This window comes from Furipterus horrens, unplaced genomic scaffold (assembly GCF_987537825.1).
Source record: "Furipterus horrens unplaced genomic scaffold, mFurHor1.1.pri manual_scaffold_7, whole genome shotgun sequence".
NCBI lineage: Eukaryota > Metazoa > Chordata > Mammalia > Chiroptera > Furipteridae > Furipterus > Furipterus horrens.
The window spans coordinates 108090769-108162857 of record NW_028327177.1 but is presented as its reverse complement, the minus strand read 5'-3'; the positions used below and the strand labels follow the sequence as shown (position 1 = coordinate 108162857).

General features: G+C 38.1%; 1 protein-coding gene across 1 annotated transcript; it reads left to right on the top strand.

Moving 5' to 3' along the window:
• Positions 1-17815: 17815 nt before the first annotated feature.
• Positions 17816-48732, top strand: SLC25A36 (solute carrier family 25 member 36). Its single transcript, XM_090284254.1, has 7 exons — positions 17816-18117; positions 29783-29947; positions 31754-31831; positions 34705-34805; positions 42491-42557; positions 44975-45264; positions 47166-48732. Exons 1-7 carry the CDS (start codon positions 18077-18079, stop codon positions 47357-47359), a joined length of 936 nt encoding a protein of 311 aa, XP_090140380.1. The 5' UTR covers positions 17816-18076; the 3' UTR covers positions 47360-48732.
• Positions 48733-72089: the final 23357 nt, after the last annotated feature.

Sequence of the window (72089 nt, the reverse complement as noted above, 5' to 3'; positions counted from 1 at the left end):
AAGACTCTGGCCCAGGAGCCAGCTCCACTGTAACTGCATGAGAGACTGAGTCAGATTCACCCAGCCAAGCTGCTGATTCCTGGCCTCAGAAACTGTATGAGATGATAAGTGTTCACTGTGTTAAGCTGCAGAATTTTATATCACACAGCTCATATAGGGTAGGTTGGGCCTTGCCCACCAGATTCAAGGGATGGTTCTGACAGAGACTGAAAGAAGAAAACAAGCTGTGGGATTTTCCTGCCTCCAGGTCCCAAAGCTCACTCTCCTGCTTCAGGTTTCCACACAGGGTATTCCTCCCACTTGGTACATCTTTCCCTGACGGGTCTTCCTGTCTGCCTTTCAGGTGGGGACTCAAACATCACTTCCTGCAGGAATCTCCCCCAATCTCCTCAGCTGGGTGAGTTGCTCTACCTTCTAGGATCCCACTCTTCCTCTTCTTCCCATGCTTCCTTTCATAGAGCCCTGATGAGTTATGGCCTACTTACTTGTCTGTCACTCCCACTACACTGGGAGCAACATGAGGGCAGGGCTGATCCCAGCATCTAGCAAAGTCCTTGGCACACAGTGGTTAGTACCCAGGAAGGAGTAGAAGGCCTTCTAGAAGCTCAAAGCCATAGAAAGCTCTTGGAAAAGAAAAACAAGCAACTGGCAAACAAATGATGACTGGCTTGAAAGCAAGGAGAGAACCTTTAGAACACACAGGAAGGGAGTTCCTCCTCTCAGAGAGGCCAGGGGCCAGCATAGGGATCAAGGGAGCCAAGCCACCTGCCTCAAAGCATAAATGCCATTTCAAACTGGGCTGGCAAGAGTGACTTGGGTCCTAAGGCCAGGCCTGAGACCAGGAAGCCAGTTCTGGACAGCTAGACCTGGACCATTATGCCAACCCAGTTGACCTTGGCCAGAAAGCCAGCCTGTCTTTATTTAGGATCCAGATCTCGCTGCTCTGAGGGAAAGGAGCCTGGGGCCAGGTGTGAGATCAGCAGGATCAACCAGTCTAATCTGGGGGTGAGTTTGGTTAATCAGAAACTAGGTGGCTAGGAGAGGTTTAGGCGGGCGGGGGGAGGGGAATACTGCCCAGTTTTCCATTTGTTTACTTCTTAAGATTTTATTTAGGAAAACTCAGTTCAAACTCATAAGAAACAGATTTTTCCTACATCTTAATAAAGACACAGGGGTAGAGAAGGAGCCTATTTTGGGAATAAAAATTCTCTCAGATCCTACTGCCCTCTCATCCAACCTTGATCTACACAAACACCTTCAATTCAGGCATGTGAGGTAGATATCACCACCAGCAGCACCACACTAGTCTGAAATCAGAGTTATATGGTAAGTTTATGATTGCACTTCTCAGTCCAGGTGGGGCACAGCCCGCATGGGATATGCCCTGTTAATATAAATCACTCCCGGAGGCCCTGGGTGATTAACCCAGCCCAAGTCCATCACCACTCACAGCCCCCAGAACATATATGTGTAGGTATCTGAATATCCCTCACCAGGCTCAGTTTTGAATTCACACAGGTTTATATGAATACCCTGTTTCAGTTAGAGTGCTTTCAGAACAAGAGAGACCAGGTTATAAATATTTTCCCCAGTCCGTCACTTGTATTTTTTTATTTTGTACATGGCATTTCTTTGCCCTATAGAAAATTTTAATTTCTATAATCAAATATATCAGTCTTTCTTTTTTGCCATCTAGGTTTTGTGCCATGTTCAAACAAGCCTTCCTCATCTCAAATTATATCTTTTTGAAATCTTCTATGTAAAAGCTTTATGGTTTCACTTTTTAAATCAATAATATTGAGGTATAAAGCACATATAATAAATTGCACCCATTTCAAGTATATAGTTCAATCAGTTTTGACAAACATATAGAGCCAAGTAACCAACAATATACTGTAATAAAGAGCATTTCCACCACTTCATTGATTGAGTTCCTTCCACTGAGTCTCCATTCCCTGTATAGTTAATCTCTACTTCCTATCCCACTCCCAGACAATCAGCAATCTGTTTTCCCCTTAGGATTCATTTTCTTATTTTAGAATGTCACATTGGAATTGTACAGTATGTCTTTTGCATCCAGCTTCTTTCACTAAGCTTAACGTCTGTGAGTTGTATCCGTGTCATTGTGTACCTCTGTTCTTGATGATGTTGTTGCTGTTGAGCAGTATTTCACTCTATGGATAAATCAGTTTGTTTATTCTTTCACCTGTTGGATGTTTTCCAGTTTGGGGATATTATAAATAAAGCTGCTTGGCTTCACTTTTTTGTTTTGTTTTGTTTCTGGTGGTTTAATTTTTCTTTTTTTTTTTTTTTTTTTTTTCAGATTTAATGTGTTTTATTGATTAAAATATTACATTTGTGCCAATTTCCCTTCCCTCTGCTCCCCTCCACCCGGTGGCCCCCCTCCCTCCAGTTGTCCCCCCCTTTTAGATTATGTCCATTAGTTGTGCATACAGTTCCTCTCAACCTCTCTCCGTCTATTCCATTCCCTTCTACCTTGATCCCCAATTCCTATATCATCTCCCTCCCTTTCCCCATTCCCCCTCCCTGTTAACCTCCCCCCAATATGCTTCCCGTACCCACAGTTCCTTTTCCACTCTCGTTGCCTATTTAGTTTGCCTTTGTTTCATCTCCCTAGCTTCTGTTTTTTTAAACCAGTCCCTTTAACATCTCATATAACAGTGGTTTGGATCTAATGAACTCTTTCAGTTTTATTTTGTCCTGGAAACACTTTCTCTGTCCTTCTATTCTGAATGACAATTTCGCTGGATAGAGTATTCGTGGTTGTAGGTTTTGGATTTTCATTACTTTGAATATTTCTTGCCAGTCTCTTCTTGCCTGTAGGGTTTCCCTTGAGAAGTCAGCTGATAGTCTAATTGGGACCCCTTTGTACATAATTCTTTTCTTCTCTCTTGCTGCTTTTAAGATTCTCTCTTTATCTTTAATTTTTGACATTTTGATTATAATGTGTCTTGGAGTGGTTCTCCCTGGGTCCAGTCTCTTGGGAACTCTCCTTGCTTCCTGGACCTGCAAGTCTATTCCCTTCCCCAAGTCTGGGAAGTTCTCCTTTATTATATTTTCACTCAATTTTTCAAGTTCTAGTTCATCTTCCTCATTCTCTGGCAAACCAATGATTCTTATGTTGGGCCTTTTATAGCTGTCCCAGAGGTTTCTGATCCTCTCATTGTTGCTTCCCATTTCCTCTCGCTGCATTGGTTGACTGCTTGTTCCTTCTCCATATTCCAGTTTGTTGAAATGAACTCTGGATTTTTTTTTCTCACCATCTATCTCGTATGCGGTTTTGTTCCTTTCGTTATGAAAGTTTTTCGCTTCTTTCTTATCTTTTTCCTGCTCTTTTGTGAATTCTGTAAGCCACCTGATAACAATGGCCCAGAACTGAGCCTCTGACAGGTTTCTTATCTGTTCATCTGTCAGGTTCTCTATCTGCTGCCTGGTGAGTTGTGTCACCGGGATTTCTATAGTTGTCTGCCTCATTTTGACAGATGAGTTTTGTTTTCTTGGGCCGGCTGTAAGGGGCAGTGCCTGTGTACGCGTCACAAATCAGCGACTGGCGCCTGCCTGTCCCCGACCTATTTCGCAGCCCTGTGGTGCTTTCTTTGGGGGCGGGGGTCCAAGATGGATTCACACAGTTATTCAGCTAGGAGACCGGGATCCGTCCTCCCGCCCCCCTGGGCCTCACTGTTCAAGGCGACGCGGCGGCCGCTCTCCCCAGCGCCGGGGTCGCGCACCGCCAGGGGCTTGGCCGCAGCCGGGATTCCTCGCCGCCCCGCCGCTGTCCCAGGTGCGACCGCAAACAGCACTGCCCTCTTTAACTCTTACCTGCCCAAATGGCACCGCTGGTTTATAACTTCTTATGTTGGACTTCCGTGTAGTTTTATTTTCTGGAATTTCTAGTTATCCTTTGTTTTGAAGTAGTTGTATTCCTCTCTAGTTGTAGAGGGAGACCTAGCGTGTCCGTCTAAGCCTCCATCTTGGCCGGAAGTCGTAATTTTTCTTAATAGCCTTTATTTTTTTAGAGTAGTTTTAGGTTCACTGCAAAATTAAGTGGAAAGTAGAGAATTTCCAGACACACCCTATTTACACACAATCACGGCTCACTGTCAACATCCCCCATCAGAGTGGTGCATTTGTTATCATCGATGAGCCTACGCTGACACATCATTATCACCCAGAGTCCATAGTTTACCTTAGGGTTCATTCACGGTGTTATATATTCTATGGGTTTTGTCAAATGTGTAATGGACTATATCCACCACTATAGCATTATACAGGATAGTTTCACTGCCTTTAAAATCCACTGTGCTCTGCCCATTCATCTAGCCTCTGGCAATCACTGATCTTTACACTGTCTCCACAGTTTTAGCTTTTCCAGAATGTCATATGTTGGAATCATATAGTATGTGACCTTATCAGATTGGTTTTTTTCTCTTAGCAATATACTCTAGGTTTCCTCCATGTCTTTTCATGGCTTGATAGCTCCTTTCTTTTTAGTGCTAAATAATATTCCATTGTCTGGATGTAACAGAATTTATCTATCCATTCACCTAGTGAAGGACAGCTTAGTTGCTTCCAAGTTTTGGCAATCATGAATAAAACTGCTATAAACATTGTGCGCAGGTTTTTGCGTGGACATATGTTTTCAACTCCCCTGGGTAAACATCAGAAAGTACAACTGCTGAATTGTATGGTAAGAGAATTTCAGTTTTATAAGAAACTGTCAGACTGTCTCCCAAAGTGGCTGTATCATACTGCATTCCCACCAACAGCGAATGAGCGCTCTTGTTGCTGCATATTCCTGTCAATATTTGGTGGCATCACTGTTTTGGATTTTGGCCATTCTACTAGGTGTGTAGTGGTTGCTCATTGTTTTAATTGGTATTTCCATGATGACATATAATCCTGAACATTTTTTCATATGCTTACTTGCCATCTGTATATTTTCTTTGGTGAAGTCTTTCCAGGTCTTTTGTCCATGTTTTTATTTGATCATTTTCTTATTGTTGAATTTTAGGAGTCCTTTCTTTATTTTGGATAATAGTCCTTTAGAAGACATGTATTTTGCAAGTATTGTCCCCACTTTCTGGCTTGTCTTCTCATTCTCTTAACTTGGCTTAACTTTTTGTATTTAAACCTTTGATCTATCTGGAATTTGTTTTGATCCAAGTAGGAAGATTAGGAATCCAAGTTTTGTTTGTTTGTGGCAGATGCAGCAATCCAGTAATTCCAACATGATTTGTTGAATAATTCATTTTTCCCTACTAATTTGAAATATGTATTTGGATCTAAAAAATAGAATATTTTTAAAAGTCTGTGTCTACTCGTTACTTAAAACAAGAAATGCCTATATACTACATAACACTTTTTCAAATATGACAAGGTACCTCAATCATTTTCATGCACGTGTTCACCATATCCTAGAGTTCATTGTAAATAGTGGTTGTGTAAGCTACATTGCTGAAACCTTCCTCAAGGACAAACTAGGGGTTCCCTGAGAATAGAGAACATTAGCCTGGGACCCCCTGCCCCTTAAACTTACCTACCCCCTCAAACCAACTGTTCCCTAAGAGCAGCAACCAGTTACCTCTTATATCAGCACATCTTCAACCAGTAAGGTATTGCTTCCCCTACCAGGGAAAAGGCCGTTTTGTTCCCATTAAGATAGCAATGCCCTGGAGCAGAAGCTGTAACACTTTTGAAAAAATTATTGGATACCTGCCCCACACACTGGCCACTTCTTCCTCCTTATTGACTATTTCTTTATGTTTTTAATTAATTAATTTTTGTTGTTGACTACTTCTTAAAACTGTTCCCGGGGCTCTGCAAAGAGAAGGTGACAATATGCACTGTGGTCCCAGTAAAATAAAGACCACTTCTGTTTGGTGTTCATTGCTGACAGTCTTCCAGGCCAGCAGAAAACCTCCCCTCCCCACAGCAGGCAGCTCATGTTCGGTTCTCTTTCCTCTGCTCAGGGGTCTGGGCAGAAAGAGGAGGTCTTCAGCTTGACCTCTCCCTGACCCTTATCCCACCTTCTCCTGGACAGTTTCTGCTTTCCCAGCATTGCCAGTTGCCATCCTCCGCACCTTGGGCTTCTCCCTCTCTTTCCTTTCCTTTGAATATTTTGTTTTCCTTTTCATAAAAATAAGTTTGCAGCTTTCTTCAGGGGGGCCAAAGGCCAGAGTTGAGCAGAGTCCTCTGGGTGAAGTGGAAGTCTCTGGTGAGACAGAAAGAATTGGGGGAGAAAGACTGCCATAACTCAGTTATTCACTGCTCCCCAGACACTGTGTTCGCAAGAGTTTATGATTAATATTTCATAGAGGACAAATTAATAAAACATGCAATTAAATGTTCCCTTCTAACAACTCAATCTTATTAAAGGCCCGCAGCCTCAGGTCTCCAGTGTGGGGCAGATCCGAGGTGAGACCAGCTGCTCAGGGAAGAAGGAGCCAGCAGCCCGGGGAGGGCCTAGAGCGAGGGAAAGAGCAGGGCACTGAGGGGTGTCAGGCGGGGGCTTACGGGTCTGGAGAGGCATTATTGGCTCTGATGCTCATAAGCCATTTCACTCGAGCTTCTATTCTTCATGTCTACATGATGGTGCCAATTCCCTTGCATGGGATTATCCTGAAAATGAACTGAACTACATAGAAAGCAAGTACGTGTCACATAGTAGAGGCTCAATGAATGACAATTACTGTTCCAGTAAATCACCCAGGACTCACTAGAATGGGGACCTTGCCCCATTCATGGGAAGTGTTCCTAAATCAGCACCTTCTATGTGTCAAGATGAGGAATCTTGGCTAAAAAGTACATTCTATAAAAGGTATCATGTACCTTCTTCCTCCTCCCCATCCACTTACTCTCCCCCGCCGCTGGCCTTCTCATTGTTTCTCTCAGAGCACTCTGTCCAGCCGCCACCTACAATAGCCCTCCCACACAGTTCCTGGTTCCTTTCTTGCCCCCCTTTCTTCCAGTTTCCACATGTCACCAGAGTGATCTTTCGCAATTGAAAACTGAGTCCCACACTATCATGCTTTAACCGCTCCAAGGGCTTCCCATCTCACTTAGAATATATAATCCTGGCCATGACCTACAAGTGCATACAGGAGTCGGCCCCCAGCCACCTGCCCAACTCCATCTCCAGCCAATCTTTCCCCACTCACGTTGCTCCTGCCCCACTGCCGTTCCTTTTCCTTAAACCGACTCATGGCCATTGCATGTGCTATTCTTGGAAATGCACTTGCCCCCTGGTATAGGCTGAACTGTACTCTCCCAAAATTCATATGTTGGTGTCTGAACCTTCAGCACCTCAGAATGTAACTGTATTTAGACATAGGGCCTCTAAAGCGGAAATTTAAGTAAAATGAGGTCATATGGGTGGGCTCTAATCCAATGTGACTGGTGTCTTTATAAAAGGAGATTAACGCACAGACACACACAGACTGAAGGACAACCATGTAAGGACACAGTGAGAAGGCAGCCGTCTGCAAATAGGGAGAGGGGCCTCAGTAGAAGCCATGAGAAAATAAATTTCTGTTGTCTAAGCTGAACAGTCTGTGGTGTGTTTTGTTATGGCAGCCCTAGCAAATGAATACAACCCCCATCTTCACATGGCTGGTTTCCTATCACTTTCAGCTCTGAGCGTAAATGTCCTCAGAGAGTATGTCCATAACCACTCAGGCTAACCTACACCCTGCCATCATTTGTTTTTCTTCACAGTAAAATAGTTTCCCAGTATGAAATTATTTTATTTGTTAATCACCATATTGTCTATGGTATACTAGAATAGAAACTCAATGAGAGCCTATATTCTTCTTTTTAGAGAAAGGGGAAGGGAGGGAGAAATACAGGGAGAGAATCATTGATGTGAGAGGGAAACATCAAATGGCTGCCTCTTGCATGTACCCCAACCGGGGACCGAACCTGTAACCCAGGCATGTGCCCTGGCCAGGAATCAAACCAGTGACCTTTTGCATTGTGGTCAACACTTAACCAAATGAGCCACAACAGTCAGGGCAAGAGTGTATATTCTTATTACTCTTGTCTTTGTTGCTCTGCCAAGACAATACCTGGCACAGGGAAGAACATGGAAAATATTTATTGAATGTCCATGATGCCAAGTGCCAGAGAGGCTACAAAGACAAATGTGAATGATTCCCAACCTGGGGGAGCATGGTGCCTGTCCTATGCCAGGAATCCTGGTGCTCAGGAAGTGCATGGGCCTGAGGAGTGGACAGGGCATGGTCTGGAGAGGCCAGCACAGAGCTGTGGAATGACAAAGGAGGGAAGGGAAGTATTCTGACATGTCTGAAAGCCTGGAGGATTGAAATAACTGTGTGAGTGTAGGCAACACCAGCCCTTCAGTTGGCACAGAGAATCTATGCTTTGCAGAAAGGGGTGAAAGAATGGGAGGAAGAGGTAGACAGGGACTTCACCATGAAGTGCTGAGCTAAGGGAGTTGAACTTTCTCCTCTCTGTCTCTCCCTCCCTCTGCTCCTTCTCTCTTTCTTTTGTTCTCCTTCCTCTACTTCATCTTCAAGCCCTGGCTGGTTTGGCTCAGTGGATTGAGCGTCGGCCTGCGAGCTAAGTGTCGCTGGTTCGATCTTCCAGTCAGGGCACATCAGAGAAGGAAAACTCTGACTCCAAAAAACCTCCGCTGCCTTGCGGCATACCTCTTCAGGGGAAAGGCTAAGGGAGTAAACCCCGACAGAAAATCCGGAGCCGGAGTCCCTAAGGCGGTTTGACGTTGTAGTCAACACCGGCAACTCCTGCGAAGAGAGGGGGGGTCTGCTGCATGGGCAACAGCAGACCCTCCATATCACCCTGCCCAGGCTCTGTAGCTTCAGCTTCACTGGAGAGGACACTCCAGCGTCATCGCAAGATGTCGATTTAACACGGGAGGAGACAGATACCGTGTCACTCCCGAGTCGGACTGCACAACCATTCTCGGCGGTGCAGATAGACTCTTAAGAAGCTACACCATCGTCTCTCGAGACAGACGGCTGCCGACGACGACTTCATCTTCATCCTCTCTCTCTCTCTCCCACTGTTACAAGTAGGGGGAAAAAACCCCAACCTCATCACTGTGTTATGAGAACAAAATGAGATAATAGGTGAAAGCATCAACCAATATGTCAGATTCCGAATTAATAAGTTGAATAAATAAATGTTTCATTTTAGACTTGAGTGGTTGGTGCACTACTTCTCATTCACGCCCACTTTTACCAACTTATCATTTCTTCAATCACCTACCCATTACCTACACACATCTAGTGACTCACTACATTCTGTCTACACATTCCATGAGTGGTATCATGCACACAATTTAAAGGAATCAAATGATATGAGCAGTGGATGCAGTCAAGCTTGAAACAACCCTGTAATTCAGCTAAAATTATGGTTTCTAATTTAATTCCATCGTGATCAGGGAACATATATAACATGAACCCTTTTAAATTTTTTCAGATACTTTTTGTTGGCCCAGAACCTGTTCTACCTAGTAAATGTTCCCTGTGCACTTGAAAAAAAAAAAAGTGAATTCTGCTTTTGTCAAGAAAAGTACTCTATAAATGTCAATTAGGACAAGTTAGCTGATAGTGTCGTGCCAAGCTAGAATATCCTTGATGATGGTCCACTTATTCTTTTAACTTCCTTTTGACTAAAGTTAGCATGGATATCTTTTTCCATCTTTTTACGCTAAGATATTTGTGTCTTGGTATTTAAATAATAGGGAGTATACATAGTATATTTAGGTCTTGTTTTTTGTCCAATTTGACTACCTCCTCCTTTTAATCAGGGCCATTTACACATAATAGTTGGGTTTGCTATAGTTAGGTTTAAATCTATCATCTTGATATTTGTTTTCTATTTGCCCCATGTGTTCTTTGTACCCTTCTCCTGTCTTTTACTTGATTGTATATTTTTATGATTCAATTCTACCTCTTTTGTTGGCTTATTAGCTATAATTTCATATTAGTGTGTGTTTCAGGGTTTAAAGTATACAGCTTTAACTTATCACCGTTTATTTTCAAATGATACAACTCTCCTTTGCATATACAGTAGTCCCTCGCTATATCACGGCTCACTTATCGCGGACTCACTGTATCGCAGGATTTTTAAAAATATTATATTTAATTATTTATCGCGGATTTTTCGCTCTATCGCGGGATTTTGCGGTACTGGATACATATGTTGTTAAAGTTATGTAGGTTTAAGAGTGTAGAATAAATGTAAGGTTCCTACTTCGCGGGGGGCGGGGTCTGGAACGTAATACCCGTGATAATGAGGGAATACTGTATATAAGAAATCTATAATAGCATATTTTGGGTCATATACTCCTGCTTCTTTGCATGCCTGGTAATCTTTGATTGATGTCAGACACTGTAAATTTTTCTTTTTTGGACTCGGGATATTTTTGCATTCCTATAAATATTTTTGACCTTCGTTCTGGATGTTTTTAATGGTGCACAGTTTAGTCCTTTCACATTTCACTTTTTAAATGCATTAGGCAGGCCCAGAACAGTGTTTAGGCTGAATTCTTCCCCACTAGTGAGGCCCTTCTGAGCACTGTCCCTAATGCCCCATGATTGGTGAGAGTCTGCATTCTGACTGATGGGAGTATTCCCGGCCCTATGTGAATGCCAAGTACTGTTCCCTCTAATTCTGTGAGGTGTTTCTCCCCTGGCCCCTTCCTCATGTACTTGTACTGATCCGTACAGGCTAAAACTTAAGGAGGACCCTCTGCATATATCTGGGGTTCCTGGCACTCTGCTTCACAAACCGTAGCTGCCTTGGTCTCCCTGGACTCTCAGCTGCATTTCCTCAACCCAGAGACTCTACCAGGCTCTGCCTGTTGCACCTTCCTGCACTGTAGCCTGGAAACTCTCTTCAGGCAATAAGCTGGGGCAACTTATGCCTTGCTTTGTTTGTTTTCCTCATTCTTAGGAGTCATCTTTCACTGCCTATCAAGTGTCTTAATGCTCTGGCCAGGTAGCTCAGTTGGATAGAGCATTGTCCAGATACACCAAGGTTGCAGGTTCAATCCCCAGTGACGGCACATGAAAGAGGCAACCAGTGAATGCATGAATGGGTAGAATAAAAAAATCAATGTTTCTCTCTCTCTCTCTCTCTTAATCTCTCTTTATATATATATACACACACACATATATATATATATATATATACACACATATATATATATATACACACATATATATGGAATCAATCAATAAATAAAAATTTTAAGTGTCTTAAAAACCATAGGTTTATCTCTCTACACCATGTCCCTCTCCTTTCTTGGACAGTGAATAAAAACTGTATTCTCTTAAAAAAAAATCCATAGGTTTATATGAGTTATGTTTTGCCTGGTTTTAATATTTCTGATCCACGTTACTCTATCTTGTTTGAAAGCAAAAGTCTTACAGGGCCAAACTTTTTTTTTTTTTTAATTGTTTAACTGTGGCCAAGAAATTGGAAGGAGACGGTTTCACAGACATCCTGGAAGAAGACATTAAAAGAGTAATTGAGGAGCAGAGAGAAACATTAGGCACAGCCTGTATCTCTGGGAGATTGACAGGCTTCCCACAAGTTTGATGAGGTTGTGGCTTTGCTTTCTGGCACTGACTTCTGACCCTAACCCCAAGAACAATGAGACTCCCCAGTCCTGTTTTCCATTTTCCTTCTGTTCACTTGTACTAGTACTAAGTGGTATTTGAGGTCATGGCCTAGAGTGGAGACTGGAGAAGGTAGAAAGCTGCTGAACTGGTTCTCCTTGCCCCAGACTCAAAGGAACTGGCCCCTTGGGAAATGAAGCTATTATCACTCTCTTCTCCACCAAATATATTGTCAAGTGCTGCTTCACCTTGCTTTGCTGCCTCACCAGATTTTGTTCTTTTAACTGTTGACCCCCTAACTGTGGGTGCTAACCCAGTGCTAACTTCTTGCCAGGGACTGTGGGGTGGGGGTGGAGGGGAGAATATCAACACTTTGATAGCACATATGAAACCATTAAAGAACCCTCCAAGGATAAGTCCTGGATTTACATTTCCAAACTGAAAGGCCCCAACACAGTGAATGAAGGGACCCCACCCCCAACATGGCACTTTATCATGAAACTTCTCCAAATTAGGGATTCAAGACAGATCCTAACAAGTTAAAAGAGCAAAAAGAAAAAAAACATGTTATACACAAAGGTCAGAGGTACAAATGGAGTTAAATTTCTCAATATTAGCCCTGGAAGCTAGAAACCATGGGGCAGTGACTTCAAAAATCAGAGGGAGAATTATTTTCAATCTAGAATCCTATAATTAGCCAATTATCAAATGAGAGGATACAACAAAAGCATGCAATATCTAATAATGATGACAATAATGATAATACCTCCTATGCATCTTTTCTCTGGCAGCTGCTAAAGGATGTATGTCAGCAAAATGAAGTAGCAAATAAAAACAGAAAAAAAAAAAAAACATGAGATCCAGGAAACAGGTAGAGAGATGTAAATCCCAGGATGACAACTGTGCAGGTTGAAGCAGGAAGATGGAAGAATACAACAGGGACTTCTCTAGAGGGAGAGGAAAAATGGGACTGATAGACCGAAAGTTAAATATTATGAAAATTACATTTTTGGGTCATTGTTAGATATGATGTACTATGTAGAAAAAATTTAAGATAGGTATAGAAAACTAAGCAAATAGGAAAAAAGTGCAATTCTTAACCAAGAAAAGTAAAAACTTGTACAAGAAAAATATGTACACCATGTGGCTTTTTAGGGGCCAAAATTTACATGGTCATAATAAAATTAAATAATTGTAGATTTAACTAAAAATTTGTGACATGGCTATTGGGAAGATGAACCAGGGAAAATAGGGACTAGAGGAGTGGAGCAAAAAAAGCTAAATCTGCATCTATTATATTCAGAAGTGTAATATATGATGTCTGAAATTAATAATCAAGAAAAACAGCATGAACTGCTATTACTGAGAAATATGAAATTAAAGAAAAAGTGAAAAGTTGGAAGTGGCTACCTCTAGAAGCAAAAAGGAGGAAACAGGGAGGAATAGGATAAGGAGTCTGATATTTTTCATTATAATGTTTCTAATACAATATATTTACTTTTTGACAACCATTCACATTGCTTTCATTTTTTTTATTGTGGTAAAATATCCATAACATAAAATTTACCATTTTAACCATTTCTGAGCATACAATTCAGTGGCATTAAGTACATTCACATTGTTGTGCAACCATCACCACCATCTTCAGAACATTTCCATCAACCCAAACTGAAATTTCATACCCATTTTCCTATTCCACCTTCCCCCAGCCCCTGGCAACAACTATTTTATTTCCTCTCTTTATGAATTTGACTATTCTAGGTATTTCATGTAAGTGGAATCATACAGCATATTTGTCCTTTTGTGATGGCTTATTTCACCTTACATAATGTCTTCAAGGTTCATCTCTGTTGTAGCATGTGTCAGGATTTCCCTATTTTGTGGCTGAATAAATAATCAACATTGTATGTATCATATATACCAGTTTGTTCATGCATTCATCTGGTGATGGACACATGGGTTGTTTCCACCTATTGGCTATTGAGAATAGTGCTGCAATGAATATTGGTGTGACTGTATCTGCCTGAGTGTCTGTTTTCAACTCTTTGGGGTATAGCTAGATGTGGAATTGCTATATCATATGGTAATTTGGTTTAAGTTTTTGAGAAATTGCCATCCAATTTTCACAGAGCTGTATCATTTTACATTCCCACCAGCAATTCACAGAGTTCCAATTTCTCCACATACTGACCAACACTAGGTATTTTCTGTTTTTGTTTGTTTTGTTTTATTTTTATAATAGCCATTCTAATGGTGTGAAGTAGTGTCTCATTCTGATTTTGATTTGCATTCTCCTAATGAGTAGTGATGTTGAGCATCTTTTTGTGTACTTATTAGTCACTTGTAAATCTTTGGAGAAATATCTATTCAAGTCTTTTGCCCATTTTATGAATTGGTTTGTTTGTCTTTATTACTTTGTGATAAAAACAAAGAATTAATGCTAAAAGCAAGATCCCAATGCCAACAGATAAACTGGGTTTCAAAGGAGGGATTTTTCGTTACGGTCCTTGGAGAGGTTCTTAAATGGGAGACAGGGTACTACTTCTGTATTACCACAAACTGTTGAAGCCCCAGGCATTTTCCAGATAAAATTAAAACATGTGTTAACACCCTTATCTCAACAAAATTTATGCATTTCTTTGCAAGGTCTCCCTGCCCTTCTAATACTCTTGTTCTAGAAAGTTGGTTAGTTGGTTCTTTTCCAACCTTTGGGGGACACACTCCTGGACTGGTGGTCCCTGAGAGACAGTGTTTTGTTTTGTTTTTACAAGCAAACTGCTGATTCATTGTGGTGAAAAATCTATTTCTACAACCTTGTTATCTATTTCCAGGGCTAGCTCTGCTTGTCACCTGTGTATTAGAAGAATCTTTAACTATCATAAACTAAAAATGTGACCCAGAGCAGCTGATGGGAGTGGTGGCTCAATGAGACATCAAACCTGCCTTCAGGAGCAACTGCCCTTATGACTCCATCTGCGGGCAAAGTTTCCTTCCACGATGGCATCTGAAGGAGGTTCAAAAGGAGACAGTCACATTATCATTGTTATTGCTTATTATGGGAATAACTGGTTTTGCATATGAGAACTCTGGTTCCCTCCTTACCAGTTTCAGAAGCTTCATTAAATATAATAACTATGGCATTCACTACATCAAAAACATGGAGCCAAAGCTATTGTCTTAAAAGAAATACATCTAATATGGTGCAGTCACTTTGGAAAATACCCTGGCTGGTTTGGCTCAGTGGATTGAGCGTCGGCCTGCGAGCTAAGTGTCGCTGGTTCGATCTCCCAGTCAGGGCACATCAGAGAAGGAAAACTCTGACTCCAAAAAACCTCCGCTGCCTTGCGGCATACCTCTTCAGGGGAAAGGCTAAGGGAGTAAACCCCGACAGAAAATCCGGAGCCGGAGTCCCTAAGGCGGTCTGACGTTGTAGTCAACACCGGCAACTCCTGCGGCGCACCTGAAGCCAAGCTGTATTGACTCCGTCTTTCCCTTGGACCCTTCAGCTGCGAAGAGAGGGGGGGTCTGCTGCATGGGCAACAGCAGACCCTCCATATCACCCTGCCCAGGCTCTGTAGCTTCAGCTTCACTGGAGAGGACACTCCAGCGTCATCGCAAGATGTCGATTCAACACGGGAGGAGACAGATACCGTGTCGGACTGCACAGCCATTCTCGGCGGTGCAGATAGACTCTTAAGAAGCTACACCATCGTCTCTCGAGACGGACGGCTGCCGAGGAGGACTTTGGAAAAAAGTATGGTAGTTACCGAAAGGGTTAAACATGGAGTTATCTTATGACCCAGCCCTTCCACTCCTGGGTATATTCAAGAGAATTAAAAACATATTTCTAGGCTAAAACTTGTACACAAATATTCATGGCATCATGATTCATGATAACCCAAAAGTGGAAACAATCCAAGTGGCCATCACTTGAGAATGGATAAATAAAATGTGGTGTATCTATCTATACAATGGAAAATTACTCCATCATAAAGGGTAAAGAAGTACTGATACATGCTGTAACATGAATGAACCTTAAAAACATTAGGCTTAGTTTAAAAAAACTCCAGACACAAAAGGCCACACATTGTATGATTCCATTTATATGAAAAGTCCAGATTATGCAAATCCAGAGATAGCAAGTAGATTAGTGGTTGTCAGGTGATTGTGGAGAGGAGGATGGGAGTCACTGCTAATGAGTGTAGGGTTTCTTATTTGGTGAGAAAAATGTCCTGGAATTAAGTTGTGGTGATGGTTGTACAACCATGAGGATACAGTCGTCGTCGTCGTCGGCAGCCGTCCGTCTGGAGAGATGATGGTGTAGCTTCTTAAGAGTCTATCTGCACCGCCGAAAATGGCTGTGCAGTCCGACTCGGGAGTGACACGGATATAGTAAAACCCACTAAATTATACACTTCAAATGGGTGAGTTTTATGGCATGTGAATGATAACTCAATAAAGCTATTTTTTTAAAAAGAAAGAAATACCCATTAAATGTTAATACAATGGTTTGGGGGAAGTACGTCCAGGGTGCCAAGTTTTATTTCTACTTTTCTGGGGTTTTTTGTTTGTTTGTTTTGTTTTTCAAATGTCCCCTCACTAATGGGCAGCTAGCTATTACTTCACCAACTGAAGCTCTGGAATCACATAGACTCTGCTGGATTCAAATCCAAGCTCCTTCTGGATGAACTGGATAATATTGGGCAAGCCACTTAATTATTTTACACTTCAACCTCCTCTTGAAAAATTGGAGGAATAATACCATATACATCATAGGGTAGTTGTGAGAATTTAATAAGAGAATGCTATGAAGTGCTTAGGTCAGAGCCTAGCACATTAGTTAGCGCTCAAGAAGTATCAGCTGCCATTTTTGTTATTAGGAATGCAAGGCAGTAAAATAATACTACTGATTATTCTATGTAGACCTTATATAACACTCCTGTAGGTGCTTTATATATTTTGACATATTTAGTCCTCACAACTACCTTACGAGGTGGGTACTCTTCTGCCTCTTTTACAGATGAACATTTACTGTGGAGTGGATGAACACTTGCCAGTGGCTTGAAGTTTGTATATTTTGCAGAAGTTTAGGAGTGGTAGAGTTTACAGAGCTGAGGCAATCAGGGACGACTTCATGAAAGAAGTAGCCCAGGAAGGGAAGAAACGTGGGTCTTGGATCATCACATATGACTAGGAAAGGGTGGTGAGGGCCTTGCAGGTAGAATGGAAGTTACCACAGAAGTGAAAAATATTAACATTTTTCAGTGTGGGTAATGGGTACAAATTATGTGTTATAATACTCTCTGTACTTCTCTGCATCTTAGAAATAATTACTAATTAACATTCTAAATAGTTAATTATCATGTTTTAGAGAAATAAAACATTTTCTTTTCCTTAGATTTTTATCTTATTTGTGTGTCTGTGTATGTATGAAACATTTGCTGATTAGAAGAATGAGTAAATGTATTTTTTCTAAAGTAAATCTTAGTGTTTTAATCATATTTTCTGTTTTAGTTAGGCTTGGAGATTTTTCCCCACACAGATCTACCCCTCCCCTTGTCATCCTTGCATAATATTCACAATAGGAATGTTTCATGATTTAATTCTCCATTCCACTATTGATGCCAATTTCCCACTATTAGAAGCATTGTTTGTAAACACTGTACTGTTGTTTGTGATCCTGCAAGAGTACATTGTTTGTTACTCTGAGATAGACACCAAGAAGCAGAAATGTGGGTCATAAATCCAATTTTTAAAAAGTGAATTAAAAAGGGGTCAATGGTAAATCTCAATTTTGTTGTAAACCAGTTTAGCTCTTAAAAAAAAAAAAAAAGTAAATCGGAGACTCTGCGCCCCTACTCTGCTGGCGTACCAGGAATCCAGGCGGTTTTCTCCACGTAGTCGGGGCGGGAGCGTGGTGCACCGGCTCTATGAACCCACGTGGGCCCAGACGTCTTGGGGTGCGGCCTTCACTGCCAGCGGATTAGGTGCGAGGGCACAATGACCCACTACCCTCACAGCACGCGCTCTAGCCCCGCCTACTGGCCCCTTTCATTGAGAAACCGCTTAGCGATCACGTGAAACAGGCATGCCAGAACGTGACGTCAAGCGTCTCGGACCAATGGCAGCTTCTGTTTATATCGGGGGGGGGGGGGGCGGGAAGAGGAGGGTCTCCGACCTATTCACGCCCTCGCACGCAGCGGACCCTCCAGCTACCTCTGCGCCGCTCTCTAGCTCTAGTAGCGAACGCTGAGCTAGGGCGCGAGGCGGCGCGGCTCCACGCTGCTGGGAGGGCCGCTCCGGTCATTTTCTCCAGTCGTATCTCCGCCAGCTTCCCTCGCCGCCCTTGGGGCGCTGTGCGGCTCCAGTCCCGGACCAAAGCCGCCGGCGGTAGTGGGCGGCCGAATCTGCGTCTTGCCTCAGCGCCCAGAGGACATGCGGGAGAGAGAATGAGCCAGAGGGATACGCTGGTGCATTTGTTTGCCGGAGGGTACGGTCCAGGCGGGGCGTGTTGACTGGGGCCAAGGGACTGAGCAGAGGCTGAGGGCCGTGGCCTGAGACACGCGCGAGAGTGGAGAGGGGGCTCGGGTCCGCAGGATGTGGGGGGCGGCCCTGGCGGGAAGGGTTGAGAGAATGAAGCCGAGGAAAGACGTGAGGTTTTTTGGGCCTGTGGAGGTGGAGCGAGGCTGACGCCTGATCCTCTGGCCTGAGGCGCGGCGGGAGGGGTTGGGGTCATCGTGGGCCCCTGGGGCCAAGGCTCAACCAGGCCACTCGCGGACTCCTAGCGGGTGTCCGGGATGAGGGTCCACGGGCGGAGTGTCACCGCGGGCCTCACTAGTCTGTTTGGCTGATACGTGGGTAGGAACCGGGCGGGAAGTGCGAAGGCCGAGGACAAAATGGGCGCCGGGGCCGCCTCCTCCTTCCCTTCTTGCTGTGCGGGCTACGGGGTCTCCTCAAGTCGCTCGGGCCTCGTTGCGGACTCCAGCAGCCGATTCCCGGGCCTGCTCCGCCGGGGTGGGTCCTGGCCCCATATAGGCTTTGGTATTCTCTCTCCCGCAGTAGCTGTAGGTTTCTAGCTCCTGAAATTTTCCTTCGCAAGCTTCTCCAGGTTACGAGGTGCGGTGCAAAACGGCAGTGCCTTTGAGGTCAGATTCTTTTCATGGAAACCAACTCTCTGCTGCACCAACTGCTTTTCCTTTGCCTAAAAGAGAAAAGTATGGGGATTGGGAGAGGTCAAAAGCTTGACAGTATTATGTGTACAAGATTAGGACTGAATCTTAGATTGCCATTCTGAGTGGTACAGATATTTTGAACCAGTTTGGATTCCGTTTTGGGTTTGTTCCTTCCAAATTATTTGGAGAATGATAACGAATTTTAAGTTTAGGAGTTATCTGTAGGATCCTAAAGTTATCAAAAATGGCTATGGTGAATTACGCTGAGGCATATATATATATATATATATTTTTTTTTTTTTTTTGCCTAGATGACCATATAAAGTCATATTCCTTTAGGCCATACAGTTTGGTTTTAAATGGATCTTTTTAAGAATATTAAGGTAATACATACGCAGTTCTATTAACTGTTTTGATTTCAGTTGGATATATGGACTTAATGGCCAACCATGACATTATTTGGGTTGTTGGCATATTCATTCAACAAACTTGCTGCACACCAGTTACGGGCCAACAACTGTTCTGACATTAAAAATATTACTTTTAATCCGTGATACCCAGTTTAGGCAAAGTGTGCTTTCCACATTGCTGACTCATTTACCAATAATCTGGGCAAATTAAATCATTTTTAAAAAACTCATTAGCCATGTAGATGTTCTAAAGATGCCTTGGTATGCAGATAATTGGATTCCCTCTTGTAATTAGATCACCAGCAGATGCCTGAATGTTAGGATACTGCACTACTCTGGCCACTGTTTTCAGTGGAAAATGGAGAAACCCTTTGATTTTAATTGCTTCATCTGTAAAATGGGAAGTAGTACTTTGTGATTTCTAAGGCCTTTCTCTAGGTTCTAATACTTCTATTACTTTGCATTTGCGATTTATATATCAGGTTTTCTTAAAAAGAGGGTAAATTTATTTGAAATGTTAGCTTGATTGCACTAACTTCCCAGTTTGGATTAGGATCATCAACTTTGTTATTAATACATATAAAAGCCCTACTCGTTAGCTTTTTCTTTAAAAGTGGGAATGGAGTTTTTGCAGCATCTAAATGTAATAGATATAGGAGCTCCTCCTACCTCAAAGAACCTAGCCTGTGCAGGTTCTTTAGAATATTAAACTAGATACTGGTATGTAGAGCCTGGCACAAGAAAGATACTCAGCCTTGTAAATTCTCTTCCTTTGCATTTTCACCTGATTTTACATTTATATGTGGTGGCATACGTTGCTCAATATAAAACCTGGCTTCTGTTTCAGAAAAACAGAACAAAGGAGGATGGTAAAAATCATCTGTTCAGTCCTCTTCGAATAGGGAAAAAATACTAGGGTGTGAAAAATTGACTTACCCAAGGTCAAACTATTTTTCATATATGTAAATGAGAAGTAAATAATCTCAAGGGGGAAAATCAGGACAACCATAACAGCATACTCAATAAAATATAATTTAAAAAGAGAATAATCTCTAAAGTTCTTCCAGCTCTATATTATATACAGTCAATTCTGTAGAATATTCTGGAAAACTATGCTATACATCGTGGGAGTGCAAATCAGGTTGTGTCAGTGACATTGTTCTTAATTGAATATATCTAATTCTTTTATATCTTATAGCGGCTTAGTTTTAGGATGTTTGTCATAGAAACTAGATTTCTTTTTTTTTTTAATCCTGATAGACTCAAGTAAATTAGGAATTAGGAAATTTAGTTTTTACTTTAATAATAATTAGAGGAAAGGAAAGAGATTTTTTAAATTTTTAAACTGTTTACCTGGGCAAACACAGGTATTGTTTGGATTAAATTGTGAAACAGTATATTTTAAAAGAACTAAGTAACCTTTTATAATGACATTTAATCTTAGGTAAAAATTGTCTGAATGTGGAGCCTTTGTATTATTTTCCTGATAATTATAATAGGATTTATTCAAGTATGTGTTTATCAGGACCTCAGAGAGATTTTTAATAGTGTAGTGGCAATATTATTAAATCAGAAACATTTGAAACAGATCAGCACTGGACCTTGGGTCTGGGTGACATACTCACATGCATAACTCGTGCTTTCTTTAAGACACCCTTTGGCCCCATTATGTTTTGCCAAAGTTAATATTCAGAGTTTGTAAGGTCCTTGGTTATATTAATTGAGTTATGGAGGCAACTCACAGCAGCCTGCAAAAGGATGTCAGTAAGGTTTAATTTTAGTTTTAATAACACTATGTTTGTTTATGAATACATAAACTATGAATATATTTTTAAATTCTTTAATAGAACTACACACTGTCTAGTATTGGGTCAGCTGCACATGTCCACCAAGAGGCAGTTCGCTTTTTTCTTTTTTATATTGGAGAGACCATCTCAAATGGGAGGACTAAACCTTCAGTATTTAAGTGGATGAATTTTTTCCTTTGTAGCTCCTATGACAGTGAGAGCTTAATACATAAAATGAGTAATATCTTAGATTAACTAAAAGACTTTGCTGTTACGGAATTAATTAATCCACCTATTCATTTATTCATTAAGAAACTCCCACTTGGATATCATACGTTGATTCTGCATAAATTTGTTATATTACTTTACTGCTTTCTTGTAAAATCAGGGCAGAAGTAGAATACTTTAAAAGTATAATTAATGTGGTTTATTTTCACTTTGTTTTTTATTAGCCTAGTTACATCATTTTCACGACCTTTTATTATCCCTCTTCTTTTTCTTGTAAAAATGTGTTCTTTCATTCTTACTAGTAGATTACAAGACTAAGGGAAGTTGCTTATCCTCATGTAGAATATTCTTGAAACTGTTTTCCTATAATTGTATTAGTGTAGTACAGCCGTGCGGTCATGGACCTCTGGGAAATTCCAAAGACTTTGGCTTTTCTCAAAGGCTAAAGCGTTTTTCTTTTATTTTTTTATAGCAATACTACTCCCCCTAATTTACATTAACTAGAAAAGGAAGAATGATTCAGTTATACTGCAGAGTACTATTAACATTGTTTACTTTACCAGTTTATAAGTTGATTGCTCCAACTCAACATTTTATTTTTTATTCCCTCCAAAATGTAACAGGCAGCTTAAATATTATGTAGGAGAAAGCATGTGTGTGTGTGTGTGTGTGTGTGTGTGTGTGAAGCTGTTTTCTTTAAAATACTAAGACATTTGCTTTTTCACTATGTTGGCATTTGTACTAATGGTTCCGAAACAATGATGGGTAAAACTGCTGATGCTTTAGCGTGCATCAAAGCACTGTCACCAAATTGTACTAGTAGTTGTTGACACTTGTAGTTTAGAACACCAGCTTCACTTACAAATGTTTTTAAAGCAGAAAAATTACTTTTATTTTACTGAGTTTTTTTTTAAATTAACATTTCTGTGTAACAAAATGGGAAATATGACTAAAGTACTTATGCATACCAAAGTAGTTCTGTAGTTGTTTCAGTCCTGAGCTGAACTAGCCTCTGTTTTCATGAGAACCGTTCTTATTGAAAGAACAATTGATAGATTGACTATTCAGACTTGACTATTTGGCAGACATTTTTCTCAAAAAATGAAGGAAGCGGGCCAGTTGGTTCAAGGAAAACCACTGATAAACATTTTTGCCGTATAATAAAATAGGAGTTTCCAAGGAAAAGTTAGTTTCTGAAATCTTGGATTGACAGGAAGTGTAATTTTTACATTGCATAATAAAATATATCAACTTAAGTACCTGTTATATATGTACATACATACACACACACAACAGTAATGTGAGCCAGTTAATAGATTTCGTCCATTTATAAATTACCTTGCATATTAAAAACAAGTGTCCTGCTCCGTACATGCTCAGAAGGTTAAAGTCAAGTAAATATGTCTTAACAACCACAGTCTTAGAATCTCAGTTCTTTTCCATGACCCACCCTTTCCTGAGCAGAATCCTGGGGTGCCTTGGTTTCCTCCCCTGGCCAGGCTAGTAAAAGATTCTTTAAAGCCAGGGAAACTGAAGATGCAGTGTTCCCTGGCCTGAGGCTGTCCCACTGATGGGGTTTTGTGTTTGTGCACATGACCTAGGGATTGATGACTCTTGGCGGCAATATGGCTGAAACTGATCTGCAGCTGTGAGTGATTCCTCTTACCTCTCACCTGTCTCCTTCACCCCTCCCAGACTTCTTACAACTTGGGTGGGGGAAAGCACTTCTGGGCCCTCAGAGACCTTTTCTTAGAAGACTTATTTGCACTGAGTTTGTTTTGTTCTGTTTTGTTTTTAACCAGTCTCTTGGTTACATTGTGCCTGGCTGCAAACAAAAACAAAAAATCAGAACTCCATTCTAAGTAGCCTTTAGCCACTGCTTTACTCATTTAGTTGTATGATTACCTGACTCGCCAAGCAACCTTGGCCTTCTTACTACTTTAAAATGTGTGACATCTTCCTATAAAACTTTAAAATGAACATTGACCAATAGTTTCACTAAATATATAGTTCGAAGGCTCTAACATATCTACCAAAGGTATGGTGACATATAACAGTTTTATTAGATTCTTAAGCCTAGAAACTACCCCATCTGGATTTTTTTGTTTTTGTTTTTGATTTTTGTTTTGTTTATTTATTTATTTTTAGAGAAGGGGGAAAGGAGAGAGGGAGACAAACATCACTGTGTGGTTACCTCTCACGCGCCCCCAACTGGGGACCTGGCGTGCAACCTAGGCATGTGTCCTGACTGGGAATCAAAAACCAGCAACACTTGGCTCACAGACTGATGCTCAATCCACTGAGCCACAGCAGCCAGCGCCCATCTGGACTTTTGACGTTACAGGATAATGAGCTAGGATCTTCTGTGGTCAAACTTGGCTGTTTTCTCCTTGAAATTCTTGGCTAAATAAAGCATTTACAGCAAAGCAGTGAGTAACTTTTAACTAACTTTAATAGTAAAGCATCCAACTTAGTCTTTAAAATTTATTTTTAATTTATTTTATTATTTTCATCACCATTTTCCCCCTATATCCTCTTCTACCTCCACTCCCCACCCCCTGCCACAGTCACCACACTGATGTCTGTGTCCATGAGTTTTTTTCTCTTCTTTTTCCAGCTTAGTCCTATTAAGACCAAATTTATTTTATTTTAATGTTTTCTTGATTTTGCTGTTACAGTTGTCCCAATTTCCCTTCCCTCTGCTCCCCTCCACCTGGTGCCCCCCCCTTTTAGTCCATGTCCATTGGTTGTGCATATAGTTCTTCTCAACCTCTTCCTGTCTATTCCATTCCCTCCTACTATGCTTCTTAATTCCTATACCATCTCTCTCCCCCTTCCCCTTCCCCGCTGACCTCCCCACAATATGTTCCCCATACCTATAGTTCTTTTTCCACTCTCGCTGCCTATTTAGTTTGCCTTTGTTTCAATTCCCTAGCTTCTGTTGTTGGTTCTTGTGATACAGTTTTCATTTTAATGTTCATAGTTTTGATCCTCCTTCTTCTAAACCAGTCCCTTTAATATCTCATATAATAGTGGTTTGGATCTAATGAACACCCTTCAGTTTTATTTTGTCCTGGAAGCACTTTCTCTGCCCTTCTATTCTGAATGACAGTTTCCCTTGATAGAGTAATTGTGGCTGTAGGTTTTGGATTTTCATTACTTTGAATATTTCTTGCCAGCCCCTTCTTGCCTGCAGGGTCTCCCTTGAGAAATCTGATGATAGGCTAATTGGGACCCCTTTGTACATGTACATGATTCTTTTCTTCTCTCGCTGCTTTTAAAATTCTATCTTTATCTTTAATTTTTGACAATTTGATTTTAATGTGTCTTGGAGTGGTTCTCCCTGGGTCCAGTTTTTTTGGAACTCTCTGTGCTCCCTGGACCTGTAAGTCTGTTTCCTTCCCCAAGTTCGAGAAGTTCTGCTTCATTATTTTTTCACATAATTTTTCAATTTCTAGTTCTTCTTCGCCCTCTGGCAACCCTATAATCCAAATGTTCGGTCTCTTATAGCTGTCCCAGAGGTTTCTGAGCCTCTCCTCACTTTCTTTACTTTTTGTTTCCTCTTTCTGCACTGGTTGACTGTTCCTTCTCTATGTTCCGGTTTGTTGATTTGATCTTTGGATTTTATTTCCTCACCACTTGTCTCATATGTTTTTTCGTTCATTTCAGTATGAGTAGCTTTCATTCCTTCCCTGTCTTGTTCCAAATCTTTTGTTAATTCTGTAAGCCACCTTATAACTATAGCTCTGAACTGAGCCTCTGAAAGGTTTCCTATTTGTTCATCTGTCAGGTTTCTCATCTGCTGCCTGGTGAGCTGCGTGACCAGGATTTCAATCGTTGTCTGCTTCATTTTGACAGATTTATGTTTTGCTTTGCTTCCTGGGCAGGCTGTAGGAGGCGGAGCCCCGTGTTCTTGTCACTACCCGGGGACTGGCAGCTGTCCACAACCTTTTTCGCTGGGCTGTGGCGCTTTGTGTGGGGGCGGGGGTCCAAGATGGGTTCCTGCTATTATTCTCTGCTGGGTCTCTGCTGAGACCAGGATCCATCCCCCTGCCCTCTGGGCCTCTCCATCTGAGGCAATGGGGGGGCTGCCTTTCCCAGCTTTCGGGTCGCAAGCTGCCGGGACTTGACTGCTGCTGGGACTGCTCCCCCTGCCGCTATCCCCCCTGCTACCACAAACAGCACCGCCGACCTTTCTGTTTCGGTTCTGATTTCGCCCCTCCTACCCATCCGGACGAGCACTACTGATTTATAACTTCATACATTGGGCTTCCATGTAGTTTTATTTTCTGGAACTTCTGGTTATCTTTTGTTTTGAGGTAGTTGTATTCCTTTCTGTAGAGGGAGACCAAGCGTGTCTGTCTAAGCCTCCATCTTGGTCGGAAGTCTCATAAGAAATACCAAATTTATTGGTAACACCTTAGACCTGATATTAACTCATCAGTCGCATCACTGGATCAGGGGAGCTGAGGACCTGTTAAAGACAAGAAATAATAATGAAGGCTTGCTTTAAGGCACTTGCAGTGGGGATTGTGAGAAGAAATAGGAAAGGAAGTTTGTAGAAACAGTAAGACTTGAGGATTGTTGGATATCAGAAAGCCTCTATATCCCTTTATAATTATAGGAGCTTCTTCACTTTTTAAAAATTATATATATAAGGTATACAACATGATATTCATGGTGATTACTATATAGCATATTATCTCACGTAGTTAAAAAGAATGTTTTTGAGATGTGAGTACCTGAAATCTATTTTTAGCCAATTCCAGTATTCCATACAGTTATACAATCAATTATTTATAATCATTATGCTGTATATTAGAACTTTACAGACATTTGTTTTACAGTACTACTATTTTGTACCCTTTGGCCAGCCACCTCTCCATTTTCCCCACCTCTTCACCGGAGGTAACCACCTGTCTGCTCTCAGTTTCTATATATTCAACCTTTTAAGATTTCACACAAAAGTGAGATAGTGCCATCTTTTATTTCAGTGTCTGGCTTATTTTACTTAGCATAATGTATTTTTGTTGTTGCAAATGGCAGGGTCTTCCATGTGGCCTTCTAAATTCCAGGTTCTTCCCCTTCTCCATCCTGGATTCTTCACAGCCTCAGTACATTCTACATTTGTCTTGCTAACTTTTTATTTTTTATTTCTTTTTTTTTTAATGTTTTTTATTGATTATATTGTTACAACAGTTCCCATTTTCTCCCCCTTGTTTCCCTCCACCCAGCACCCCCCTCCCCCAGCAATCCCCCCCAAGTCCATACCCCTGGTTCATAAAAATTAACTATCCACCCCCTCTCAAATATTAGGACCCTTTGTAATCTTGTAAAGGACAATGGGCGAAGGTCTCAAGCTCCTCTAGCTGCTTCAAGCTGGACATGGTCGTCGTCCTACCTACCCTTGGGTCCAGAAAACCCTAATAAGAGTGGGGGTGTGGAGGGGAGGGTGGCCTTCCCACATGGGGAAGGATCGTGCAGACTCCAGGTCAGTTGGCTGCCTCCGGTCAACAGCGTGCTTGGTTTAACAGGCTGGTGTACTTGTTGTGTTCTGAGGGCAACACTTAATCTATATATTTATTTGAAGAGAGGGAGAGAAACATTTATCGATTGCCTATTATACACGTCCTGACCTGGAATCAAATCAGCAACCTTTTACTTTGCCAGATGATGCCCAACCAACTGAGCCACACTGGTCAGGGCATCTTGCTAATTTTTTTAAAGCACTATATTGGCTATGCAAATTAGTATTCATGAGCAATTTGCTTATAAATAAAAATTAAATTAGTATTCATTGCTAAGAAACTTTATTGGGGGAGTGGAATAAGACTAAAAAAATTTAAATGTTATCGTTTTTATTCAGAATGTTTTAAAAATAATCTCTAGTTTTTTTTCCCATTACTTGTTATGATTTGCTTGGCTTAAGAAAATAATTGTGCTGCCCACGTCTTACGAATTCATAAATGAGACAAGTTGTGTGTGTGTACATATACATATATATTTTTTAATTGTGCTCATATCTATTTAATTGCGAAGCTGTGAATGCATTGTCCTCAGCCCCCAGCTATTAAGTGTAGCACACTGCTTTAATCTGGCATTGAATTGACCAGCTCATAAAAATATCTCTACCCACAAGCTGTACAAGATGTGTCGTAATGCAGAAAAACAAAATTTCCCCCATCCTTTTTGGTTAAATTGCATGTAATTAGTATAGAACAGTGTGTCAAATTTTATAGCTACTCATTAGTGGATTATCAAATAAAGCGACCAACAGATTCATATGGAAAATAATACAATAATAAATACTAATACAAAAATAAAGATCTGTGTTTGCGTACTTACAACTATATACCTACTTTTGCCCACCCCCATATTCTGTGAAATGGTTCATGTGGGTGTATACTGCATCTTAATTTAAAATATTTTTCATGGGTTGAAGGCAAAGATTTGAAAGCCACTGATAAAAGGGAAAGAAAGATCTGGACTAAGAAGCAGGAGATAGTGGTTTGTTCTTAAAGTAACTGTCAACCTAGAATAAGTAGTTTTCCCTTTCAGGACTTTTGTTTCCTCACCTATAATATAAGGAAGTTGAACCAGGTACACTGTCTCCTATCTGTTAAATTTTAGGATATCAAATGATACAGTGTTCATTCATTCCTTCAACACATGAGTGTTTGCTATGCCACAGGCATTATCAGAGGTTCTGGTTCGTGGTGTATAGAAACTGCTGCCTTTCCGATGCTTACATTGTAGCACAAAGGGACACAGAAGAGTAAGTACATAAAATATTCAGTATGTTAAGTGGCAGTTAGAGCGATTTTATATATTGTGATTGAAGAGGACATCACTGAGAAGTGACAGCTGAGCAAAGCTATGAAGGTATGGTAGGAACCCATTCCCATATTCCAGACAGGAATTTTACAGATAGAGGAAAGAGCGAGAACAAAGGTCCTGAGGCAGGACCATGCTTGATGTAGTTAATATAGTAGTTAAGCTTGGGGGTAGTCAGAAGTTATATGTGGATTTTCAACTACATGGGGGTGGAGAGATTGGCACCTCTTAACCCCTACATTGTTAATGGGTCAACTGTAATTAGTTATCACAGAAGCCAGTGTGGCTGGAGCAGTGAAAAGGTAGATAGTAAGAGATGAGGTCAGGGGGAACAGCGAAGAGCAGACTGTGTGAGATCTTCTACGCCATTGTGAGGACTTCGGCTTTTATTCTGAATGACTTAAGATGTCTGGAAAATTCTGAGCAGAGGAATGACTGATCTGACTTAAATTTTTAATACAGTTATTCTGACTTGTATTGAAGATAAATTAGAGGAGTTGGGACAAGGGTAAAAGCAGGGAGACACTAATTTTAAAAGATAGTGGCTTAACCCAAAGTGGATGTGGTGAGAAGTGGATGAGATTCTGGGTTTATTTTTAAGTTCTGAGTCAAACACACTTGCACACTACACACATAATTTTTTCAAGGGGTCCAGTGAGTCCCAGAAATAGCAACCACATTCCTCAGTTAAAAACCCCTGCTGTTTTTAAAAAACACTACTAAAATTTTGATTAAAAATAAAAAATGTTTTCAAAAGTTTTTTTTTTTTCTTTTAGGCGGCTGAAAATAATAATAAACCAGCATTCCCCGGTTTCCCCCATATCTTCCTAGAGGACCTTCTGTATGACTTAGGTAGTTCCTTTGAAATTTTCTCCATACTTCCTTTTCTAGTAGATGAGGATTTAGTTATAGTATACCACTCCCTATTTGCCTCTTCTTTTCTTCTCAATATGTAGTTATTTATTTACATCACAACTTTTTGTGGACTCAGTAGTCGATGCTTCCCTCATTTGACAATATAAATATTATTGATAGCACAACTAAGTTATAAATTGTCAGCTTCATTTTGAATAATTCCATTTCCCCTCCTAGAGTTAATAGTTCCCCCACATTTTAAAATGTTTGCTTAGTTATGTGAATACTTATACTTGAATATTTATTTTCGTATGGTCAAATATATCCATCGAATATATTAGTCTTTTTTTTTTTCCTGGAGATCTTTATTCTTCTGAACTCTACCACCCAAATCCTATCCTGGTTATTTTTCTAAGTCTTGACATTTTACTGTCATCTTGGGACCCTCTTCTCCATCTCCTGGGTTATTCTGTTTCTGCATTCATTCCCCTTCCCCCATCCCCTCTGTTTTATTTTAATATCATTGACATATAACATTGTATTAGTCTTAGGTGTACAACGTAATGATTTGATATATTCTCTTTTTTAGTTTACGCCCTTGTGAAACACATCCTTTATTGCTGTGTAAGAAAGGGTCCAAGATAGGACATTTCTTGACTATTTCTTTATCTCATTTGACCAATTTTTGTGAGGTGGATACTAAGCTCAGCTCTTTCTAGCTACCAGAAGTATTTCTATGCAATCAAATAAATGAAACATTTAAAAAATTGTTTAGCCTTCTAAAATAAAAAATGTTATATTTAGTATCCTGGCAAAGACTGGATTGCCTACATTAAGTAGATAAGTTTTGTTCTTCCCATTTTTTGTAGATGTGGTGGTACCGTGGGAGCCATTCTGACATGTCCACTGGAAGTTGTAAAAACACGGCTGCAGTCATCTTCCCTGACGCTGTATGTCTCTGAAGTGCAGCTGAGCACCATGGCTGGAGCCAGTGTCAACCGGGTCGTGTCTCCTGGACCTCTCCATTGCCTAAAGTGAGAGCACAGTGTTCATGATTTTTTAAATTCTGTTTTATATTGTCATGTTTTAAAAGGTGTTTTACAAGCTAAATGGCAGAGTTACTCTGAATTATGTTCATTAAAAAACAATCATCCTTAATTGAAAGGAACAGTTGAGTAATATAAAATGTATTATTTCTAAATCACGTATATTTGCAATATTTTTTGCATTTATTCAATGGGTTTATTTTCTAAAATTATTATAGGTATTTTATTTTGGATTAAGTAAGTACACCCAATTTATATCAATCTGACTTATATAAACTAAACAATAATTTAAATTTAAAGTAGACTTCTGATTTTTAAATGATGCAGTATTTGACATTTCTTGGTGCTTTGAAATTTTTTTGCTTTTACATTTTATCGTACTTCATTATGTTACAAATTAAAATTTCAGAACTATTGAAATTAGATTTTATATGTTAAAAATTTGGGTATGCAACTGAATGCCTTGTGTGTTTGCTTATCAGCTCACTTGGGGCATAATATGTTTGAACTTAGTTCAGTAATATTTATTTTGTAGTAGCAAATAAACTCATACTGTGTTTACCTTCTCCACCAAAAGATTTCATCAGTCTCTTCTTTTTTTTAAACTTACCTGAGTACATGAATTGGTAGAATGAAATTGTTAACAAATTTGTAATAAAATACCATAGTTATATATAACAACTTCTATCTGATTAATAATAGTGTTTTAATGTGATTTTGACATTCATTACTACTGATTACCTCTCCTTAAAGTTCTCCCTTTGATCTTTATGACAATACTATATTTTTCATTCTGTTTTTCAGTGGTTCTGCTATTTCTGAATTTCCCTAGAGGAACTACAGGACCCTCTGGCCTCTGCTTGTAATTTTTCACTTTTCCAGGCCGTCTTGTATAAGAGTCAAGTACAAATGTATATTTTTTTAAAAGAACATTTATTTTCCTGAATCTCTCAAGGGGATTTGTGATACAGAAAGGGCTAACAAACACTGAATCTTCAAAATGTGCACTATAATTTGTCATCCTTAATTCTGCTTCTGTCTAATCTAGTTTTATCAAAACTGGTTCTGTATCAGAACCTGTGTCAGTCCTGGATGCATGGTAAAAATGCAAGCCGCTGAGCGCATTCTCTTACACCTGGTGAATCAGAATATAGTCACACCTTGGTAACTGTTGGCTTCAGACCTTGTCTAACCTAGTACTTGTCACATTTTGATGAGAAAAAAATGTTTTCAGCACTTAGTGCTTGCTCAGGACTTGTATGAGTCACAGCACCACCCCGCAAGAGAAAATGTCTTCTGGGAAAAATCCTTTGGTCTTTGTCAGTTTTGGCACTCATGAGTTCTGCAACACATTTAATGACCAGTACCAAATTATCATTGTACTTTGAGGGCTGGATCAGAGAAATCTGTATTTTAAGCAAGTGCTTATTACTGTGAGCCAGGTACTCTTAAGCTTTTTATGTATTAACTTATTTATTCCTCATAGTAACTTCCAAAAAGAGTACTGTTTTTCTGTCGTTTACTGCTGATGAAAATAAGAATAAGAGAAAAGCTATTACTTTTATGTTTTCACAGCTAGTCAGTTACCAAAATTGGGCTTTGTATTGAGAAGTCCGGCCCCACAACTCAAATCCTTAATTAACCATTATGCTCAATTGCCCTTCAAGACATCATTCTTAAACATCTAGATTGAGAGCCACTTGCCCAGTCTGTTAACTCTAAATTAAAATACCTACTCTTCCTTAATCTCTTTCTCCTCATTTCCAAAACTTATATAATATTTTTCTCTTTCAGGGTGATCTTGGAAAAAGAAGGGCCTCGTTCCTTGTTTAGAGGATTGGGCCCCAATTTAGTTGGGGTAGCTCCTTCCAGGTAAAAAAGAAAGCAAAATTGTCGCAATCTTTCCTTGTTTCAGGCTTAATGAGGAGAGATGCTGAAAAGTCAAGGTGGTAAGGATGAAGCACTGTAGTGTAACAAACAGGTATCAGTAAGCATCTAAAAGGATGAGCAGGCTGCATCATGTGGAGGCGCAGTGGAATTCAGTGAGATCATTGTGAAGCAGTTTTCACCAGGTTTAAAAGGCAAAGAACAAACTAAAGGAATTAGCTAAAGAAAGGGTAAGACCTGGACCTCTAGATCTAACCCTATTTTTTGGTTTAGGGGACAGAGTAAACAGAATGGATTCAGTCTCTTAAAGAAGCCAAAAAGACCTTAATACATTAATTTGTCATTTCCTTTGATATGTTTTTATCTTAGATTGACTAGTTCCATGATAGAACCCAACAGCTTTCACATTCAGAATGAAAATGCATACCCAGCCTTCTGTACTATGTACCCAGATCCATTCTCTTTATTTATTGGCATTCAACTTTTTATGGCTGATTTTCTCTGTTAAAAAATTATCCAAAATGTCATTCTTACTATAAAGACTTAAAAAGAAAAGGTATACCATAAAGCTTGGAATTCCACCTGAAACACAGCACCTCTTTCTCACCCAGTGCTTCTCCCCACACACCCTCTTCTATACAAAACCATCATAAATAGTTTGGTGTCGTTTTTTATTAATCTTTCTGGCATATCATGAATGTAAAATGTATAATATGTAGGCATGTTATTTACATAATTGCATCTTATTAAAAATATTTTGCCCAATTTGTCTTGTAGCTTTTTTCCATGAAAATATGTAGTTTTTAAAAATCGCATACTATGACTGTTATGTCATTAATAAGCTTTTTTTTTTTTTTTAATTGATAAACCTTCAGATTTACTTTCAGATTCTTGCTGTTAAAAACAAATGGTTTTGTGCCCTGGCTGGTGTGGCTCAGGGGATTGAGCACCAGCCTGAAAACCCAAAGTTCTCTGGTTCCATACCTGTTCAGGGCACATGCCTTGGTTGCGGGCCAGGTTGATGTTTCTCTCCCTCTCTTTCTCCCTCCCTTCCAGACTCTAAAAATAAATAAATAAAATCTTTAAAAGAAGCAATCAAACAACGGTTCTGAGAACTTCACTGTACTCTTACATTTGAGTACTTAAATTAGCATATTTTTTAGGATGGTTACCTAAAAGTAGAATTTCTAGATAAAAGGCCATATATATTTAAAGTAAATGAATATTGCTCACCTGTCTTCTGAAAAGGTGTCCCATATTTTTATTCTCAAATAGTATATTAGTTGCTCTTTATCCATCTGTTACCAGTGTTGGCTACTATTTTGTTTGTCTTTTAATACTTGCCAAATAGACTAAACATGATTTTTCACCATTTTAACATACATTTGTTTAATTTTTGGTATAGTTACACCCTCCTCACAGTTACTTGTGTATCTCTTCTGTATATTACCTATATATACACGAGGTCTGTCCAGAAGGTATCCAGCCATGTATTATGAAAAATAGAGACATTTACTGAAGAAAATACATGATACAAGAAACATTGTACATAGGACAATAACACCTCAGTCCCCTTAAAAGTAGGCACCTTGGGAACTCACAGTTCTCCCAGTCACCATCAGCTGCCATTGTGTTTTTCTGAATCTCATTGATGGTCTGAAATCTCTTCCCTTTCAAAGGTGATTTTAGTATTGGGAAAAAGCAGAAGTCACAGGGTTCCTTTCAAAGGTGATTTTAGTTTTGGGAAAAGGCAGAAGTCACAGGGCGCCGAATCTGGGCTATAGGGAGGCTGTGTCATCTGGGTGATTTGATGTTTCACTAGAAAAACTGCATGAGACGTGATGCTTGAGCGGGTGCGTTTTGAGGAAGCTGCCAATCACCAATTGCCCATAGCGGCGGCCTTCTGAGTCATCAGAATAGTTTCCATGGAGGAATGTTCAAGCTTAACACAAAATTTGATGCAGATTTGTTGCTCTGCTCTCTCAGTCATTTTGAATGTGACAGCCACACAGTACACACACTGAATGCCATCCACCACCCCCACTGACTAGTACAATGAAGTCGTCATTGTTCACTCATGCACATTCCAGGCCACTCTCCTTGGCTGCCAGGTTAAAGGAATGTCGTGCAAACTGTTCTTGTTATATTAATAATGGTTGGGCTTTTTGTGGACAGACCTCAGAGTTTGATCAGTTTGGTCAATTTTATCTTTCCTCACTCCCCCTCCCCACAAATATATATGTATTTATAAGTGCTCATACTATATTTCCATAATTTAAATGTATTTAATTTAGCCTTAATGTTACATAAGCCTTCTAGTCTTACTCATCTCGTGTCTTTTCAAATTTGTACAAATACTTTTAGTTAGTTGCTCTCAAAGTATTGGGGCAAGTTGGAGAGGATGTCTGTTTGAGGAACTTCACATTTGAGTTTCTTTTTGTTAATGATCTAATAACAAAAAGTACATCAGGATCTTCATGGAAAAAGTGTGTAAATTAATCTGATGTGTTACATGAGCGTACAGTAGCTAAGACTTTGTTCATGTTGTTTTTTTTAAGATTTTATTTTTAGAGAGAGGGGAAGGGAGAGAGAAAGAGAGGGAGAGAGACATTGTGTGGTTGCTTCTCACATGCCCCCAACTGGGGACCTGGCCCACAACCCAGGCATGTGCCCTCACTGGGAATCAAATTGGTGACCCTTTGGTTTGCAGGCTGTTGCTCAACCCACTGAGCAGTGTCAGCCAGGGTTTATATTTTAGATTTATCTACTCTTAAAATTATAAAGCTTAATATACATGTCATTTAAATCTTATAGATTAAGCAACGTGCTTATTGATAAAATTTAAATCTTTATTTTAGAGCAATATACTTCGCTGCTTATTCAAACTGCAAGGAAAAGTTGAATGATGTATTTGATACTGATTCTACCCAGGTACACATGATTTCAGCTGCAATGGCAGGTATGAATATATAATGTTAAAAAATGATTTTCTGAAACCTAGAGACTTAATGTTGAATTATGAATTTAAATTATAAAGTTAAGGTAATGTGCTTTGCACTGATTAGCATCCATGAATGTGTATTAGCATACAATAAATTTGATCAGGAGGTGTAAGAATTAAGAGCTGTTGTCAGATGGTATTTTGTCATTAGGAGTTTGTGATCGCATACAGGCGATATAGTATTTACATTGTGTTGTGTAGTTTACTGAATATTTAGTCATTAGTTTTAACAGTTTAAAGAATCCAACCATAATTACACTATTAGTAAGTTATGTAGCTATAATTTATTCTCTCCTCAATTTCTGTTAGTGCCTTTTCCTTTTTGCTGCATGTTTTGGCTTCTGTCTGAAATGTGCCAGCAGTTCTTGGTAAAGTATTCATTTTGTCCTGTGCTCAAATGTTAAAATTTTTGTGAGTGATGTCTTACTGATAACTCAGAGTTACTGTAATGTATGTATTTTGAAAAATATGTTAAGCATTTCACGTAAATCACACTGGGTAGCACTTGAAACTTAGGCACTGGCTGTGTGTACATGCTTGCTATAGAAATGTTTCCGGGAATTCTTCTAAGTATATATTCTACATTAAAACAAGCAGTCCTGGGCCTCTCTCTGCCCTGCCTTTAAGATAAACTGGTAAATTGGTTGACCAGCCTGATTCTGGAGTCATTTTTTGCTATGCATGTTAGACAAAGCCATGCCCTTTGGTTCTCAAATTCCTACAGTTTTCTGAGATTTGGTGCATATTGAACCATGCCTCACATTTCTAAATTATGCTGTGACTTTATAAAGCAAGTTATATATCTTTCTCCACTTTTTGATAAATTGTCAAGTTATATGCTTAACAATGAGTGCCTTAAACTGTTAACCATTTTCTGTTTAGAAATAAATTGGATCAATTTGAACTACATCTTAATGAATTAAGTGTAAGTTTGAAATACTAATTTCTGAAGGATCAATTGCCATGTAATAAATTAGCATATACCTTACAGAATATTTTTAAGGCTTTTTATAATTAGTAATTGTTGACTAACTCATTGAAGTTTTAAAGCTGGAAAATAAAACCTTAAAGAGCAAGGTAGTGAAATACTCTTTATTTACCCATGTGGAGAGATCTTGGGCACATTAAGTAACTTACATGAACCTCCATTACCTTATCCTTAGAATGAGTAGGTTGCTCTACATAGATTTGGATCTTTAGAATTAGTTCTTCAGTACTATAGAGGTCATCTAGTTACAGCTAGAATTATTTTTTAATGTACTTTTTACAGATGTTGAATACAAATAGATAATGGTTTTACCTCTGCACATTCAGTGGGTATAATGTAAAAGTAGCTAATATCAAACCATGGGATCTTTAATAATATATTTCTGGATTACCAGTATTTAAGCATTTTTATTTTTAATCCCAGAAAATTATAAAGAAATGTTATCTTTCTTTTGAAAGAATTAAAATCAAGAACTGGAAGTAGAGTATAGTTATATATTCAGTATTACAAATTTAGAGTTTCAGAATATCTTAATTCCCAGTGGAACTATTTTTTCATTATAATATAGTATCAGAATTTATTATTATATTTATATCACATTGCAAAGAATTTCAGTGAAATTGTTGTTTTGCACATTTTCCCCAAAATTGTACAAGTGTTAAAGTTAGTCTATTTTTACCTAAACATTGATACTATTTATTTCCCAACTTGAATTCTTTGAATTTTGGTTAATTGATAGTCTTATACTTGTTCAGAGGTTATTTCACTATACACTTACTGTGTAATTTGAAAATACTTCAATTTGTTTGTAGTTACATTTTTTCTAAGAATTATGTTTTCAGAGTTTCCTTGCAGTGTTTATGACCATTAACATTTAGCTTTGCGGTTTTTATACATAACTACATGATTGGTGAAACTGATTGGTCCCATGCAGACTCATTAAGGTAGCCTTTTGCTTCCTTCATTCTTGAAATAATCTAGGCAGGATTGCTCTGGATTTTCTTCAAAACCATTTTTAGAGGTCTTATAAATATGAATTGGGGGTGCAAAGTGCTTAGCGGCAATCATATGAAAAATGGTTTTTTAACTAGCTATTAAAAAAAACTGCTAACCTTGTCACTTTAGTATCAAAAAACACACTAAAAATAGTCCATTAATTATATAGCCTGCTATGTTTTGCCACATAAAGAAGCAAACACATTAAGGATTTAATAATATACTTTGTACATAATTTTTAGTTCAAGTGACTTCTCAATTCAGTTGCATTTTGAATTTTATTCATAATAAACTTGAGTGTTTAGGTACTAAATCCTTTTAATTAGGACAGTTTGAAGTAGGTTTTATTTTCATTTGTTGTAGTGTTTCAAGGAAACCAGAATTTTGAGCCCTAAATTTGAGCTCTAAGTTTTCATACATTGAAAATTTTATTCAGTTGTGAGGCTATTTAATCAAATTATGTAATGTTTGACTTTTCGTACTTTACCTGCCTTTTCGTGCTTTACCTGCCTTTTCCCTTCCTCTACATATGACCTTTGTCAGACTAAGAAACTTAGCAATTGAGGGTATTTGTTTTGTTAAGGGTATTTGTGTGTTTTTATTTAAATGAACTTGCATGTCCTCTGTATACACTATACACAACTGTATACAAAAAATAAAATTGTTTTTTTTTTTTACTTTCTTTAATTTTTTTTTTTATATTTATTTTTAGAGAGGGGGGCAAGGGAGGGAAAAGAGAGAGAGAAACATCGATGTGAGAGAGAAACATCGATCTGGGTGCCTCTCGCATGTGCCCCAACTGGGGGTCAAATCTGCAACCAAGTCACGTGCCCTGACCGGGAACTGGCCACCTTTCACTTTGTGAGATGACACCCAACCAACTGAGCCTCACCAGTCAGACCTTTATCCTTATTAATAGTATTTCTCAATTTTTAAAAGTTTTTATCTGGAATATATATATACTTTCATATATAGCAGTAAAGATTTAATGGAAATGATTTCTGACTTTTATTGGATTATACATTCAAACAGTTACTGTTCAATTTTAAAGTAAGCATAATATTTAACATTTACTAGATAACTAGTAGGTTTTATTTATTTATAGCATTCACTGTTAATTTTTCAAGATATATTTTCCTGTTTGACTTAAAATTTATTAAAAATTAAGTTTTTGAGTGAAAACGTAAATAGGAGTTTTGTCTTACATATACAAAATATTTTTTTTAATATTTTATTTTGTCCATGGTAGTTCATTGACCCAGATTGATGGTTGGACAAATGTTTTGTGTATTTGTATGTAAACATTCTTCCTGTTTTTTGTTTTATAGAACACAAGAAATTAAATACAAAATAACACAAAATATTCCATAAAAATGGATGTGCAATATTACTGGCCATAGTGCAAAAGGTGAAAGATAACTACTGTAGCAACATAAACTGTAATTTATTTTATTTTAAAAAATTATACTTACAAAATGAAATTACTTGAAATTTTTTTGAAGATTTCCTAAATAGTCTGATCGTTGTGATTTCAACTTTGACTCATGGTAGATGGTAGGAAAATATTTTCTTAGGTTGCCCTTTGACAAGGTTAGCATTTTTTTCTTTAACACAAAATTGGTCTTCTTTTAGGTAAGTATTTGGACTCCGAACTGCTGCAGATGATAGAATTTTCAGTACTCGGTGCATTTTAAAAAAAAAAAATTTATGGCCCGTTCTGATAAACCTTTTTTTTTTTAACTTAAAATTTTCAAAAAACTTAGATCTCACCGTAAATATTTCTCAAATCCTTCCAATGGGATTCATTTTGTACACATGTTTCTGATGAGGTCACTGCTTGTTGTTATGATACAGAAAAGCCTGTGTCTATTTTAGGCATTTACTGTACATTTCTCCCGAGAAAAGAGTGAGATCGTGTCATCTCATGCTCCCCATCCGCAGGTCACTCCTGTAGAAATATGGACTAACTTAAACCTCGTGAGTACTGATCTGAGCATCTCTTGCAGCCTCTAGTTATAAGAAACACCCCCTGGGAATTTATAATAGCTGTGGAATTAATAGAAGGTGGGAAATGAACTTGTGTTTCCGGAATATGTGTGTGCATTATCTGAATGTTTTAAAAATTTTAATTCTGATCCCTTTATAATTCCTCCTAGAAGGACAAATGGGGAAACTTTTCAATCGTGTAATAAAAGCCTGGGGTCCTCAGCTTGGTCATAATAGTTTTGACCACCAAAGAATTTGATAACAGTATTTAAGATATACATAGTTGTAACTGGTATTACAGTATCCCAACAACTTCTAAAAAAATAGTCCTGTTTGCTTAGCATAACATTCTAAAAGTCTAATACAGTGCTTTCTGTTTTCTTGTCTGTTGATACTTGGCTTTTTTCTACTCTCTTGCAAAAACATTGATCTTAATACGTACTATTACTTTCCAAATAAATGCAGGATAAGAATATATAAGATTTTAGCTATTATGGTTTTAATTACTTTTTTAGTAGTGTTATTATTTCCCTTAGAAAGATAGGGGGGCTTTGTTCTTACTAAAGAAATTAATTGAAATAAAACTACTAAAAATGCAATACTACAGGTATCACTCACTTAATAAAATAGATATTTTAAGCAAATTTACTATATGCAGGATTTCTGTTAATCTGGTTTTTAATTGGTTTATGTCAGCAATTTTCAACCAGTGTGCTGCAAGAATTTTTAAAACCGCCAATACCTGATTATTTAGTCAGGAACACTGACCTCTTTCCCTTGGATTTTCAAATTACAAAATGACAACAGCTGACATAACAATAGTTGTCTGGTGTGAATGAATCAAAATTATACTTATTTCCTTTTGTCAGATCGGCAAAAAATACATAGTTTTGTTATGCCACAGAGTTTTAGTAATTAGTTTATGTGTGCCATGAGGTGAAAAAGGTTGAAAATCACTGCTTTATGTTATCAGATGGAGTTTTAGATAAAGCAAAACTTTAAAAATTGTATTTTAAAAGTGTTTTTAAACTTTCTAATAAAATACTAACCAAACTACTAACAGTATGGCCAGTGTACTGCCACTTTGCTTTATCTGACTGTGAAGCAACATTAATTATTAGCACACAAGTAGATCCTTCGTATTACCTCTAAATTAGTTTTAATGTTTAACAGGGTATTCAGACTATTACTGTTAATTAGCATATTATATTAGCAAAATACTACAAAATTTAAATGCTAATATGAAAACTAATTAGAAATTTCTAAATTTCAGGGGCACCATTCCCAGTATATTTATGTATGTTTTTCTTAGGAAGATATGTTTAGCTTTGGCTGTTTGTCCACTTCAAATTGCCTTACCATATATTATAATTGTAAATTAGTGACATATTTTTGTTTCTTCCCACTTGTTTCATTTCTTGAGTTAATAATTACATTTTTCTAGATTTAATTACCCTAATAATGTCTCTTTATTTTATTAGAGTGTCTTTGATAAGACTAATAGCTAAAAACCTGTGGATTATGTCTAAATTCTTTAACATAATGGTTTGCTGGTGGTTAGGACAGTATCCTTATTAAGAGCTAGTTTATTGGGAGAGATGAGCCAAAACAAATATAGTAAGCACAGGTTACTGATAATAGCAGTTATATAGGGATTGGATGACAACATTCTTACCTAAATTTTAACGTGTTCTGTTTCCTAGATTAGTTTGTGTCTGGAAATGGATTTTAGTTAAGTGAGAAATACCTGTTGTTTGCATCCTGCCATTGTTTAATATGTACAGAGACAGTTTACATAGCTGGGTTTTTTTCCATCCTCTATCGAGGAATTTTGTGACTTGGAAGTGTATTAAGCTTAGGGTACTAAGTTTATATTTTTAGAAGTAGAATATAATTATTTTTAAAAATACTTTAGTGCTTATTTTCTTTTCAAATAAATATAATAAATTGAATGAGAATATTACCTACATAGGCTTTTCTTTTAGTTTAATAAAAGAATTTCCTGTTTTAGCTTTTCAAAATTAATAAAACAATTTTTTTTCATTTTCACAGAATTATTAATAAAAACCATTGTGAGTAATGTAGACTATTTTGTTGGTTTGACTGCTTAGTAGCTTTTCACTAATAAACCCCTAATATTGCTGTACATACATTTAGCTAATACAAATATTTAAATTTGAAAGCAAAGAATTATTAAATTAAAGATATAACCAGAATACTGATTTCTGGTTCATATTAGCTTTAAAATAAAATTTGAATATTATTATTTTGACTTTTACTTTAGAAAAATGAGATTTAAGAGAAGAAAAAATATATATATACTCTTAATACTTTTTTTTCAATTAAAGTAGAACATGCAAGAGAAATCTTTTCCAAACATAATACTTAAACTAATCTGACAGTTTCATATTTTCTTCTCTTTCCTGTTAATAGAATATGTGCATGAAAAGAACCTTATTTTAAAAAGGTTCCTGACAGCCTATCCAACACTTTAAATTTTTATTATTTAGTACTGATACTTATAAAATTATTGGTCCCATTTTAGTTTTATACATATGTATGCAGTGTTAAAACACTTATGAGAAAAGAAGACCATACAACCATTACAAGATGATTGAAAGAGTTATCAAATCAAACGTATTTCATTTTCTTGCTTGATAGATTTAATGTGAGCATCCCTTTATGAAACATCTGGCTATTTCAACAGTGTTAAAGCAGTGGAATAGGGAGTAAAATTTGAGTTAGCTAATTATCTAACATTATGGAAAAGAAAATAACCTGTGCACTGAACTTCACTTTGTAGACAATGTAGTAAAATTATTTTGCATTTATTCCTAATATGCACCACAGCATTTTTATTTCTGAAAGTACTTTACTCATATTAAATGTGATGGGTATAGTCCACCTGTCTAAAAATAATGTGCTTGACCTGCTAATATTTGGTAGAAAATATTCAGTTTTAAAGTAAACTTAGAGGTACCTCTACCCTAAGTTTCTCTCTTTAGGGTCTATAAAAGTAAGAGGGAAGTTCCCAGTGTAACTTTTTGAACTTTTGAGTTTTTGTGTGTGTTTAAATGGATGAAAAATAGGTTCCTAACAGAAACCGTATCTCTTTGATACCATTATTTTAATAGTATTAAGTGTATGTTTATGTAAAGTATTCATAAGGCCAAACAACAATCCTTTCTGTTATACAATCAGCTTAAGAACTAATATTAGTAAATACTGACATAACAGAATCCATTTTGACCGTAGTGGTTTGTGATACTAATTGGACCCCAAGTAGTGGTTGTAGAGTATGCATGCTAGAAAGCCCTAGAATACAGTTTTTGTATGTTTGTCTGTAGAAGGGGTTTCTGAATTTAGTTAGAGAGTAGAGGGCATCCCAGCCGATATCTTGAATATGTTGGGAGAAGAATTTATATGTAGTCAGATTTTGCTCTTAAAAGATTATCTTTTAGTTTTTATGGTCAGAATTTGAAAAGGTATATTGAAAATAAAGTGCCAATGTTCATGTTTGTATGGATTTATAAAATAAAAGTGTAAAGCTTACATCAGTTAATACGTTAAATATTTATATTCATTTTCTTTAATATAGATTTATATAATTTTATAAACAAAGTTGATAGTGTATTTGTTTTTACCAGAGTTCATTTTAAACATGTTTGTTTAGGTTTTACTGCAATCACAGCAACCAACCCCATTTGGCTTATAAAGACTCGGTTACAGCTTGATGCAAGGTATGTTATTTCATTAATGGTTTCAACGAATTTTTTTCTATAAATTTATGTTTAGTGAGATTTCAGCATCTCTTTGTTTTGCTGCTGAGTTATTTTATTGTGCTTTGTTTTGTTTTAGAACCTTGGGTCTACCATCAGAAGCAAAAAGTGATCCAGTAGTTGGCAGGATGAGATTTTTCAGGGAAGAAAGGGTATTTATTATGTGTTGTGTTTTTAAGTAAAAGGAGAAGAAAGGATATATATATTCACCTAGCCCAAGTAGTGATACTTACGTTACATGGATGATTATAACTGGCCTCTCAACAGCTAAATAATCCACATGATCAAACTAGTCTAGACTAAATCTTTGAGGATCATTGCTCAAATTCAGTAACCTTATACACAGAAAGTCCTGGTATGGGATTCTGTTCTCCTTTATTCATAGACTTCATTGGTTACCACTGACAACTTGATGCAAGCAAGATTCATTCATTCATTCAAAAAGTCTATATTGAGCAGGCACTGATAGGCTCTGGAGATATACCAGGAAATGGTGGTGAACAACTTTGAATGGAATAGTCAAGGGATGGATTTTTGAATCCATTTTAAGCAAAGGCAACAGTCAGTGCAAACCATGCAGGTTCTAAGTTTAGGGCATGTTCTGGGATCTAAGAAAAGGCCAGAAGCAGTGCAGCTTAGTCTTGCCATCTCAACTCCTGTGGACCTTTAGAAAGGAGGATGAGGAAAAGCTAATACAGTTAAGTAGGGATAATAATAATAATAATAATAATAATAATAATAATAATGATGTTATCGTGTATAATAATAATGTTATTATTGTGTATAATAATAATAATGTTAATAGTTTTGAAACTGATTTAACCTTTCAGTCTGGAGTGGACTATGCATAAGTGTCCACTGTTTTTTATATTTTAGGGTTTGAGAAGTAGTGTTATATCTTAAAGACTAAATAAAACTGATCTGTGAAATTATTAACAATTATGCGTGCTTAAACACCTGTTTTCCATTTCTGTCACACTGAACTGTATATTGTTTGGAGACTTGAAAAAAAAGTCTTAATTCTTCTTTCATCTGGAATAATTTTTAATGAAATCTTAAGTGTTAGAGCAAAACTCATTGTTTCTTAAAGCCAAAGATCTGAAAAGTAATAATGTTGGGTAAGACAAACCAAAGGTTAAGAAAATGTAAGATGCCAGTCTATATTATGCCATTATAAATAAACTACCAGTGGTGTTCGTCAATATGTTATAGGGTGGATCTGTAGGGCATCCAGGAAAAGCATGGCTTAAAATTATTTACTATTATTATTCTTTTACTTATAATTATAACACAAGTCAACATGCCTTCTTAGGCTTGGGAGTACAGAACGGGATGGGTTGGGGTAATCATGAAATGTTGATTTAAAGATGAAATCAACAACAGGGCTAATGTATTTGTTTTCATGTTATCCTTTGGGACTTGTGGCTCTTTTGACTTTTAAGGAGAGATCACATGGCATACACTCATTTCAGTTGGTTGCATAGATTATTCAACTAAGAAGGGATTTACTCAGTGTTGTTAGTTCATAAAATTGGAGGAATCTGTAGGTTATCAGGTAGCTGTCTTAGTTGTGGTTTCATTTTATGTCAGAAACAGGTTTTGTATAGTTTATAAATAGGTAAATGCTCTCCCTATGGGTAGCATTTAAACCCATTTCTTACATACGGGGTTCTGTTGGGGGAATCAGTGTAAGGTTATAAATATTTTTACAAACTCAAAATTATATACGTAACAAGAATAGAAGCTGTACCCTTAAGTGGCAGCACTAAGAACATTTTCTTCAGTAAGTACTTGATAACTGTAGAGGTCCTCTTAGGATACTGCAATGAAAGATATGGCCGTGACCTTCAAAGGATCATAGGAAATTTGCCCGAAATTCACCCAGTCACTTTTTGGGAAGAGTCCCTTAAGTGAACAGAAATTAAATTGATCGTGCTCTGCTTCCTTTTGTGATGCACTATTATTAGTGTCTAAGTCATTCTTTTTAATGTTACAAATGCAAAAGAAGTCTTCTCAGCTTAGAACTGGATTTAATATAATGTATTTTTTGTTTCTTTCGTCTTGGGCTGCAGTCACAGTATATTTGGACTAAAGGACTAACCTATAATACAAACTTCAGTGAGGATATCAGACTGAAGATTCAGTGTAGTGTGCTTTGCTTTCAGTAAAACAAACTACTTACACGTTACACATCTGTGACAAATTTGGGACAAAATATGAAATCTAAACTGAATGTTTTAAAATTCTGATTTCACTTCTTTGTGGGTTAAAGGGGATCATTCTTTAGAGTGGTATATTTCTACTGTATTTTATTTGCTTTATCTTAAAACCTATACTACTTTATTTACATGAAAAATATTTTTCATTTCGCTTTTCAGGAACCGTGGAGAAAAGCGAATGGGTGCTTTTGAATGTGTTCGTAAAGTATATCAGGCAGATGGACTTAGAGGATTTTATAGGGGCATGTCTGCTTCTTATGCTGGCATATCAGAGACCGTTATCCATTTTGTTATTTATGAAAGTATTAAGCAAAAACTACTGGAATATAAGATTGCCTCTACAATGGAAAATGATGAAGAGTCTGTGAAAGATGCGTCAGATTTTGTGGGAATGATGCTGGCTGCTGCCACCTCAAAAACTTGTGCTACAAGCGTAGCATACCCACACGGTAAGAGAAGTTGAGATTTTACAGGTAATCTGTTAACTCAGAAATGCTGTTCCACCCCAGGTAGTAGTCCACTTATTAGACTATTTATAATTATACCAAATTTCAGTATAACAAAATTAAGTTCTTAGTTCATCATAATGGGATTAAATCTGTGTAAGTAACATAAAGCCATTTTAATTGGTCAGTATCTATTATAGTAGCATGGTGGTGACGTAGTGTGAGCTCTGGACAAATTTCAACCTAATCAGTCAGATTGGGCAAGTTTCTTTTTTTTTTCTTTTTTCTTTTTTTAAGTATGGATGTAGGTGCTACATATATTTTATAGGTGTATAGGTACATTATATACATTATTGCTAATCTACATAAAAATCCTGAGAAGTCTAGATATGCTAGAACATAACTAGAACAGTCTTCATTTTTAAGAGGAAAACAAATGTGAAGATTAAGTAAGTTGCCCAAGATCACATAGTACGTACACTCAGTGATGGACCCCAAATTTGAATTGTAGTCTGTATTCCCAAAGACCAAGCTCTTTTACATTATTTCATGTTGGCAAATAAGTATATATGAATTATTTCTTTTTGTTCTTTTTAAGTGTTATAATGTTAGCTTGTTTCATAAATAGCTAAGGAAATTACTTAAGATTTGGTCTGCAGCATGCTGAGTTTTAAGTGTAGCCTTTGATTTTGGTGTGTTTGAGGTTTGTTTTGGGTACGGTTTTTAATCTAAGTGCTTCACTTTTGTTACATGGATTAACATTTACATTCACCCTGTAAAGCCAAGGCTCTGTCGTTAAAGCTATATTAGGAAAAATGAACAGGTCTAGGAAATGAGTATCTCCTTTAAAATGTAACCTGTGAATGAAACCAACTCTTTAACCAAGTTGGACTGTGAATCTACACATTTCCTGAGGAGAAGTCCCAAGAGGGCAGTCAGTATCAGGAGCATTGCTGAGCTCAGGCCTCCGCTGGGTGGACTAGCACCGTGGCCCGCTAAGGCAAGAGAGGTGGGGATTTTTAAGAATACTGGCCCTTCAAGTAAGATGATGTCATTACAAGAGGAGGTACAGTTTATAAACAATACTTTGGAGTGGAATGTGTAAATAGCTTGAATCTTTAAGGTAGGACGGGAGGTTTCAAATGTTAACATTTACAGTGGAAATGGCTTTAGGCCATTTCACTCAGGCCCAACAAGAATAGTGTGTTGAAAAGTTTGACAAATAGCAAACATGGAAAAAACAGACTCTTCTGTAGAAAGCTCTGAATTTTTGTCCAGTCTCAACCCTCAACTGTTAAATCTCTCAGTATCCAATTTCCTCATCTTAAAATGAAGAAAAATTGGACTCTTTAAGATCCCTTTCAGCTCTAAAATTTTATAATTTTTGCTTAGTTGCTCCCAGATAGGGCCTGTAAGCTGGCAACTTACATTTTAAACATTTTTACCCTTATCCACATTAAATTTATGTGGGTATATGCAGGCCATTGTGAACAGATTGGTAATTCTGTTTTCTCATTGTGCTCTCTGCTTTTCAAAAGTCTTTTCTGCTTGTTTCATCTTAGATACCATCTCCATTCCCTCTCCTACTGCTTTACCTTTTTCTTATTGCATCTATTCTCTCTCTTTCTATGTATATCTGTTGTAGTAGTCAACTGACTTTTGTTTCATTCTGTCATTTACCATTCAGAACCTGTGAAATTTTATAACAACACATGATTTTAGCCAGCTGTCTTAAAAGTTTGATGTTATAATGTGACTGGTTTCATTAAGTTGCACATTAAAAATAACTTTTTATTTATCCTAAGCTTACACTTAGAGGTAAACGAGATGTGCTTAGTATTAGGAGGATATAGAGATATCGCTAATGTTTGAATAAAATAACGTTTATTTTTTTTCCTAAACAGAAGTTGTCAGGACAAGACTACGTGAAGAAGGAACAAAATATAGATCTTTTTTTCAGACACTATCTTTGGTTGTTCAAGAAGAAGGTTATGGGTCTCTTTACCGTGGTCTAACAACTCATTTGGTGAGACAGATCCCTAACACAGCCATTATGATGGCCACCTATGAATTGGTGGTCTACCTACTCAATGGATAGCAACATCAGGCCGCCATACAATAAAGAGGGAAGACCAAAAGATTACAGTGGACCATGGAGTATCGAAACCAGCATGGTGAACAACAGAAAATGGTTTGGGAACGTGTGACTATGCCTAAGTGGAAGTGTGGATGTCAGAATTAAAGTAAGCATAGCCACATTACTTGGTCTTTTCAGTAATGTGAATAAAACCTGGGCTGCCTCCAAGAAAAGGCCTTTAGAAGCACTCCTTCCTCAAAATTGCCATTTTCTCTACCAGGTCCATGGGACACAGCTGCATTTTGTTTATTTGTGACAGACAGAGTATAGTGTTTATTCCATGAATAATTTTCCGTACTTCTAAACAAAGCCATCCTTAGTTATATACTATTTATAAACTATCCAAAGATAGTATCAACAGTCACAAATTTCTAACTGTTGGATTCTGTGTAATTCTTATAAAAAAACAAAAAGTGAGATCCTTAGTATTATTTTCACATTTCCTTGAGAGGATCTGGCCCAATACTTTAAAGTTAATGATTTGGCATTAGTAGTCACTGTTTTTGACAACTAATGAAATAGTGTCTAAATATCTTGTACATCTTTCTCTTTAAAATGTTTAGGTTCCTAGAATTAACAGGTGCTTGATTTTCAGCATAAATGTGGACACTTAAATTGTTCATTAATATATCAAACTCAAATAGTAATAGTTTAGGACAAAAACCAGTAAAATATTGATTGGAGATCATTTTAGTAATTTGAGGATATCCTCATATCTTTTCTAGCTTTGTGATGAATGAAAAGAATGCAGTTGTCTTTTCAATAATTTATTGGTTTTGAACTTAAATTACGATGCATCATACCTAAGCATCATTTTCTTAAAAGTGGAAAAAATTTACCACTTCTGAGTCTTTCTCAATTTGCTTTCACATTAAGAATTTGAACCTTTGAAGTATATTCAGAAGATCTGTATAGATTGTATTTATTGTGTAGAGAAAATGGCAATTTTCAGTTTTGCCCTTACAAGTTGTTTTTTTTAAGGCGACATAAATACCTGGGGCAGTACAAGCATTATAGAAGAGGGCCCTCTGCTATCCGATTGAGCAGGTAATGATCCTAATTGACATATAGTTTTGTAAATGAACGTACTGCTTTTGCAAAGAAGTTTATTCTATCCTAATTTCTTGAATGGTAAATCATAGATTAAGTTAATTCAGGTTAAGTGTGCTAACAGGATATAGCTTTTATATTTTGTTGTTGAGCTCAACTGCACATTTTAATACTTTAAACGTATTACATGTATGGCCCTTATGAAGATGTTGGCTGTAATTCTATTAGGAGACTTTAGCTTATGGTTGTTGCTATACTGGTGTAAGAAAAATTCTACAATTAAACTCCAGTCTGGTACTCATTTCAGTATACATGAACTGTACATTTTGTGCAATGGCTTTCTCTTAAGAATGACTCATTGTGAATGCACTTTGTGGCCTTTTGGGGGGGCAAGTAGTAAGAGTAGGAGAGAATTCCATGTTATTTTTTTAAACATTGATCATGTATTAGGCAGAAACAGTGTTCACAACATTTTTCTGGGTTTTTTAGGAATGTTGTTTTGGAGATCTTTAATGTAAATGTTTTAAGTATTCTGTATACACTGTAGTGACCTAACATAGACAATTGTAGCATGTCATTGCAAGCTTCCTCTGCTGTCACCAATGAAACAGTGTCCTCCTAATTTCCTTCATCTTCTTACCTTCCTTGTAATCAGCAGTAACTGGATGTTTATGAGGTGCTTTGATTGGAATTTAAAGTATTCCAGTCTACTTGGGAGACCAAAGGCAAATTCAGTCTCATTACCTTTGGGATTATTCATAACTTTTATGGTAAATTTCAGCTTTGACATTTATTATGAAGAACACGCCAAAAAAAAATATATATATATCTGACAAAACAGGGGTTTCTAACTTGAATCTGTAGAGAAAGTCTCCATCTATAGTGTTTGCCTTTTCAGGTGCCACTCGTGCTGCCTAACAGTGCCATTTTGCCTTGTGAAGGTTCGTAAATATTCATTGTATTGAATGTAGGACAGAGTCTCCCTTATCTTAGATCTCAGTATCCCACAAATGATTAAGAATGATGTGGAAACCAGCAATTAAGGAACACCTTATTTAGATATAGCAGATTCATAAGTGTCCTTCCAGGATGAAAATGTATTCTGTTGTGTGTATCTAGCAAGTACAACTTTGACCTTTACTGCATTACATTCATCTTTTAAAAGTGAGTTTTATGTATATACTGGAAGGAAATGATCTTAGAGTCTTAAACATTGATTCTCTGTGCAGCAATTGGAAAGGAGCAATGTCGTTTATTTTAATTGTCTTTTCTCCCCACAAACATAATCTGCTGTAGTTTACTATATGTATGACAGATAATTTTAAAAAGAAAACTAAAAATTATTTCTAAAATTTTTCTCTGAAACATTTCTTTGGAGATCTTGTTTATAATTGATGCGAATGTTTTAAAAAGAAAAACACATACTTAAAGCATTGGCCTTCCTAACATTTTATTTCAGCACCCTTCGGATGGGTGTGTATTTTTATTGTAGAATCTTCTCAGAAAATTAGACTGAACTTATTCAGGTTAAAGCAGTAAATACTTAAAGAGCATATTCTCATAGAAAAACAGAAAGAACTGGTACTTGTGGCTCACAGAAAACAGTTTCCTAAATTTCAAAGTCCAAATCTGAGAATTACAAACCCTGTGATTGTGGGCTGCCATGCAGTGCCTATATTTATTTTTTATTATATTTTTTCCCTTATCATTTATCCCTCACATATCCCCCTCCCCCCTGCAATCACCACACTGTTGTCCATGTCTGTGAGTACTTTTTCCTTTTTGCTTGATCCCTCCAGGAAAAAACTTATCACCAAAGCCTTGTCTTAATTTGTGTTCTGTATGTAATTTTGGAACCAGCTTTACTGGATGGGGCCCACAAGTAATTGATTTGTAACTTTGATACCAAGAAGAATATCATTTGATTATTTAATGCAGACTTCTGTGTCCTAAAACCTAATGCCTGTTTTAGAACAGTGTTAGTATATTAGGATCAGCAGAGTTTGGGTCAAAAATGATTGTTTACTCTGACTCGAGCATAAACGTGTCAGTATTTTTAGATTTCTTTCAAATCACTAAAAAAATACTAATTTGAACTTGAAGGATTTAAATGCTAGAAATCAATCTGTCCTTTATTCTTCAGTATTGTTCATGCCTGTCTTTTATTGTTTACATGCTTCTGCCCAAGCTGTTAGTACTATAGGGACTCCTGTGGGGCTGATAAATATAATAGTTCCGCTTCTTTTCCTCTAATGTTGATCATGATTTTTAACATTCCTAAGAATATAGATAGTCCTGAATGATTTAAATTGGAAGGAATTTTAATTATATAAAACATTTAGTGTACTCACTTTCTGCCCACTCAGATCTCCTCTCTGTCATGCCCTTAATTTCTCACTAAGCTAGATGCTGCTTCTTATGCTACTCCTTTTAGAAACTAAAAATTCTAGTTTCAGTCAGTTTTTGTGTTAATAATTTTGAATGTGTACCCCTGCATATGTGAACAATTAAATCTTGACCTTTCAGTCATAGGTAAATAATCAACTTCAAGAGTTGATATCTTTTGACCATTTATATGAGGGTTGCTATTCTTATATTCGGTATGTGGCCGTAAATTAATGTGCATTTACTCTATTTATGTTAACTAGCTGAATTTTATTTGAATTGTTAAAATTTTTTAAATTAAAATATGCTTATGAAAATGTGTTTTTTAAAAATATTATGTACCCTGATACTTTGGTATGATGGGGATATAATCACACTTCTTTAGGATTATGTGTAGAACAAACGTGCATTTCCATTTTCAAGTTAAGTATGTTAGACTCCTATCTGTAGATGTAGTGAAATGTCTAGGAATCAAAAGATCAAATAATTTAACTCTCATAGTTAAGTAAGAAATGTCTGTACTTCCATATATTCCATAGGTTTATTGATCTTTAAGTCTTATACTTTTTACATATCAAACATGCATTTTACAAAGAATATCTGACAAATTGGAGCCAGATTAGGTTGATTAATACATCCTAGGTTGTAATTTTTTTTTATATTAGTAGCTTTTTTGTTTGTCTTAGTTTTCACCTTAAGCAGAGCTAAGTATTTTAAAATTAAAAGTAAAAAGCTGGAAACTTGTTAGAATAACCAAATGACTCTACATGCGATTGGTTGAAATACAAGTGACACAGATATAAGTGTTTATGTGCCCACTTTCCATTTTGTCTATTTTAAGTTTTCCGAAATTGTACATTACCCAGTTTTGTAAGTGAGGAAAGGACAGATTTGTTATGTTACATTTCTCAAAGTACACATAAATCTGAAATTGTGTGACCTTAATTAGTAGTACTCTTCCCACTGGCAAAATTAACGGTTGCGGCCGGTGTAACAAGTGTCCCAAGTTAAATTGCGTATATGTGTGTTCTTTACTGAATATCAGGAGCTATGATAAAGGAATTGTGAGTATGATTCCGTAAGGTTCAAGTGTGACATCTATACAACTGATAAAGCCCAGGCAAGCAAGCAAATTGTAATTAAATGATTTCCTTTATTTTTTGAGTTGCACACAGACCAGCTGCATACCTTAATGTATAGAGAATCAATCCAGTAATTTAAGTGTGTATACTGCTATGTTTTTACAATGATTTCATGTGATTTCCTAACAGCCTCTAGATTGGGTATGAATATGCAAGTGATACTTAGAGGATTATTAGTCACAACTGGGCTTTTATCACTTGGGTGTTCTGAATATTAGTCCTTTATAGTAGGTTTTTTATCAACCTTTGAGATGACACAATTTAAAAATATTATTTAAAGGAAAGACCTATGGATTGGCCCAGAATGAAAGATGGGGAGTAAGGAGAAATGGAGCTGTGGATGTAAATTGGGACAGTATAAACTGTCTCTGAAGCTGATCTATCTAGAGGTTAGTTTCCATACATCCTGGTGCTACTGGGAAACCCCTGAAAATTTTCCCCCTAAAGCATCTATGACATCATTGAAAGTCAGACTTAACATTAGGTTCAGTTTGTCTTATGTGAACTGCTTGCTCTCAATTAGATTACCTTTCAGTCTCAGGGATGTCCTGTGTTTTCTGGAAGTGTTAGGGTGATTATCTCTCAGAAATATCTGGAAAGGCTGCCTGGAGAACATAGTATTTTAACCAGGCTTTGAAACAATGTTAGAAATTATACCGACTGATAGGAGAAAAGTGCTGCTTGTTGAAGCACAGAGATAAAAGTGTTGTAGCAGCTTATTGAGAACCCATTTTCTTTCGTTCTTCTGGGAATTGACTCAAAACAGTCTTGAGATTGTAAAACCAGTTGGTAGACCAAGGATTCTAAACCTCGTCTAATTCAGAGGCGCTCATCACATCCAGTCCAACAAATTTAATGCCAGGCCAGTTTTTTGGGTTCTAGATTACTACTCTTCCAAATACCTCACAACTCCTTGAGTCTTTCATTGTCAAAATAAATAGCCCATGTTCTGAACCTTGGCTTTCAAGACTATCCAGTAGGATTGATCTCCACTGTGTGAACTTGCTGAGGTGTTTTAATGGCCTGCATTACATGATCTGTACCTTTCTAAATTATGCTGGGTTTTGGATTTGGCCTTCTTCACCCTCAATAAGTGTGGTAGAGCAACTGGACATCAATATGAATGAACACGAACCATTGTCTCACCGTACACACAAAAATAGATGATGGGTTAAAGGTAAAAATTAAACTTGCAAGCCTTCTAGAAAAAAATGTCTTTGCAGCCTTGGAGTAGACAAGGATTAGAGCAGTAAAAGTGAAAATGCAGCCACAGAGGGGGAAGAAATACAATATATTTGACAGGATAGATAATAGAATTTTTTTAAAAAAATAGGACCTGAGCAGTCTCTACAAAAACATAAGCAGATGAAAAGATGCTTAACATAATTAGTAGTACAAATAAGAGCCAAAAGTGAGATGATAACACAGTGCACCCAGCATAGCGACTAGACTGTGCCAAGGACGGGCAAATTGGTGGGACTTAGCATTGCTGCTGAGAGTGTAAAGTGGTGTGGCTCCTCTGAAAAGATGGTGTTTCTAAGACACCTTGCTTGAGTGAGGAGGGGGCTGCTCAGGTCATGAATAAAGGGGTTCCAGACATACAGAATCCCAAGTGCCTTGTAGAAGCAAATCCCATTCATTTCTGGAAAAGGCAGTACTTGTCCTCAGTCATGAAACCACATCATTAATTTTTTCAAGAACTGAGTAGCACAGTAAGTGCACAAGGAAATCACCATGCTGACAACCCTCAAAAGGAAAAACAGTCCACTCTCCCCAAAAGAAAACAAACCTGAACTTAAAAATACAGATTGTGAAATGCAAATGACCACATTTTTAAAAATAACATTTTGTTTTGTTTGTTTACTTATTTTTAGAGAGAGGGGAAAGGAGACAGAGGGGTAAACATCACTGTGTGGTTGTCTCTCACTCGCACCCCCAACTGGGGACCTGATGAGCAACCTAGTCACATGCCCTGACTGGGAATCGAACCAATGACACTTGGCTCACAGGCCAACGCTCAATCCACTGAGCCACAGCAGCCAGGGCTTGACCACATTTTTAAAATATATCTGACATGCTTGAAAAAATCTAGAATGGGACATTAAAAATGGTAGGTTTGGAAATTAAATATAACTTCTAGAAATAAAATTTGAAGCGCAGTTGGATATAACTGAAAGGAATTATTTAACTGGAAGATTGAGCAGAAGAAATAAGAGAATGCAGAATAGAAAAAAAGAGTGTAGGAGAGCGTAAGATGCAGGGCGGAAATGAAGTGGCAGGGTATGTTGGGTGTCCCAAGAAAGAATGGATCATAGAGGCCATTGCTGTAAAGGCTGAAAATTGACCAAAACTAATGAACACTACTCCACATATTCAAAATCCCCGGTAACTTGAAACAATAAATAAAAATGAACCCATGTCTAGACACAGTATCATGAAACTAGATTACTAAAGGCAAAAATAATTTTAAGACAGAAGCATCCAGAGTTTCTCCTCTTACAGAACCTTCAAAGCAATGATAGCCAGCCTGACTATTAATGTTCTAACAACACCCTTTTCCAGTCTACTGCCAAACTAGAATTTTTTTTTTAAGATTTTATTTATTTTTAGAGAGAGATCAATGTGTGGTTGCCTCTCGCATGCCCCCAACTGGCGACCTGGCCCACAACCTAGGCATGTACCCAGAATGGGGATCGAACCTGCGACCCTTTAGTTCACAGGCTGGCACTGAATCCACTGAGCCACACCAGCCAGGGCCAAACTAGAATTTTACAGTGCCCCCCCCCCAAAAAAGTGATAATTTCAGAAAAATTTAAACTAAGGGTTTGCTATCATCAGCTCACCAAAGGAAATCCTAAAAGGTAGGTACTTAAGAAGGACTGTGATATCAGACTGAAGGCAAGAAAAAAAAATGGTTAACAGAAAAGCACTAAGAGGAGAGCAAATTAAAAAGGTGCTTAATCATAAAAAGTAATAAGCTTTTTAAAAACAAAAGGTGGAAAACATAGTGCATTACATACAGTTTTATGAAAGTAGAAAAGGAGATAAATGGAGTTCAAGTGTTCTATGAACCTTATCCAGGAGGAGGACAGATTTTGATTCATTTTAAGTTTGTTACATTGCAAAATGTAAGATAACAGAAATACTACCACTAACATACAAAAGGGAAAACATGAAATTTTTCTCTTAAAAAATCCATTGTAAAAAGGCCAAATAGAGAAATAGCATGAAATAACAGTTTTAAATCCAAACATATTAGCAGTTACATTAAAGTGGAAATGGACACAATGCTCCAATTGTCAGACTGGATTTAAAAAAAAAACAAACTGAGACACATGGCTAAAGCATGTTAAGATTGAAAGTTAAAAGAATGAAAAAAGGTAAGACCTGAAAACACTACCCAAAAGAAACGGATATAACGATTTTACTACCAGAGAAAACAGACTTGAAGGCAAGAAAGCATTACTAGTATTCAAAAGGGTTGATCACTGCATGATAATAAAACGTTTGTTTCGCCAAAGGTACAGTGATATAAATTTTTCATAGGTCTAATAAGATTTCCTCATTGTGTATAGCCAAAATTGAAAGAACCACAAGAAACAGACAAAACCACAATAGTAAGAAATTTTAAACATCTCAAATTGATAGAACAAACAAATAGTGTATAGATGTCAACAATACGGGTGGGCAAATGTAGGTTTACAGGTCATATGGACAAAGACGTACAGGTTAAATAATACAAGAATAAACTGTTATGGGTACTCACAACTGTAAACTTACGTTTGCCCACCTTGTTTAATAAATCACCTTTTCACAATGGAAATGCATAGAACACTGCATTCAGTCGTCTGCAGAACATGCACACTTTTCAAGCATACACAGACTATAAAAATTGATGCAAGCAATCTCATAAAGTTTTAAAGTATTGAAATTAAACAGAGGATGTTCTCTGACCACAATGCAATTAAACTGGAGATCAACAAGAAGATAATTCACAAACGTTATCTGTTTAGGAATTCAGACACATGCTTCTAAATAACCAAAGGCCCGCTCAATCAAATGGACAAGACAAAATATTTTGAACTGAATGATAATGAAACTTTTAAATGTCAAAATTAATGAATGCAGCTTCAGCAGTCCTTAAAGAAAATGTAGAATTTTTTTTAAGTCCAAATATTAGAAAAGGAGAAAGGCTGAAAATTAATGAGGTAAGCATTAAGGTTGGCAGGGACACAGTAGAGACTCAAATGCATAATGGCTCAATCTAATAGACATTCATTGCTTGCTCGTTTAATGATTTGGACAGAGGATCAGGTTGGTTCTGCTCTTTCAGTCCTTCAGGGACTCTGCTATTCTCAGCAATGGCCTTCTACAGTCACTTTGGGGCTGTGGTTCTCACACTTAAGAATGTGTCCAAACAATGTGTAGGGCTTGTTTTGTTTTCCCTTGTTTTCCTGGTGGTGGTGATGTTTAAAATGAAAAATAAATGTTACCTCTCTTAAAGAAGTTGTAAATTGGTGGGCAAAATTCCATCATTTGGGAAAATAATTCAGAGAATAGAACTATTAGATACATATTCACCATACCATTACTGAAATATTTTTTTATCCCCCTTGCTTTATTGAGGTATAATTGATATATAATATTGTATAAATTTAAGGTGTACAATGTGATGATTTGATTCATTTGCCAAGTGCAAAATGATTACCATCCTGAGGTAGTTACTACCTCCATCCTCTCACATAGTTATTCTGTGTGTATGTGCACGTGCGCGCGCCTGGAGTTGGAACATTTTTTCAAATCTTAGGAGCTTTACTAGGAGAAACTTACATACACAGGCAAAGCAGCTGCTCCCAGTAGTGGCTGGCTGGGGAAAAATCCACTGGGGTTAGAACATTTACTATTTACTCTCTGCAGTTTTCAAGTGTGTAATACAGGATTGTTACATAGCCACCATGCTGAACTTTAGATCCCCAGAATTTATTTACCTTGTAACTGGAAGTTTGTACCCCTTGACCGTCTCCCCAATTCCCCCAGCTACTGTCAACTACTATTCTACTCTCTAATTTTATTTCAGCATTTTTAGATTTCGTATGTAAGTGAAACCATACAGTATTTGTTCTTCTGACTTATTTTACTTGGCAGGACTTCTTTCTTTTCTATGGCTGAGTAACATTTCATTGTACATATACACCACAGCTTCTTTATCCATTCATCTGTTGGATGTTTCCATGTCTTGGCTATTGTAAATAATATTGCACAGTAAACATAGGGTTGCAGGTAGCTCTTTGAGATAGTAATTTCATTTCCTTCGGTTATATGTTCAGAAGTGTGATTGCTGGATTATATGGTAAGTTTTGTTTTTAACCTTTTAAGGAACCTCCATACTGTGGTTGTACCAATTTACACTGCCATCAACAGTGCACAGAGGTTCCCTTATCTTCACATCCTCACTAACACTTGTTGTTTCTTATCCTTTTTATAATAGCCATTCTAACAGGTGTGAGGTGATATTTCATTGTGGTTTTGATTGGCATTTCTCTGATGATTACTGATGCTGAGCATCTTTTCATGTACCTCTTAGCCATTTGTATGTCTTCTTTGGAAAAATGTCTATCCAGTTTCTCTGCCCATTTTTAATTGGATTATTTGTTTGTTTTTGTTACTGAGTTATAAAAGTTCTTTATGTGTTTTGTATATTAACCCCTTATCAGATATATGATTTGCAAATATTTATTCCCAGAATCTTTTCAGTTTGATGTAGTCTCACTTATTTTTGCTTTTGATGTCACATCTAAAAAAGTCACTCCCAAGCCCTAGCTTATGTGACTCAGAGGATTGAGCATCAGACTGTGAACCAAAAGGGTCGCTGGTTCAATTCAAGTCAAGGCACATGCCTGGGTTGCAGGCCAGGTCCCCTTTTGGGGGCATTCAAGAGGCAACCAATCAATGTTTCTCTCCCTCCTCCTTTCTCTGAAAATAAAATCTTTTTTTTTTTTTTTTTTTTATCATTTCCAAGACCAATGTCAAGTAACTTTTTTCATATTTTTTTCAAGGAGTTTTACAGTTTCACGTCTTACATTTAAGTCTTTAATCCATTTTGAGTTAATTTTGGTGAGTGGTGTAAAATAGGGGTCCAATTTTATTCTTTTGCATGTGAATATCAGGTTTTCTCCATGCCATTTATTGAAGAGACAATCTCTTCCCCAATGACTGTTCTTGGCTCCCTTGTCAAATATTAGTTGATCACATATGCCTGAGTTTATTTCCGAGCTCTCGATTCTATTCCATTGGCCTCTCAGTGTGTCTGTTTTTATGGCAGTTCCATACTTTTTTGCTCACTATAGATTTGTAATACGGTTTGAAATCAGGAAGTGTGGTTTCTCCAGCTTTTTTTATTTCTCTGATTGCTTTGACTATTTGGAGATTTTTATGGTTCCATATGAATTCCACAATTGTTTTTCCTATTTCTGTGAAAAATGCCATTGGAATTTTGATAGTGATTGCACTGAATGTATAGATGGCATTGGATTGGCGTCAGTATCGACATTTTAACAATACTGATTCTTTAGTATTTTTAATCAAAATTTTGCAGTTTTCAGTGTACAGATCATTCACCTCCTTGGTTAAATTTATTATTAAGTATCTTACTGTTTTTTAGGCTATTGTGAATGAGATTGTTCCCCCCCCCCCCCCCAGATACTTTGTGGTTTCATTTAGAACAGTTGTTGGTAGGTAAGGACTAACTAATGCCATCTGGTTGATTTTTTTTTCTGCTTGTTTATAGTTCCATTGTTCTTCCCCTCTTGCTGCATCCTTTGTGAACTGATGATGTTCTACAGGGGCAGGGCTTTGATTCCCTTCTCTTTACTTTTTGTGAATCTACTGTGGATTTTTGCTTTGTGGTTACCAATGCCTACATAAAACATCCTATAGGCATAAGTCTATTTTACACTGATAACAACTTAACTTCGATCACACACAAAAACTCTACCCTTTTACTCCCGCAGCCTTTACGTTTTTGGCATCACAATTTACCTCTTTGTATATTGTATATTAACAAATTATTGTACCTATTGGCCCAGGAGGAAAAGGAAACAAATTTTTGTGAAAAGCTCTCTGACAGCATCCTTTGCAATAAATTAGAAAAAGAAAGAATAAACCCAAGTAGTTTAAAAATAATAAAATAACAGGATTTGATAAACCAAAATTATAAAATATAACAAAATCAACAAAGCCAAAAACTGGTTTTTAAAGATGACTAATAATATTGATATTTTAGAATAATAGCTAAAAATCAAGAGTTATAACTGATAAGTCAGTACTGGAGATGAAATGGAATCTCAGTCCAAAAGAAGCTAGAAAGAAGGGTGGGGCATGGGGGGAATAGAACAAATGAGATAAATAGAAAACAAATAGCAAGATGGTAAAGATAGACCTAATCATATCAATAAGTGCATTAAATATAAGTGGTCTGAACAGTTGACTAAAAGAGATTGTCAAACTGGATAACAATGCAAAATTAACTATGTGCCATCTGTATTTATTTTAAAAACCGTTTTAATTTTGAAATAATACACTTTTAAAAACATTGTAAAATAGAATAAAGAGTTCTCATATAGTTTCACCCATCTCCTCCAAAAGTTGACATAATTTATAGTTATTAAAACTGGGAAGTTAACATTGAAAAAACACTATTAACTTATTTATAGACCTTATTCAGATTTCAGTAAAAACATTCTTTTAAATGCACACAGTATATTAACCTAGAGCCATGAAAGAAGTCTCGGTAAGTTTAAAAAGATATAAATTATAGAAAGTATGTGCTTCTTCCCAAATGGAATTAAGTCATAAATAAATAGCATAAAGATACTTGGAATTTCCGTCATATATTTGGAAATTCAACACCACACTTATAAGTCACCCATGGGTCAAAGAAGAAACCACAAGGTATATTAGAAAATACCTTAAATTAAATTATAATGAAAACACCGTGTCAAAATGTGTGGGATGCAGACCAAAGTATGATGTTTTTTTAAATGCATAGTTTAAATGGTTAAAATAGAAAAGAAAGGTATAAAAGATCTAAGTTTCCACCTTAAGAAGCTAAAAAAGGAAGAGCAAATTAATTCCTCAGTAGAAGAAAGGAAATAACAAAAATAATAAAGAAATCAATGAACTGAAAATGGAAAACATCCATGACACCAAAAGCTGGTTCTTTGAAAGATCTAAAAGACTGATAAAATTCTAGCTAGACTAATAAAAAGACTAAATAAATAAGCAATATCAGAAATAAAGCACAGACCTACAAGTACTACAGACACTGAAAAGATATTTTTTTAATATGAAAAATGTATGCCAATAAATGCAATACTGCAGATGAAATGAATACGTTTTTTGAAACAGGAATCTGTGCTGCCTCTTCCTGTCCATACAGTCCACCGGGCGCCCCTCAGAGCCACCCCTTCCTATATGTTGTGTGAGCAGCGCCAGAATGCCAGTGAGGCTGCTCCTCCTGGGGAAAACTTAGAGGAAGGTTATGAGATGAATTACAGCCCCAAGCTCTGCAGCTCGTATTGGAGATGCAACTAATACTCATCGTTCCCCTGTTGCTCTATCTCTTCTAGATCTCCCACTCTCAAGTCACCTTTATGCTGGTCTCAGCGGCATGTATGGCAGCATGATCCAGACTCTCGTATCTGCAGGGTCTGAGTCTCTGGTCACCATGCCCTTTTCAGGACAGTTTGCTGCACTTGTCCAGTTACCATCAAAATAGACACCCAAGTGGATCTCCTGGGCCCCCACCTCTCACATTCTTCCCTGCCCTCATTGTGCCACAGAAACCCTAACTTTCTCCAAATGATTTGAGTGAATCCCCCTTAAATTCACCTATGTACAAATGAGATGTTACAGTAGTTTTTTTTAAATAAGGAACAAGTCAAGAATTTCTGCCATTACCATTTTTATTCAACATTGGACTTAGGATCCTAGCCAGGAATGATTAGAAAGGAAGAAACTAAGCTATTACAATTATCCATATGGAAAACTCAAAAGAATCTATGGATAAATTATCAGAGTTAACATATATATGTTTAACAGTGTTGTAAGATAAATAGAAGTGATTGTGTTTTCTAACAGCAATAAACACAATATAAATTTTAAGTGTTACGGCTACATAGGCGAGAGTGAACACTCTGAAGCAGTGTATAGAGTTAAGCAAAGGATTTTTAATGATGGCCAGGAGTTGGGCAGACCCTGAGCTGGTCTCTAACATGCTCCAACCTACAATGGAGTCTAAACACTGGGTTTTTATACTGGTTCAGTCTCTTTGTTTCTTCTTTGGCAGGAAACAGCCTTAGGAAGAGGGGGCTGGGCAGGACTGCAGGAATGTCTTGGCAGTAACAGGAACAGAAATTCGCAAGGCTAAAGGTTATCTTCAGCAGCAGCATAGCTCTTCAGCCAGGGACGAACTCTCTGTGAAGCAATTTATTTTCAAAGGGCTAGACATTCTGCAAAGCACAACCTTCACAAATGTTATAAACCAGACACAAGCAAGCAAATGGGAGGTGATAGAGGCTGAAGTTCTTTTAGCTTGTAAATCACTAATTGCTATAACACTCCTTACATTCCTTTCTCCAAGGCCTTTTAGCAAGTCCTTGCTACTTCTTACAAAGAACATTTAAAGCCCTTACATACTTACATACTGAAACTTTTTACAGGGAATATTTGGTGCCCCTACATAAGTAATACCATTTACAGTCACAACAGTAAAAAATATAACTCGACCTAAAGCTCAGAAAATACGGAGAAAATGATAAAACTCTTTCAAACATTATTAAAGTCCCAAATAATTGGAGAGATACAACATATGGGTAAGAAAATAATATTAGAACAATACTAATTGCCTCCAACAGACCTATGTATTCTTTTTTTTGTAAGTATATTTTATTGATTATATTGTTACCATAGTTCCAATTTTCCCCCTTTGCTCCGTTCTGCCCAGCACCCACCTCCCCCAACAATCCCCACTCCCCAAGTCCATGCCCATGGGTTGTACATACAAGCTCTCCTGCCTCACCCTTTCATATATTATTCTTTTTTAAAAAATAATTATTTTAATAAAAAATAATAATCCCTCTCAGACTTAAGACCCTTTATAATCTTATAAAGGACAATGGGCGAAGGTCTCGAGCTCCTTTAGCTGCTTCAAGCTGGACATGGTCGTCGTCCTACCTACCCTTGGGTCCAGAAATCCCTAATAGGGGGTTTGGAGGTGGGGGTGGCCTTCCCATGTAGGGAAGGATCATGTGGACTCCAGGTCGGTTGGATGTCCTCGGACAACGGCATGCTTGATTTAACAGGCTGGCATCCTTGTTGTATTCTGGAGGCAACAGATTTGGCAACAGGGTTAAAAGACATTCAATCCATAACCACTAGATGACAAAAGGCAGGTATTAATTTTTCAATGTCCCACATTAGGGAAAAGAAGGGCTTCTTTGGAGGAAGGTGTGCCAGGTACATCTCACCTGTCCAAAACCCTTTTGCCCATTATACTTAGTTTGGGCTGAGGGAAATAGTTTAGGTTTCCCCCCTCTCAGACCTCTGGGCTCTTTCTGTCCAAGCCATTAGGACAGAAAAGAGAAACCAGTTTTAAAGTGAAGCCCACAGACCACCCCATTCTTCACCAACCCAGCCACTTAGTTCAGCCAAGCCATTGAGTCTCAGGAGGCAGCGATGCAGACAGGATTAAGTGAGGCCTATACGTGCAGACAGTCACTCAGGTAATGAGATCATAGGCTTATGCCCTTTGAAAACAGAAAACATATTTATGTAACATAACCCACATATAAGTCTCTAAATCTGTAGGACTATCTTATTGGAAAGACATCCAGTTGCAAGGCATCTGACATTCTTCTTGCCTGTAAATTAAACATCTTTGATAATACCACAGACATAGTTTAATTTTCAAATCAAAGCAAACTTTAAATGAAGATAAACTTTAAAGACGGTTAGCTGCACTACTTTATAGTCTACCACTGAGCATTGTGATTTTCCTTGAATCACGATTTTTCTCCCTAAGATTACCCTCCTTGTCTTTAAAGGGACTACATAAAGTCCATTTTTAATTTATCCTGTTCATTTGCATAAACACAACAAGAGCAGAAAATGATCACTTACGATCTTTAGTTCTGCTTTGCTGGAACTTAAGGAACATTTAGGGTGACCTTCATTCTGTCCTGCAGGGCATAGAAGCAGAACCACATACCTGGCATTCAGCCTTGCCTGTAAAAACCTATCTTTTCCAAGTCCTGATTTTCCATTGTGCCTTAAGGTCCCTTCTAGCCATCTTTCAGGAAAACAACCTTCATTCCTTCCCTGGAAAGATTGCCATGGACCGCACATCCAATCAATGTACCAGGCCTTTTATCTTGTGGGCTTTTATTACCTTTGAAAGTCAATCCCAGTTCCTCAGTGCTTTTTGGTAACAACCAGAGCCCAAGCATGCCTCCTTTAGGCATGACATTCCAGTCAAAGTCTTAGTCAAAAAAACCTCTATTAACAACTGGTCTTATTAGTTCTATGCAAAGAAACTTATGTCATTACTAACTTGTTTAGAATGCCAAACTCTGGAGGGATCAGATAGGGAGAAAAATATACAGTGTGAAGGAAAACCCTTGTCCTAATATTCACTGAACTTGCATTTCCATTCTTTATATTTTTATTTTTTTACCCCACTAAAAATTTTGTTTTTCCATTACAATTGTCCCACTTTTTCCCCCTCTTGCTTCCCTGCACCCTGCCCCCCCTTCTTCCACATTCAGTCCCCACCCAGTTGTCCATGTCCATGGGTCATTTATACATGTTCTTTGACTAGACCCTTCCCCTTCTACCCCCTTCTCTCTCTCCCATATCCCCCTTTGTTACTGTTAGTTTATTCCTTGTTTACATACCTCTGGTTCAATTTTGCTCATTTGTTTGTGTTGTTCATTAGTTTCCCATAATAGGTGATAGCATAAGGTATTTTTCTTTTGTTACCTGGCTTATTTCACTAAGTATAATTCTCTCTAGTTCCATCCATGTTGTTGCAAATGGTAGAAGTTCCTTCTTTCTTTCAGTACTTATTCATTGTCATTTTCCCCCTTTGTACTCGTGTTCCTCTCTGTCTTTCTCTGTTTCTTCATCTTCTTAAAGCAGACCCTTTAGCATCTCTTGCAATGCTGGTTTGGTGGAGATGTATTCTTTTAGCCATCTTTTGTCTTGGAAACTCCTTATTTCACCTTCCATTTTGAATGAGTCTTGCTGGGTAGAGTATTCTTGGTTGTAGGCCTTTGTTTCTCATTGCTTGGAATATTTTTTGCCATTCCCTTCTGGCTTGTAGTGTTTCTGCTGAGAAATCTGATGATAGCCTTATTGGAGCTCCCTTGTATGTTATTAGTTGTTTCTCTCTTGCTGCTTTTAGGATTCTCTCTTTGTCTTTGAATGTTGCCATTTTAATTATGATGTGTCTTGAAGTGGGCCTGTTGGGGTTCATCTTCATTGGGACCCTCTGTGCTTCCTGGACTTGCATGACTCTTTCTCTCCTCATCTTAGGGAAGTTTTCTGTCATTCGTTTTTCAAAGAGGTTTTCTATCCCTTGCTCTTCTTCTCCTTCTGGAATTCCTGTGATATGGATATTATTACGTTTCATGTTGTCCTGCAGCTGTCTTAGAGCCTCTTCAGTCTTGTTCAGTCTTTTTTCATTTTGTTGCACTGTCTGTGAGTTTTTGTCTACATTGTCTTCCAGCTCGCTGATCCAGTCTTCTGCTTCCTCTAGCCTGCTTTTAATTCCTTCTATTGTGTTCTTCATTTCAGAGATCGTATTCTTCATTTCCTCCTGGCTCTTATTGATAGCTTCTATGTCCTTTTTCATGCTGGTGTAATTCTCAGTAAGTTCCTTGTAGTTTTTCTGGAGTTCCTTGTAGTTTCCCTGGAGTTCTTTGTAGTTTCTGCTGAGCTCATTGAGCTTCTCCATAATCCATGATTTCAATTCCATATTTGATAGTTTGCTCCCCTCTATTTCATTTAGCACTCTTTCTGGGGATTCTACCCTTCCTTTCGATGTGGAGTTGTTTCTCTGTCTCCCCATTTTTGTGACTCCTATTGTTTGTTGATGCTTCTTACAATGATCTGCACTTCCTGGGTCTGCCCCTGGTGGCATCAGGTCCTGTACCAATCTGGGCTTAGGCAGCCTGTTGGATACTTCCAGGGATCTACTGCCTTTGTCTGACTTCTTTAGTTGTTAATCTATTCAATCTGTGATTAGCTGTCAGGCTTAAGGACCGTGGGTGTGGCAGCTTAATTCCTGTAGGCAGGGCTTTTGCTTCCCCTCAGGCTGATGCCACTTGAAGAGGGGGGAATGGTCTGCCTGAAGTACTGGGGATGAGTCAGCACTGGGACCTGGTTGGCTGCTTCCCCAGTTCTCCCCTCAAAGCCACCACACCAAACTCTCCCCAAGCATCTCCAGTCCTCTCTGCCTTCCCTCCGCTCGAGCCCAGGGTAAATGGGGGCCAAAATATTTTCATATGAAATCCACTTAAGAGCTCTTTTTCTGCAGCTGTTTCTCTCCGGCTAGCAAGAAACCCTGTGGCTTTTCGCTTTTCACAGCTGGATACTATTTTACTTTCCACTCTGTTGCTGTAGGCTGGGAAGCTCAGCTGGGGGTTTAGACCCTGCCCTTCTCAGGGGGAACCCCCGGCTGCTGAGCTGTTTCTCAGTCTCTTCAGCTGCCACCCATGTGACACCAGCCAGCCCTTCCACGTCTCCGCACTCCCTACCGGTCATGTTGTGATGTAGCGGCCTTTTCTGTCTCTCCGTGATTATAAGACCTCTCCAGCTAGTGTTCAGGTGGTTATTCCAGATGATTTCTCCAAAATTAAGTTGTAAATCCAGACTAGTTCTGGGAGGAGGTTAGTGTAGCTTCCACTTACTCTTCCACCATCTTGTTTCTCCCTATGTATTCTTTATATAAAATTTAATCTCAATAGCATTTTTCTTGAAATTTAATTAAAATAATTGCAAAATATACATGCCAAAACAAAGGACCAGAGTTACATAGATGCTTCTAAAGAAGAAGGATAAGATAAGGTGACATCATTATAAAGTTAGACTAAGTAAGATGTATGGTATTTTTAAACTGCTATGTAACTAGAACAATGGAACAGAAGACAGAGCCCAGAAAGATAAACATTTATAGAGACTTGATGTGTCAGAGAGCATTGCAAATCAATGAGAACTGGCTAGACCATTTGACATGTTGCTAGTTCAAGGTTATCCATGCAACAAATGATGAACTTGAATATTCATCTCCAGTTGGTGGATATGAATACTAAAAGAATCCATTTCAGATGGACTAGACTTAAATGTGAGAGGCCAAACTTTTACAATGTTAAGAAAATATAGGAGAAAGTCTTTATAAACTAGTGCTACATTAAACTTTGTAAGTTCTTTTCTTCAAAGTACTTCAAAAGTCGTTGTCGTTGTCGGCAGCCGTCCGTCTCGAGAGACGATGGTGTAGCTTCTTAAGAGTCTATCTGCACCGCCGAGAATGGTTGTGCAGTCCGACTCGGGAGTGACACGGTATCTGTCTCCTCCCGTGTTGAATCGACATCTTTCGATGAACGCTGGAGTGTCCTCTCCAGTGAAGCTGAAGCTACAGAGCCTGGGTGGGGTGATATGGAGGGTCTGCTGTTGCCCATGCAGCAGACGCCCCCTCTCTTCGCAGCTGAAGGGTCCAAGGGAAAGACGGAGTCAATACAGCTTGGCTTCAGGTGCGCCGCAGGAGTTGCCGGTGTTGACTACAACGTCAAACCGCCTTAGGGACTCCGGCTCCGGATTTTCTGTCGGGGTTTACTCCCTTAGCCTTTCCCCTGAAGAGGTATGCCGCAAGGCAGTGGAGGTTTTTTGGAGTCAGAGTTTTCCTTCTCTGATGTACCCTGACTGGAAGATCGAACCAGCGACACTTAGCTCGCAGGCCGACGCTCAATCCACTGAGCCAAACCAGCCAGGGACACTTCAAAAGTAATGAAAAGATAATTCTAAAGCTAGAAGAATATATTTGGGATATATATAGATCAAAAAAAAACCCTCAAATTTATTTATAAGAAATTGTATATTTATTCTAACATGTTTAAACTTCAGTCACCTTCATATTCTCCATTTGATGTAATGTACCTATGGAGACTTCTTTCCATTGCTCAAAACAGTCTTTGAACTCTCAAATTTTGATGCCTTTTAGTGCTGCCATTTTTTTTCCCCACCTTTTCCACATCTGGTGAAACAAAAAAAGTCACTCAAGGCAAGATCAGGTGAATAGGGAGGGTGGGGCATGGGGGTCATGCCATTTTTGGTCAAGAACTGCTGAACACTCAGCACAGTGTGGGCAGGAGTGCTCGTAAATCACCCATCATAAAGTGGGCAAATGCATCAAAAGGGTCTTTACTGAAGCCAAACACAGCCTCTCACAACACCACGAGCAGGTACACAAATAAGTTCCTAGGACACTCACCTAGTGAGGTAAGCCTGTACTACAAGAGGCCTGCCCTCCAGAAGATAATTCCAGTTACTTTGGGGGTCCCCCTCATACATATAACTGATAAGGTATAGTAGCAGTCTGTATAAAGAATATATAAAGAACTGTGGATCAATTATTAAAGAAAACCCAATAAAAACCTGGACAATATGTAAACACAGCTCACCTACTTGCGCAACCACATCAAAATTACAACTAAAACAGAACAACCATCACTCGAAACCATCAGTAATCTAGTTGAATGGGAGTCTGACAGCTATGGAATTAAATCACATCCGTCCAGACTGGGAGGAGGGGCAGAGATGTAGAATGGGCTGGTCCCACATCCGTGTGTGGTGGACAAAAATTTGGGAGGGATATATCGGGAGCAAGAATTCCCAGCTCCACTCCAGGCTCCCCAGCCCAGGGTTCCAGTGCCAGGAAGATACCTTCTGGCTGCAAAAGCCAACAGGGATTGAGTCAGTAGAAAAAACTTATGGAGTCCCAAGCAGTTCCCCTTAACCCACACACAGACTTACTAAGACTCACTCCCTTTGAGCTCTATCACTGAGATAGCAGTTTGAAAGGCATCAGTGGCACACAGGGAGAAACAGAAGTGTCTGGCATCAAGGCAAGAGCTGAGGGACAGCTTTCTTCCAAATAGAAAGGTGGGCAGAGGCCATTGTCCCTTTTCTGAATTCTCCCCACACAGAGCCACAGAGCCAGCAGGCTGGCGTCATATCTGAGAATCCATCAACCTGGCTAACACTGTTTGCCCCACCTTGGAGATTCCCAGAGAATCCGTCCCACCTAATTCATGGGCCCACCCAAGGTTCTTTTCCATATGAACAGCTGGTCTTAGTTCATGCTTCACAACTTCCTAAATCCTCTCAAACAAGCAACAACTGGCCTCAGTGAGCCCCCAGCTCCCATACTTCTTACTAAGTGGCTCCAGGCCCAGCACTAGCAGCAGCCAGCCTAGATTTACAGCTTGGCCTCACTTGGGAGTTTCCAAGCCCCACACAAGTAGCAGCCATCTCAGATTGCTTTATTGCTTGTAGCTCAGGGATGGTGGCCCTGGGCAAAAAACAAGTTGGGGCTTACTGTGGCCTCTACAACCCAGGAAACCCCAGAGCCTGTCCATCGAGTGGACAGCTACAGACCAGGTGGGAGCACCACCACCCAGTCCCCCTGCACAGCTGATCCTCCATGGAGGGCAGAGGTCGGTCATCAGTGGTCACAGCCAGTAATTGCAGATGACTGGCCTGAGTAAATCCCTCCCATTGACCTGCCAACAGCAATCAAGGCTTAACTACAAGAGGAGGGTGTACTCAGCCCACACAGAGGGTGCACCTTGGGTAGCTTGGGCGATAGGGGAAGCTGTGCCACTGGACCCTGCAGGACACATACTATATTAGGCCACATTACCAACACCTCCTGTGAGGCAGTCATAGCAGCTCTGCCTAATACAGAGAAATCAACACAAGGAGGCTGCCACAAAGAGGAGACAGAGAAACATGGCCCAAATGAAAGAACAGATCAAAACTTCAGAAAGAGAACTTAACAAATAGAGATAAGCAATCTATCAAATGCAGAGTTCAAAACACTGGTTATAAGGATGCTCAAGAAATTTAGTGAGGATCTCAATAGCATAAAAAAGATCCAGTCAGAAATGAAGGAGACACTAAAATAATGAACAATCTACAGGGAAACAACAGTAGAGTAGGTGAAGCCAAGAATCAAATTAATTATTTGGAGCATAATGAAGCAAGTGAACAAAAAAATGAGGATAGTGTAAACAGCCTCTCGGACCAATTGAAGCATTCCAACATTTGTATCATAGGGGTGCCAGAAGGAGAAGAGAAAGAGCAAGAAACTGGAAACCTATTTGAAAAAAAATGAAAGAAAACTTCTATAATTTGGTGAAGGAAATGGATTTGCAGGTCCAGGAAGCACAAAGAGTTCCAAATAAGAGGGATGCAAAGAGGCCCATTCCAAGACACATCATAGTTAAAATGCCAAAGGTTAAAGATAAAGAGAGAATCTTAAATGCAGCCAGAGAAAAGAGGTTAGTTACCTACTGGGGAGTTCCCATAAGACTATTAGCTGATTTCTCAAAAGATGCTTTGCAGGCTAGAAGGGATTGGCAAGAAATATTCAAAATCATGAAAAGCAGGGACCTACAGCCAAGATTGCTCTACCCAGCAAAGCTATCATTTAGAACAAGGGCAAAAAAAGAGCTTCCCAGACAAAAAATTGAAGGAGTTCATCATCACCAAACCATTATTGTATGAAATATTAAAGGGACTTACTTAAGAAAAAGAAGATCAAACAATGAACAATAAAATGACAATATCAATAATTGAATCTAAAAAGTGAACTAAGAAAATAAGAAAAACAGAGACAGAATCATAGATACAGAGTACGTTTTGATGGTTGCCAGATAGAAGGAGGTTGTGGGGGAATTGGTGAAGAAGTGAAGGGATTAAGAAGTACAAATGGGTAGTTACAGAATATCCATGGGGATGTAAAGTACACTATAGGAAATGGAGTAGCCAAAAAACTTATACACATGACCCGTGGACATGAACAATGGTGAGGGGATTGCCTAAGAGAGTGGGGGTGCCGGGTGGAGGGGCACAAAGGAGGAAAACTTAGGACAACTATATATAGCATAATCAATAAAATATAATTTAAAAACTTAAAAAATTAAAACCTGGACAAAAGTCATAAATAAGCATTTCACAAAGAATAAAACATATGCAATGATGTGAAAAAAATGTTCATCTTAGTAATTAGGGACCTGCAAAATAAAATCATGATGCTACTTTATGACCACAAAAAAGGCAAAAATGAATAAATCAGATGATATCAAATATATAGAACAAAGGAATTCTTATGCACTCCAACTGGGATTGTAGAGTGGTATCATATGACACTTTGGAAAGCATTTTGCATTATATCATAAAGTTGAAGATGCTTATACCATGTAAGCTGGCACTTCCAGTCCTGGGTGTATACCCTAGAGAAACTTTGGCTCATATGTTCCAGGAGTCAAGCACAAGAATATTCATAGCAGACTGGTTGCAATAGCAAAACACTGAAAACATTCTGCGTGTCCAAGGACAGGAGAATGGAGAAATCCACATCAGTGGAAATGAATGAACCATATGATCAGCAGGGCTCAATCTCAGGAATTCTATTTTGAATCAAAAGAAAGCAAGCCACAGAAGCATACATATAGTATGATTCTGTTTAAATAAAGCTCTAAAACCCGCAAAACTCAACAAAATTTGTTTAGGCAATCATACATGTGTTCAAACAATAAAGAAAAACAAGAGAATGGTAAACACAAAACTCTGGGTGGTGATTGCCTCTGGCAGGAGAAAGGGGTCGAGGGTAGGACAGAGAGGAGACACACACAGGACTTGGAAGGAGCTGATGCTCTATTGCTTCAAGCAGCTGGTGGGGCAAATGATTTACATTTTTTTCTTTTTATATATCACTGCATAATAAATTACCCCAAAACTTAAGAACTTAAAGCAACAAATTACTTATTATCTCACAGTGTCTGTGGATCTGAGTCCTCTACCTCAGAGACTCTCGGAGGCTGCAAGTTGTTAACTGGGGCCACAGTCAATTCAAGGCTTAACTGCAAAAGGATTGTCCTCCAAGCGTGCTCACGTGGTTGTCAGAAGGCTTCAGCTGCTCTTCCGAGTTGTTAGACTGAAGGCCTCAGATCCTCCGTAGCTCTTGGCCAAAGGCGCCCTCATTTCCTTGCCATTGGGGGTCTCTGTAGGGCAGGTCATAATATGGTAGATGGCTTCATCTAAGTGACTGGAAGCAAACGGGAAGCCAGAGTCTTGATAAACTAATCTCAGAAGTTTATTACCTTTGCCACATTCTGTTCATTAGAAGCAAGTCACAGGGCTAGCCCATGCTCAAGGGTCGGGGGAAGGGAATTACACAGAGTATGAACACCAGGAGGCAGGAATCACTGGCATCCAACTTAAACGCTGCCTACTACATATATCTGAGGGGGTGTGTGTTCTCTTATTAAATATTCTGTAATAAAAATCCCTATGGGGGCTTCCCAGGAACTTCAGGATCAAAAGTTTCTTTACTAAGAAGCCCTCTTGCATGGCTTGGCCTTGTCTGCCCTCCAGCTTCCACTGTCCTTCCCATCAGACCGATTGACTTGATTTTCTCAAACAGGCCCTGTGCTCTCAAGCCTCCAAGCATCTTCCCACACTGTTCTTTCACTGAGGTTGCCTTCTCCTCATGATCTTCTCCACTCATTTACTAATACACATCACCTCCCCCCAACAACTGTCTGTGCTCTGGCTCTTCCACCCGGCCCTCAGGCCCGGGTTGGGTTCTGCTGATCTCACAGTAGGTTGGGTGGCATGGGCCTCTGCTCTGCTGAACTCTGGGCCCGCAGAGGGCAGGGCACGCTACCTCCCTGTTTTGCCTCCCAGAGCCTGGCACGTGAGGCCCTCCTTGTGAGGCAGTGCCCAGGGAGTGAAGGGATGTTGCCGAACAGCACAGCAAGGGACTACACAGAGGC

Excerpts from the sequence above, each read along its gene's own strand:
- SLC25A36 (XM_090284254.1), top strand. The coding sequence starts at position 18,077 with ATGAGCCAGAGGGATACGCTGGTGCATTTGTTTGCCGGAGG. Across the intron at positions 29,948-31,753 it reads GGACCTCTCCATTGCCTAAA|GGTGATCTTGGAAAAAGAAG; the intron begins GTGAGAGCACAG and ends TTTCTCTTTCAG. Across the intron at positions 34,806-42,490 it reads GATTTCAGCTGCAATGGCAG|GTTTTACTGCAATCACAGCA; the intron begins GTATGAATATAT and ends ATGTTTGTTTAG.